Below are 60,948 nucleotides of genomic sequence, written 5' to 3'. Positions count from 1 at the left end.
TTCAAATTTGACACTGGTATCAAATGATCCTACCTCTATATATATATATATATGGGGAGGAATCTTTTTACTCTTTACAAGTCTTACTCTCCATCTCAACCATTGATTTCCGTTCATCTAACGGTTATTTATACCAATTAATTAATTATTATTTTTAAATAAATAATAACCGTTAGATGGACGAAAATCAATGGTTAAGATGGGGAGTAAGACTTGTAAATCTTACTCTAGAGTCAAAAGATCTCTCCCCTATATATATATATATATATATATATATATATATATAAAAGGATATACTAATATTATTTTACTACTTTTTTGATTACCTTGGATAAGGCTAATCTTTGCCTGGGTGGTGAAAGTAAAAATTCTTCCTAATAATACTTCAAAATTGTGAACTTTCCACTTTATAGTTCAAACAGTCACTTTTAACCGGTCGAGCAGGAGGCATCCATTGAATAAATCAAATACTTTTGCTGAAGGCAAAAGATTGGTGGAAGAAGTGGAAATATAATAAAGGTCACAAGTTGGCGGGTGATAATAATGGTCACAAAGATTTTAAAATATTAAATAATGCTGCCTAACTTGAGCTCAGTGTTGCTGATCACTTTACAAATACCATTTTTCCTTCCTCTGAATCTGATATCAAAATTACCGGAATTTGTCTTTGATGGACAAGGTAGCCGCTGAACTTCAAAGTGATGCAGATTCAGTGTTGTCAGATCCTTCTCTCCATCATCAGGTGATTTTGCAAAACCCCTTTTGATTCTTTGTTGAAAATCTTAATGCTGAAAATTGAATACCCTTTTGCCTGTAGCATGATTTTTCTTCAGATCAAATGGGTTTCATTTGGTTTGAGCTATAGGGACGAAGATAATATAAGTTTCAATTTTTTACCATTTGGGTAAACAGAAATTTTGCTTTTTGTTTTCTCTCTCTTTGAAAAAACACTTTTTCTCTCCCCCTTTTTTTTTTTTAATCTGGCTTCGCTATTACTGTGAGCATATTGGATTGGTAATGTATTAGGAACTGAAATTCTTAAGTGGATTGAGCTTTCAAGTTTTGTCTTGGCTAATGACCTTGAACTTGATGTGATCCCTACATGCCAAAGTAAACATAATAAGATGAAGGATGCATACTAATAACTTTTGGTTTCACCTTTGTATCTGCTTCAATTTTATTGTGTTACTTTTTAATGAACTAGTTTTGATGGATTTTTAGACATGTGAAGGAAATGGAAAAGGTGAAAAGACCTCCTTGATTCCACAGTCTAAACGACCTAGCCTCTCCTCTCTGCAAATACCAGCAAGGTCACTAGAAAGTGCATTATCTTCTTTTACTAAGACAGATGGTCCTACATTGTCAAGTCCAGGTTCCACCAGAGGACTGCCCCCAAGGCCAAATTCAGCCAAAGTGAAGTCCTCCATAAGAAATTTGCTTCCTGCGAGGAGCTTTAGGGCTAAAACTTGTTCCCAAGATTGTGAAAGGACAGTTCTGATTGTTACTGATACTTTACCATCAGATGGTCCTGTAGATAAGCCTTCAACTTCAAGGACCCTTTCTCTTAATAAGATATTGTTCCCTTCATCAACAAAAGCAGCATATTCATTACCAGTTACTCCAATTGCAACTTCATGTGCAGCGAATGTACATGGAAGACATCTAGGGAGTGATTCTGATTTAAGTGTATGTTTCTGCTGTTCATTCTTGTTTCATGATCAAAACAAATACTTTTTTATCCTGTACTCATCATAGTAATAACTTTTCTACATTTTCTTACATATGAAAATGGTGTTTGCCTATTTGGTTCTTAAAATATGCTACATTTGTGAATATTTTCTTTTCGTACAGAAAACGGAAGTAAATCAGCATATGACTCGATCATTTTCAGTTCCAGTTAATGTCAAAACCACTAATTTAAGGCCTACAGATTCTAGGGGACTGATTCGTGTAATTTCAGCAAAATCACATCTACCAACTATTGATGGCATTTCAACTCACAATGCTTCAGTGTCAGATATTGGTAAATCTTCATAATATATGGAACTCATCTTACTTTCTTCAAGGTATCCCTTTAAAATTTCTTGATAAAATATATGGGTAATCTGAAACAGTCTGTTGTTTTGGCAAGCAAAACAATTTTTTTAATATCAGGTACTGAACTGTAAATAAAGTTAGCAATGTGAATGCATTGTCTAAAAGACTTTATTGAGGAAAGAAAATATAGGAGTTATGATTTATAAAGTGTTGTCTGTAATTTTTCTTGAGCAATTTAGAACATGTAGAACCCTTCATTCAATTGCATTTGGACTTACAAAATTAAAGAAACGATGGTAGTTGATAGATATATAAAACATTCTTGAGCTTTCACCTAAAGGCTTAAGAGAGTTTGCGTTCGTCCTTGACTCAATATTAGAACCTCTATTTTCAAGTGGTTTGGAACTTGATTCTTGCTGCCACCATTCTTTTCTTCATCATAATTAAATTAAAATTTAATTCAAGATAAATTAAAACATTCAGACTCACTGTGTATTCTACATGTGCAAAATATTCTTGCACAAGGGAGTGTGTTAGAGATATAAAACCATTTTTGGGATTTCGCCTCAGATATTAAGCTTCAGGAATTCTAGAGTTAGTCTTGGCAATACTGAATGCGGTACGTTTAATATTGATGTTAATGTGTAGTTTAGTCTTTTAGGAGTTTCAATTCTGATTTTAGGATTTCTAATTTTGGATTGTCTTTTCCCATTTTAGTTAGGATTACTTGCTATTTTAAGTAGAATAAAGTTTGTAAGGGAATTGAATTTCTCAGTTCTGGTTGCATGCTTACTAAAAAATTCCTGAATCCTCTCTACTGGTTTTAAATTCTAACTAGTCCTGCTATTTTCTCCTCAACTTCTTCTATCTGTAGAAGAATGTTAATTTCTCAATTTTTTCTCTCATTTTTTTTTCTTGCAACAAACAAGTCTTAAACCACTTGGTGGGGTTGGATCAATCAATGGATTCAATGCCAAGCTTTCAGTAAAACAATTTATAGCATCTATCCATTTTTATTCGAAAATCAATAATTTACCTTCCTATCATCATGCCTTCCTAAATGCATAATTTGTTACTGTTATGCGTATGCCTTCCTGAATACAATATAGTCCAAGGCTATTTGGATGGTTACCAAGATCCACCATGAAACTTTGTATTAAATTCAGAGTTTGGGCATAACTTCCAATACTATGCATTTGAAGCAAAAGTATGAGCATGATTCTCAAGACAGTGCCATGCTTGTATCTGTCAAATGTGGCGAGAGGTGATAGTTGTTCCTTCAAGTTTTGTTTAACATATGTTCACGAGTACAGTAATGTTTTTTCCTTTGATAGAAAAGGAGGATAAGAACTTTGAGAAATAGCAGATTAGAATGATATCTAGTTTCATAAGCGTCTGTTTTAGAATGAAGAATGAATCACAAGTTGAAAGATTGTTTTAGAATTCATTGTCATAGTCCTACTGTGACTGGATGCTTATCTAAAATCTAAGCGTCTGTTTGATTTGTGTTCTAGTTTTTGTGTTCTTAAAATTGTTTTATAGAATAGTTAATGAAATAGGTGTTTTCTATTTTTTTTTTTTTGAAAGTTAAAAGTGAAAACACAAAACAAAAACAACTCAGATATGTTCTCTAAATTCGATTTTAAAAACAAAAAAAGGGTTACAAATTTTTAAAAGTATAGCATCATCAATGGATTTTGGTTGAATATGAGATACAAATGCTGAGTGATTACACACGTTTCTTAAAGAATGTCTTGTACTTGCTCCCTTTGAAATGTTACATATGATTGCATCCATTAGATGATCCTTGGATGACCTCCAATCTTTGGGTAAGCCACTGCTTTGCATTTGATATCTCGGCCTTATCTTGATCAGCTTGTTGTATATTGTATTGGCATGCTTTGAATGGTCCTTTGTCACCTTGTTTCTCATTTAAGCTCAAGTCATTAAAATAACCTACAATTTTCAAGTTTTAACTTTTGGTAGCCAAACTTGTCTGGGTCCTTTGGGGTTAGTAGATGATGAATAAGTAGTTCCTTTTGGAGCCCATTGCAAGTTTGTTCCATCCAAACCATATATTCTAATATGACATTGGTATGCATTATGGCCTTTTATATAACAATATGTGCATTATATTAATGGAGATATAGTCATATACAAGGGGGTCTTCCGCCATCATGATTTAATTTCAGATATGATATCATTTCAAAGCCAATACCACTTCTATTAGATGCATTCCTTTGTCTACCTAGCAAGGCATCCAAATTATCTCTACCACATGTCATTCTTTAAGCATGTTCTTTAATCTATCCACTTCCTTAGACAATGGTCACATTTAGCACATGAACTAGATATAGATCGGGTAGGTGGATCATCATTGTTGTATATAGTAGAAGTAGTATAAGGGACTTAGTCCTATATCATGTATTTTAGGTTGTATATACACAATAGTTTTATATAAAATATAGTCTCCGCCATGCTATTTTGACACACGGATTTATTCAATGTTCCTTTCGTCTGTTGTTGCTCAATATGGTATCAGAGCCAGGTTCTGATCCTTGGACCTGTGGTTATGTGCCCACCATCCTTCCGCTGCGCCACTTTGATTATGGTGACACTTTTTCCCCTGTGGTGAAGATGTATTTTGTTCACCACTTCATTGCCATGGCTGCAATCCGGCACTGGCCTCTTTATCAACTTGATATTAAGAATGCTTTTCTTCATGGTGATCTTGTGGAGGAAGTTTATATGGAGCAACCTCCTGGGTTTGTTGCTCAAGGGGGAGTCGTGTCTTGTTTGTCGTCTCCGCAAGTCTCTATACGGTCTCAAGCAATCTCCACGAGTTTGGTTTGGCAGATTTAGCATTGTTGTTCAACAATTTGGTATGACTTGGAGTGAGGCTGATCATTCCTTCTTTTATCGTCATTCAACTTCGTGGTCTATCTACTTGGTGGTGTATGTTAATGATATTGTCATCACAGGTAGTGATACTCATGGGATTACTCAATTGAAGCAACATTTATGTCATCATTTTTAGACCAAGGATGTTGGGAAACTTCGATATTTCTTGGGAATCGAGGTGGCCCAACCTAAATTGTGATATTCAGAGGAAATATGCTTTGGATATTCTTGAAGAGACTGTTTTGTTGAAGTCTAAGTCTGTTGATACCCCTATGGATCCAAATGTCAAGCTTCTTCTGAATCAGGGGGAGCCTTTTTCAGATCCTAAAATGTATAGAAGATTGGTTGGAAAATTGAACTACCTCACAATCACTCGGCTTGACATTTCATTTGCAGTTAGTGTAATAAGTTAGTTTCTTAATTATCCATGTCAAGAACACTGAAATGCTGTCATTCATATTCTTAAGTATATCAAGGCATCTCCAGAAAAAGGCCTTGCATATAAAGATAAAGGTCATCTTAAAATTGTCGGGTACTCTGATGCTGATTTGGCAGGTTGTCCTACTAATAAGAGATCTACTACTGGATATTGTGTCTTTATTGGAGGCAACTTGGTTTATTGGAAAAGTAAAAAGCAGAATGTAGTTGCCAGATCAAGTGCTAAAAGAGTATCGCTTGATGGCCACTACTACTTGCTAGCTCAGTTGGCTAAAGCAACTTCTTGGAGAGCTCAAGTTTGGAGACACTGGACCAGCAACTCTCATTTGTGATAAGCAAACAGCTTTACATATTTCTTCCAATTTAGTGTTTCATGAAAGAACCAAGCATATCGAGATAAATTGTCATTTTTTTTCGAAAAAAGGTTCCTTTCTGGTGAAATTATGACCTGTTTTGTACCCTCTAATGATCAATTAACAGATGTATTTACTAAGTCTTGGAGGGGTCCTCGAATAGAGTATATATGTAAGAAGTTTGGTACTCATGATTTATACGCTGCAGCTTGAGGGGAAGTGTTGTATATAGTAGAAGTAGTATAAGGGACTTAATCCCACATCATGTATTTCAGGTTGTATATATACAGTAGTTTTATATATAATATAGTCTCCGCTGTGCTATTTTGACACACGAATTTATTCAACATTCCTTTCATCTCGTGTTGCTCTACAATCATCCCTAGACAAGCTTACAACACTAGAAGTACTAACATGAAGTAGTTTTCAAGTTTCCCTATTTTTTGCAGTGGCATTTTTATGAACTTTGAATTTACTTTATTCCATTTTCCTATTTTGTTTCTTTTGTTTTATGTTCTCTGTTACTGTAACTGTTTGCCTCACCGTGCTCTTCTTGCATAATGTTGATTCCTCTTTTCCTAAATTTGTTCTTATTAAAAATGACAACAAATTGCATTCTTAGTTTTTAAGAAGTTGAAAGCCATTTTACGCACATTCCCCATGAGGATTTATCTCTTTAAACTATTTAAACATGAGTTATGATTGAAAAAATTTCCTTTTGCTAATTGCATGTGGAAGTGAGAGCTATCCATAGAGGTCACTCTGTTTACCTCTGATTGCACAAGTTTTGATCTTGACCTGTTAGATAGTTATTCGCAATTATCTTACCGATTAAATCCTTTTTTTTTTTTTTTTCTTTTTATCTTTTAACATTATTTTGTTGTCTTTATATTGGCTTTATTAATGATAACCACTTTTATCTGCAGAAATAATTCACATAGTATTTTTTTTTTAATATTGATTTTAATTTACTAATCTTATTGTCCTTGGTTATGTTGTTAACCATATGCTTAAATTCGTCCCACTCCTTCTCCTTTGTAAGTGTTTTCTCACACTGTTTCCTTTCCAGTCATTGAAGATGCTTCTGAGGATATTCCAGAGGAAGAAGCAGTTTGTAGGATTTGTTTGGTGGAGCTTGGTGAAGGAGGGAATACTCTTAGGATGGAGTGCAGTTGTAAAGGTGAGCTTGCACTTGCTCACCAAGACTGTGCAGTAAAGTGGTTTACTATCAAAGGAAACAAGACCTGTGATGTCTGCAAGGAGGATGTCCGAAACCTCCCTGTGACACTATTGAAAATATCTAATCCTGTAACTGTTGCTCGGCAGCCAATGAATGCACCACAGCAGAGACAAATAGCTTATTATAGGTAAGTTTGATTACCTCAATGTGCTAGTCATTTTTATGTTCAATTCCCTCTCAAATTAATATAGTAGAGACCTGAAAAGTTCTTCTTGTCGTATTTGCTAGGCCTTGTGATCTAGGGTAGACTTTGAGATCATATAGTAATAGAACATATAAGTACAAAGACCAGCCCATTTCATTATTCTGGTTTTTCTTTTGATAGGAAGGCTGGTTGTAGTATTGCATAAGTCATATCTGGGGTTGTTAGGTTTCATTAGCCGCAAGTTAACTTTATATATTCAGTACTTGAAGAACTATTGTGTACTTAATCAAAAGAAACTGCTCCAAACTGTTGAGGAAAACCCGAGATTTACCGAACAAGCCAAACAGACATTGGTATATAATTGGCTGCTGGGCTGTGCAACAAACTTGAAATTATAGAGAATGCTGAATTGCATGTCTAAGCCCGACCACAAAAGTATATATTTATACTAGTGAGTAAGTCATAATTAAAATAGTAATTGCGTTCCAAAATTGCTCCTCAATTAGAGCAGTAATTGGCTTTACCTAGACACTAATTACAAGACATTTCGAATAGGTTTCAATGGCTGCAATTTGAAGATTTAATTACTGGTGAATTACTGTAGATAATCAATGAAATTGCTCCAAAATATGGAGGAAAAGCCAATATGGAGAGTGGATTGTGTAATAATAAATGTGCTTATTTCTGAATTTTAACAAAGTCGCACAATTATTAGGAGACAATATTAGGTCTACAAACTAGTGACAACGTACTAGGCAATTGCTGGCTTTCTAATTATAATGCACTTCTGTACAGGATATGGGAGGATGTACCAGTACTTGTCTTGGTCAGCGTGCTTGCATACTTTTGTTTTCTAGAGGAACTACTGGTATGCTACTGATCTTGGAAACATTCTGACCAAAAATGTTATATCATTATACTTATAGACTACAAATGAAACAAACTGTAGTGGTCAGGTACTATATTGGAGCTGGTTTGAAATTATAAGATTAAATTGACAATTGAAAATTTTAAAATATCTTGACTAAATATGTAATGTGTTACAATATGCTTACTGTGAGATATCATGTATATAGTACCAGTTGAGATTATGCATATCACGGACTAAATCATTGTACATAATACCCACGCTAATATAATATAGACTGTGTGGACGGACACACAAATTCACCTAATCAGATTTCCTCTCTAAAATTCAAGTTGGTACTAGGAGTCATGAACTAACTATCTCAAAAGTTTAAATTGTTAGGTGAAGATACATAAATAGTTTTATAGTATATATCTAGCATGCCCCCACATGCAAGAGTCTTTTGGGCTTAAAGCCGTGCACAATGCATAGGCACACTTAAGTTATGCTGAAATTCAACCTTTTAATATAAGGATAGAGACATGAACCGACTATCCTCAGAGCTTAAGTTGTTAGATCTACATACATAATGGTTTTATACCCTAGATCCACTGTGCCCACTACATAGTGGCAAATCTCGCACACATGCTGTTCCCCCTACCCAACAACCTTTTTCCTCCTCACCGTGCCTCAATGACGGCAAGCCCGCCCTGCCTGCCTCATTCTGGCAAGCATTTGCTTACTGTCAATTTTCCGGCTGGGTCCCATAACCCCTAGATTTGAAACGTATTGGTTCTTTACATAGTATCAGAGCCTTGGTGTCTCGGAAATGAGCTCTCTTGTAGGCTGGGCCTGATGCATTATCCATCTTTCAAGTCCAATGAGCTCTCTTGTGTGAGGGGGTGTGTTAGAGATATATAAAAACCATTAATGTAGCCTCACTAAGCTTTTGCGTTGAATTGGTTCCTTACAGAGACAACATTCTGGCCATCCACATACCTAAGCCGTGCCGCTGTCTTCCATCCCACTCCCTGCCTCAAGCCATGTCACCTACACACAAATTACAAGGATGAAGCTGAAATTTGTAGTCAATTACATGGACCTTCTGAACCACTGGCTTAGCTATAATTTGTCTTGAACATGTAATATTTCGAGGAGTGGTTACAATTATTTTAGACATGGTACTTACCCAAAACTAGACAATTCTCAATTTGTTGCCACCCTTAATTTTAGGATCTATTCCATTATTAATTGGTTTGGAATTGGACCCATGTATATCTGTCGCACTCTACAAGTTTAACATTTTCTGCTGGGGAGCCAAATTCTCAAGTAACTTGGAAACTTAGCGCCCAAAGTATATTTTAATAATTATTTGGCCTGAAGCATTTGTAAGATGAGTGTGGCTATTATATTTTGAATGATATCCCACATCTGTGAAGACCAAAACCTGTCACAACTCCACCAAAGCAACTAAACTATGCATTAGGAAACTGTTTTTCCAGTTGTATAAATATTCTCTCAAACTACAAACCGATCCTGATTAACACCAAACATCACAGATTGCTTGTTGTAAATATTAGGTCTTTTATTATTATTAGTATTTGTTGTATTGGGCCAAGCCCATTAGTTCAAGAATTAGGTTTTTTAGTCTCTATAAATAGAGACCTCTTTGTATCAGATTAATACACAATTCAATAATATTAGAAACCTTTTTTCAAGTTGGTATCAGAGCTCTCGATCCTGAGGGCTTTGCTTCCGCACCTATTGTCTTTAGAAAAAAACCTTTTATTCTTTTCGTCTCTCGCTGCCATCAGCCGCCACCGGAATTTTTTTTCCGGGGACCTCTTGGACTGAGAAGACCTCTGTTTTTCCTCATCAAACACCTTCAGTCACGTTAAAAATCAGATCGCTGTTACTGTTCATCACCTCTGTTACTGTTCATCGCGTTTTTTCAAAAAAGACAGAATCTGTTTCATCGCGTTTGGACCTTTTCCCGACGGCTTTTTCAACTCCGACCAGCCCCAGATAGAACCGCGCTCGCTGGACGACGCCGCCCCATAAATCTCAGCTCGGAAGACCACTGCACGCTCCCACACGCGCCTCTCCTTCATCGGCGCGTGAAGCCCACTCGCAGACCACTCCACCGACGCGTAGCGACGGTTCTCGGCGGCGGACCAGTGCAGTTCTTCTCGTCTTCTTGTCTTCTTTCTGGTTCTGTGTTGTTTTCTCAGATCGGACATCGTTTGGTATTTTTTCCGTATTTTTTGGCTTCTTGGAGCTTTTCTTTGACCATTTTTTGTGCAGTATGGCCTCTTCTCAAAGGAGTTCCTTTACAAAGTTTTATGATGGTGCATCTTCTAGACCTAAGAGATATGATCGATGGTGTTCTTATTGTAAAAGAACAGGTCATATCAAGGATTTATGCTTTCGCCTCCATGGAAAGCAAACTGTCTTAGAAAAGATGGCAAGGATGCGTGGTCAAGCGCATCTTCCTTCCTCTGAAATAACTCCTGCACCTAATGAGACCAACCTGCATTTCGTCCAGATGAATTGGAATGGCTCCGAACCATCCTTGATTATCTGAGTAAGCCATCTGATACTAGTGCTTTGGCTATGATTGGTATGAGCTCCAAATCTCATTCTTTCATTTCTTCATGTAATGATTTTAAGCATTCTTGGGTTGTTGATTCTGGTGCTACTGATCATATGGCTTGTTGTGCTGACTCCTTTACTTCTTATCATCCTACCATTGGAACTCATACAATAGCCATAGCCGATGGCTCACATACATTAGTTGCGGGTTCTGGTGACATAAACTTACAGCAGTCCTTACATCTTAAAGATGCTCTTCATGTTCCTAAACTCTCCACGAATCTTCTTTCTATTCATAAAATTATAAAAGATTTGAATTGTACTGTAACCTTCTTCCCTACCCATTGTGTTTTTCAGGATCTCGCCACGGGGAAGCCGATTGGTAGTGCTAAAGAGCAAGGTGGGCTGTACTATCTTGTGTCACAATCTCCCGCAAATAAAGTAACAGATCACATCTTCGTGACTCATGGTCAATCAACTGCTGATTCTTTGATTTGGCTTCATCATAAGCGTTTGGGACATCCTCCTTTTAGTTTACTCAAGTCTTTATTTCTATCATTGTTTTTGTCTAAGTCTGTTGAGTCTTTTCATTGTGATGTTTGTGAGTTTGCTAAGCATCATCGTGTGTCTTTTCCTTCTAGTAGTACTAAGAGTGTTTAACCTTTTGATCTTATTCATTCTGATGTTTGAGGTCCTTCTAAAGTCCCTCATGCTTCTGGAAATAGATGGTTTGTTTCTTTTATTGATGATTGCACTCGTGTAAGTTGGGTTTACTTAATGCATGAAAAGTCTGAGGTACCACATTTGTTCTTTCAATTTTATAAAATGGTTGAGACCCAATTTGGTAAAAAAATCAAGAGACTAAGAACAGATAATGGTACTGAATATGTTAATCACAGTTTTTCCCAATTTATACGAAATAACAGTATGATTCATGAACTTACTTGTGTTGACACCCCTCAATAGAATGGGGTTGCTGAAAGAAAAAATCGTCACCTTCTTGAAGTGGCTCGTGCATTAATGTTTCAGACACATGTACCCAAATACTATTGGGGAGATGCTATTCTTACTGCAGCATTCTTGATCAACCGTTTACCCACTCGGGTACTTGACCATGTAAGTCCTATTCACTCTATAACTTCTTTTTTTCCTTCTATTCCAACTATGAGTCTTCCTCCACGAGTGTTTGGGTGTGTTGCTTTTGTTCATGTTCATAAACATCATCGCAGTAAGTTGGACCCTAGGGCTATTAAATTTGTTTTTCTTGGTTATGTTTCCAATAAGAAGGGCTACAAGTGCTATCACCCTGGTAGTAGGAAATTTTTTGTTTATATGGATGTTACATTTCAAGAATCTAAGTCCTTTTTCCAAGGTCCTCATCTTCAGGGGGAGAATCCTTCACCAGAAAGCTCATCACCTCCCTTCTTTGAGTCTTCAGTGTCTACTCCTTTACCTGTGTCAGTGTATCCTCCTCTTGTCCCTATTGTTCCTGTTCCTTCTGTGTCTGATCCTCCTGTGAGTGATCCTCCTGTGACTGATACATCAAGTTCACCAGAGATACGGAAGATTATGACACCTGAGTTTGTATATCAAAGAAGGAAACAACCCACATTGCCTCAGCAGCAACCTCAATCGTCTGAACCACTGGTAAGTCCTGAATCTCATATTTCTGATCTTGATGTTAATACTTCTGATGACTTACCCATTACTACTGATTCTGATGATTTACCTATTGCTCTTAGAAAAGGAAAAAGATCTTGTCCTAAGAAATCTTGTTCCTCCTGTCCCTCTTGTACTCAATACCCTACCTCCCATTTTGTTTCCTCTGCTAATCTTTCTGTGCAGCACAAAAGCTTTGTTTCAGCACTAGACTCTATTGCAATCCCAAAATCAGTACATGAAGCCTTGAAAGATGAGAATTGGGCTCAAGCCATGCAAGAGGAGATGAATGCGTTGGAGAAAATTAAAACATGGGAGGTTATTGATAGACCTAATGGAAAGAAACCAGTAGGGTGCATATGGGTTTATGCCCTGAAATATAATTCTGATGGAACTCTTTAGAGATACAAAGCTCGATTAGTTGCCAAAGGTTACACTCAAACCTATGGCATTGATTATGAAGAAACATTTGCTCCAGTTGCAAAGATGAATACGGTGAGAGTCTTGTTGTCCCTTGCTGCCCATTACGATTGGGATATAAATCAATTTGATGTGAAAAATGCTTTCCTCAATGGTGAGTTAGAAGAAGAAGTCTACATGGAAATCCCGCCTGGTTTTGATTCTGTGAAAGGAGAAAATAAAGTTTGTAGATTAAAAAAGGCCTTGTATGGATTGAAGCAGTCACCTCGTGCCTGGTTTGGAAGGTTTACTAAGGTTATGATGACCTTAGGATACAGACAGAGTCAAGGAGATCACACTCTTTTCTTCAAGCATTCCCATAATGGGAAGCTTACTGTGCTCCTTGTATATGTTGATGATATTATTATCACAGGCGATGATTTTGTGGAGAAACAGATTCTGCAAACACGGCTTGCCTCTGAGTTTGAAGTCAAAAACCTTGGGAAACTGAGATATTTCCTAGGGATAGAAGTAGCTCATTCAAGGAAAGGAATTTTTATCAGCCAGAGAAAATATGTTCTTGATCTTCTCAAAGAAGCAGGAAAGCTCGGGTGTAAACCCTCTAATACTCCTATTGAGCAGAATCATAAGATAGGCTATGAAGAGGAGAGTCCTCCAATTGATAAAGGACAATATCAACGGCTAGTTGGGAAATTGATATATCTGGCTCATACTAGACTAGACCTAGCTTATGCTGTTAGTGTTGTCAGTTAGTTTATGCACGACCCAAAGGAGAAACACATGCAAGTAGTAGAGTGAATTCTTCAGTATCTTAAAGGTACTCCTGGTAAAGGATTGTTATTCCGACGTGATGTCAATCTCTCTTTAGAAGTCTACACTGATGCTGATTATGCTGGATCCGTGACTGACCGTCGATCTACCACTGGTTATTGCATGTTTCTTTGCGGTAACTTAGTGACATGGAGAAGTAAGAAACAAGATGTGGTTGCCAGGTCAAGTGCAGAAGCTGAATTTCGAACTATGGCTCAAGGCATTTGTGAGTTAGTGTGGCTGAAAATTATACTTGATGATCTCAAAATAAATTGTGAGGGACCTATGAAGCTGCTCTGTGACAATAAGTCCGCTATTTCTATAGCTCATAATCCGGTTCAACATGATCGAACTAAACATATTGAGGTCGACCGCCATTTCATCAAAGAGAAACTTGATAGCGGGTTCATTACCACTCCATACATTCCCACTGGGCGTCAATTAGCTGATCTATTGACAAAGGGACTTCCTTCAGACAGATTTCAAGAACTTACTAGCAAGCTGAGAATGATAAATATCTATTCCTCAGCTTAAGGGGGAGTGTTGTAAATATTAGGTCTTTTATTATTATTAGTATTTGTTGTATTGGGCCAAGCCCATTAGGTCAAGAATTAGGTTTTTTAGTCTCTATAAATAGAGACCTCTTTGTATCAGATTAATACACAATTCAATAATATTAGAATACTTTTTTTCAAGTTTGCTCCATGTAATTTCCTCGACAATCACCATGCAAGAAACCAGGAGAAATGAGTAAGTGAAGAGAACAATATTGGCAAGAGCAATGAATATCTATAGAGAAGACCGTAACTAAGAATATCTATAGTGATGAGTGTGATGACCTATGAATAAGAATAGACACTGTTTAGAGCAGTATGAAGATTCAGATCGCTACAAACTGGATTGGGCATAAAGAAAGAGTTGGTGGAGTAAATTTCGTAGGTAAGTTCTCAACTGCTGTTTGTTGCTGCTGAGTACAAAATATGGAAATCAGGATGAAATAAACAAATAGATGCATTGCGTATAAAAGAAAAAAAGAAGAAAAAGAAACACAGGACAGAACACTAGTAGTGAGAGGGACAGAGGGCATGAATGTGACTTGAAAGATTTCTGAAAGTAACTATCAGATTTTGTAAAACATATTGCATTGGTGTGGACCTCTCAGATTTAGTAAAACATTGCAAATACTGTTTTAAAAATTAGGTGCTTTCTAAATTTTAGGAGCCAATTTTTGGGAGGTGACTTTTTTTTCAATTTGCAATTTATCTATGATGTCACTATATTAGTCAAATCACTCCTTAATGAATTATGCCATGCCACACATTTTTGCTCATGAGTGAATGTATTCTAAAAATAAAAGAGGTACTGTTTCTTTGACTATTTAATACTTACTAGAAGGCCATCTTTATTAATGTTGTATATATGGAAAGTGCGGGATAATGTTTTATACGTCTCCCATTTTGTATTATTATTATTATTTTTTTCCCCTTTGATTTCTTCTAAAATGTTTTGTACAAAATGGAAGTATGTTTGACTAAACGATTTCTAGTGTTCCAGGTTTCAGATTTGGGCCTTCGCGCTCTTGCCATTTCATTACCTTTCTCATGTGTTTTAGGTCTCCTTTCATCTATGATTGCGTCAACAATGGGTAAACATGCTTCCTTCTGTTTTTCTTAGCATATCAAAGTAATTTTAGTTCGCTTAATTTTCTCTTTTTTATTTCTTTTTTAGGCTGGTTAGTTTTTTGTCGATGAAGTATGAAAATTGTTGAAATAGAGTGCTTGAGAGAAATTGTGTCTAGCTTACACATTCCATCTTGTTTATACTATGAGTATATTAAGAAAGAGAGCTAATCAAGGACTACTTGTAATGCTAACACTTGAAAAAGGGTATTCTGATATATTTTAGAATTGTAAATAATGTGTACAAGGGATTCTCTATTTATAGAGAATATGTGACCTACTTTTAACCTAAAGGCCTTGGCCCAATACAACAAAGGGCTTGGCCCAATACAACAATAAACTAAATAATAACTAAATCAATATTATTTACAACACTCCCCCTCAAGCTGAGGAATAGATATTTATCATTCTTAGCTTGCTAGTAAGTTCTTGAAATCTGTCTGAAGGAAGCCCCTTTGTTAATAGATCAGCTAATTGACGCCCAGTGGGAATGTATGGAGTGGTAATCAACCCGCTATCAAGTTTCTCTTTGATGAAATGGCGGTCGACCTCAATATGTTTAGTCCGATCATGTTGAACTGGATTATGAGCTATACAAATAGCGGACTTATTATCACATAGCAGCTTCATAGGTCCCTCACATTTTATTTTGAGATCATCAAGTACAATTTTCAGCCACAGTAACTCACAAATGCCTTGAGCCATAGCTCGAAATTCAGCTTCTGCACTTGATCTGGCAACCACATCTTGTTTCTTACTTCTCCATGTCACCAAGTTACCGCAAAGAAACATGCAATAACCAGTGGTAGAACGACGGTCAGTCATGGATCCAGCGTAATCAGCATCTGTGTAGACTTCTAAAGATAGATTGCCATCACGTCGGAATAACAATCCTTTACCAGGAGTACCTTTAAGATACTGAAGAATTCTCTCTACAGCCTGCATGTGTTTTTCCTTTGGATTGTGCATAAACTGACTGACAACACTAACAACATAAGCTAGGTCTGGTCTAGTATGGGCCAGATATATCAATTTCCCAACTAGCCGTTGATATTGTCCTTTATCAACTGGAGGACTCTCTTCTTCATAGCCCATCTTGTGATTCTGCTCAATAGGAGTATTAGAGGGTTTACACCCGAGCTTTCCTGCTTCTTTGAGAAGATCAAGAACATATTTCCTTTGGCTGATAAAAATTCCTTTGCTTGAATGAGCTACTTCTATCCCTAGGAAATATCTCAGTTTCCCAAGGTCTTTGACTTCGAACTCAGAGGCAAGTCGTGTCTGCAGAATCTGTCTCTCCACAAAATCATTACCTGTGATAATAATATCATCAACATATACAAGGAGCACAGTAAGCTTCCCGTTTTGGGAGTGCTTAAAGAAAAGAGTGTGATCTCCTTGACTCTGTCTATATCCTAAGGTCATCATAACCTTAGTAAACCTCCCAAACCAAGCACGAGGTGACTGCTTCAATCCATACAAGGCTTTTTTTAATCGACAAACTTTATTTTCCCCCTTCACAGAATCAAAACCACGCGGGATTTCCATGTAGACTTCTTCTTCTAACTCACCATTGAGGAAAGCATTTTTCACATCAAATTGATTTATATCCCAATTGTAATGGGCAGCAAGGGACAACAAGATTCTCACTGTATTCATTTTTGCAACTGGAGCAAAGGTTTCTTCATAATCAATGCCATAGGTTTGAGTGTAACCTTTGGCGACTAATCGAGCCTTGTATCTCTCAAGAGTGCCATCAGAATTATATTTTAGGGTATAAACCCATCTGCACCCTACTGCTTTCTTTCCGTTGGGTCTATCAATAACCTCCCATGTTTTATTTTTCTCCAACGCATTCATCTCCTCTTGCATGGCTTGAGCCCAATTCCCATCTCTCAAAGCTTCATGTACTGATTTTGGGATTGAAGTAGAATCTAGTGCTGAAACAAAGCTTTTGTGCTGCACAGAAAGATTAGCAGAGGAAACAAAATGGGAGATAGGGTATTGAGTACAAGAGGGACAGGAAGAACAAGATTTCTTGGAACAAGATCTTTTTCCTTTTCTTAAAGCAATGGGTAAATCATCAGAAGCAGTAGTAATGGGTAAGTCATCAGAAGTATCATGATCAGAAATATGAGATTCAGGACTTACCAGTGGTTCAGACGATTGAGGTTGCTGTTGAGGCAATGTGGGCTGTTTCCTTCTTTGATATACCAATTCAGGTGTTACAATCTTCCGTATCTCTTGTGTACTTGATGTATCAGTCATAGGAGGATCAGTCACAGACACATTAGGAACAGGAACAAGAGGAAGAGACACTGACACAGGTGAAGGAGTAGACACTGAAGTTTCAAAGAAGGAAGGTGATGAGTCTTCTGGTGAATCATTCTCCCCCTGAAGATGAGGACCTTGGAAAAAGGACTCAGATTCCTGAAATGTAACATCCATAGAAACAAAAAATTTCCGACTTCCAGGGTGATAACACTTGTAGCCCTTCTTATCAGGAGCATATCCAAGGAAGACACATTTAAGAGCCCTAGGATCCAACTTACTGCGATGCTGTTTATGAATATGAACAAAGACAACACACCCAAACACTCGAGGAGGAAGACTTTGCAAAGTTGGAATAGAAGAAAAAAAAGAAGTCATGGAGTGAATAGGACTTACATGATCGAGAACCCGAGTGGGTAGACGATTGATCAAGAATGCTGCAGTAAGAATGGCATCTCCCCAATAGCATTTGGGTACATGTGTTTGAAACAATAAGGCACGAGCAACTTCAAGAAGGTGACGATTTTTCCTTTCAGCAACCCCATTTTGTTGAGGGGTGTCTACACATGTAAGTTCATGAATCATACCTTGATTTTGTATAAATTGGGAAAAAGAGTGATTGACATATTCAGTACCATTATCTGTCCTTAGTCTTTTGATTTTTTTACAAAATTGAGTCTCAATCATTTTATAAAATTGAAAGAACAGTTTTGGTACCTCAGACTTTTCATGCATTAAGTAAACCCAAGTTACACGAGTGCAATCATCAATAAAAGAAACAAACCATTTATTTCCAGAAGAATGAGGGACCTTAGAAGGACCCCAAACATCAGAATGAATAAGATCAAAAGGTTCAACACTTTTAGTAATACTAGAAGGGAAAGACACACGATGATGCTTAGCAAACTCACAAACATCACAATGATAAGACTCAACAGACTTAGACAAAAACAAAGACGGAAATAAAGACTTGAGTAAACTAAATGGAGGATGTCCCAAGCGCTTATGATGAAGCCAAATCAGAGAATCAGCAGTTGACTGGCCATGTGACAGTAAGATGTGATCCTTAACATGAGTTGCAGGAGATTGTGACACCAGATAATACAGCCCACCTTGCTCTTTAGCACCCCCAATCGTCTTCCCTGTGGCGAGATCCTGAAAAACACAGTGAGTAGGAAAGAAGGTTACAGTGCAATTTAAATCTTTTGTAATTTTATGAATAGAAAGAAGATTAGTAGAAAGTTTAGGGACATGAAGAGCATCTTTGAGATGTAAGGAAGGCTGTAATTTTATGTTACCAGAACCCGCAACTGATGTATGGGAGCCATCAGCTACGGCTATCGTATGAGTGCCAATGGTAGGGTTATAAGAAACAAAGGGGTCAGCACAACAAGCCATATGATCAGTAGCACCAGAATCAACAACCCAAGAATGTTTAAAATCAATACATGAAGTAAGAAAAGAAGAAATTTTGGAGCTCATACCAGTCATAGCCAAATCACTAGTACCAGATGGCTTACTCAGAGAATCAAGTATGGTTCGAAGTCGTTCCAACTCATCTGGACGAAATGCAGGTTGGGTCTCATTAGGTGTAGGAGCTATATCAGAAGAAGTAAAATGCGCTTGACCACGCATCCTTGCCATCTTTTCTAAGACAGTTTGTTTTCCATGGAGGCGATAGCATAGATCCTTGATATGACCTGTTCTTTTACAATAAGAACACCAGCGATCATCTTTCTTAGGTCTAGAAGATGCTCCATCAGAATATTTTGGAAAGGAACTCCTGTAAGTAGAACCATCTTTTTTTGTTGAAATCATAGCAGACCCATCAGTGGGTTTAGAAGCAGCACCATCTTTTGATGATAACATGACAGATTTATCAGGGTTCATCATAACACCCCGACGATTCTCCTCTCCCCGAACAGTATTGAAAACAGCAGAAAGGGATGGAAAAGTTTCTTTGCCAAGTATTTGAACCCGAATAGGATCATACTCGGAATTCAAACCAGCAAGAAAATAAAAAATACGCTCATTTTCTACCTCCTTGGCTAAAGCAGTAGCATCTGCAGTACATTTCATCTTCAAACTCTGAAATTGATCAAGTTCAGTCCATAACTCCTTCAAGGTGCCATAGTACTCAGTCACGGATAAAGAATCTTGTTTTGTAGTGAATATTTTATTGCGCAATTCATAGCGCGCAGCCATATCCTGTTTCAAGGAATAAGTGGAGCGGACAGTTTCCCAAATCTCCATAGCAGAAGACAAGAACATACAATGACGACCCACTTCAGGAGTCATCGAATTCCACAACCAAGTCATGATAAGAGAATCCTCATTATCCCAAACAGCAAAATCGGGATCCGTGGCAGCAGGAGCAGGGCCATCAAGATGAGCAATCTTATTGCGACTCTTGATGGTAGTACGAATGAACTGAGACCATGACAAAAAATTTGATCCGTCAAATCGATAACTCTAATGTAGATTTGGAAGATCATTGTGACCAAGAGGGGTCACCACAGATGAGGTAGAATTTTTTTCAGATAAGTTTAGAGTTGAATCACCGTCGGAAGCGGCCATACTGCAAAACAACTCAAGGAATAGTACCAAGAAGCCAAAAAATCACGAAAAATTACCAAACGAGGTCCGATCAAAGAGGTGAGCACAGATCCAGAACGAGCTTGGAGAGTCGGTCAAGACTGCACCGGTCCGCAGCCAATAGCAACTGTCACGCGCTGTCACGCGCCGGTGAAGCTGGCGGCGCGTGAGATTCACGCGCAGGGAAAGAAGCGGCGCGTGGAGGCACGTCTGACGTCCGATCGGGCTGGGCTTTTCAGGCGAAGGTCGTCCAAGGGTTGCGAACCTATCTGGGGCTGATCGGAGTTGAATGGCTGCCAAAAAGAAGGTCAATCGCGATGAACAGTGTTCTTGGTTAGTGAAAAACGCTTCTGTTTGGAGGTGACGTGGAACGGTTCAGTTTGGGGTCTTGTTATTGAGGAAGATGAGAGAAAAACAAAGAGAAGCAGTGATCTCTCGGTCCAAGAGGTCCCTGGAAAATTTTTCCGGTGGCGGCTGATGGCAGCGAGAGATGGAAAACAAAAAAGGGTTTCGTAGGCGCGGAAGCAGAGCCCTCAAGATCGAGAGCTCTGATACCAACTTGAAAAAGGGTATTCTGATATATTTTAGAATTGTAAATAATGTGTACAAGGGATTCTCTATTTATAGAGAATATGTGACCTACTTTTAACCTAAAGGCCTTGGCCCAATACAACAAAGGGCTTGGCCCAATACAACAATAAACTAAATAATAACTAAATCAATATTATTTACAACACTAACTAACAACTAAGTAATTATTACAGTCATAAATACGAGTAACTAATATTTCTACATGTGCTAAATATGTTGATGAATCTCTACTACTATGCCAATTACTAACCTCTACTGTTGAAGAGATGCAGGAGAGGCAATATGGAAAATGAGTATTGTTGTAATGATAACATAATGGCAGTGATGATGCACACAACCAAAAGAGCTGGTTGGAAAGTTGCATGGTCAAGTAGGAGAAACCGTTGGAAAGATGCAGGGTGTAAATTACTCTGCAAGAAATTGTACACACAACACTGCAAGGTCCAAAGTTATTTAAATTCCAAAAAAAAAAAAAAAAACAAGAAGCAACCTTCAAACTGCAAGAATAACCTTCCCTCGAATTCCTTTAGCAAAACAAGCCCCTAAAAGCATTGAATCATAGTATTTGGGTCTTATTACAAATGAAACCATAACTGTATCTTCAAAGGATTGGATACTGTTGAAATTTAGATATGTCAACGAAATAAGATGAGTAGGAAGCAAGGAGAAACCTTTGTTTCACTTTACAATGAAGGACCAATTAATCACAGGTAGGGTTAGATGCTGTTCAAACTTGTTGGAAATAATCAAGTGTGAGTGAGTGTAGTGGTGAAATAAGTCTCACATAGGCTAGACTTGGACCAATTGAGGACCATATAAGTGTAAAAGACCCATAAACCTAAAGCCTTAAGGTTTTGGGTTGAGATATGGTGTCAGCTCACTTACTGTGATTTCTCATTTGGCCCATTGGTGAATAAATCCTTTGCAAAGGTTTTGGGCTCCTTCGTACCATTCCCAACAAAACTTGTCATTAGTTTATGATACATGGTTGTTTATACTGTACTGGTGACTGACATGTCTAAGTAAATATTGGGCTAAGAATCCACAGATTGGATTTTTGGATATTGGCAAAAGTGGGTGCAGTTAAATTTGGTTAATTCAAAGAAACATAATTGCTAACAGCTATAGTTTTCATCTTTATTTTTAAACTTTTTATTGGAACACTCAATTTTCTGTATTTGTTCGTTTCATTTAGGAATGTATAGGTTAATTACCAAGAGACAAGAGGTATTCATTGTAATCCTTGTTATATTAAACTACACAACATTGGTGCTATTATATAGCCAACCAATTGAAGAATACAAAGAGACACACTCAATGTGGGACTTCTATACTATGTACAACAACACTCCCCCTCAAGCTGGAGCATATAGATCGTATGCACCAAGCTTGTTACATATCTGGTCTATCCTAGGTCCTCTCAAAGACTTAGTAAATACATCAGCTAATTGATCATTTGAGTTGACAAAACGAGTGACTATATCTCCTAAGAGAACCTTTTCCCTAAGGAAATGACAATCTATCTCAATGTGCTTAGTCCTTTCATGAAACACTGGATTTGAAGCAATATGCAAAGCATCTTGATTATCACAAATGAGAGATGTCGGGCCAGTGTCTCCAAACTTGAGTTCCTTCAGTAGCTGTTTTAACCAGATGAGTTCATAGGTAGCTGTGGCCATGGAGCGATATTCTGCTTCAGCATTTGATCTAGCAACTACACTTTGCTTCTTACTTCTCCAGGAAATCAAGTTATCTCCAATGAATACACAATACCCAGAAGTGGATCTTCTATCAATAGGAGAACCTGTCCAATCAACATCTGAGTATCCTACAACTCTGGTATGACCTTTGTTTTCATAGAGAATACCTTTGCCAGGAGCAGTCTTGATGTACTTGAGGATACGGATTACTGCATTCCAGTGATCTTCACAGGGAGAATTCAAGAACTGACTTACTACACTGACTGCAAAGGAAATGTCTGGTCGAGTAACTGTGAGATAGTTCAGTTTCCCAACCAATCTTCTATACCTTTCTGGATCAGAAAATAGCTCCCCCTGATTTGGTAAAAGCTTGACATTTGGATCCATAGGAGTATCAACGGGCTTAGCATTTAACAATGCTGTTTCCTCAAGAATATCCATAGCATATTTTCTCTGTGATAGTACAATGCCATCTTTAGATTGGGCCACTTCTATCCCTAAGAAATATCGGAGTCTTCCAAGGTCCTTTGTTTGAAAATGATGGCACAAATGTTGTTTTATCTGAGTTATGCCATGAGTATCATTACCTGTAATGACGATATCATCAACATATACTACCAAATAAATAGAACCTGAATCAGAGTGTCTGTAAAAGACTGAGTGATCAGCCTCACTTCGAGTCATGCCAAACTGCTGTACAACAGTGCTAAACCTTCCAAACCAAGCCCGGGGAGACTGCTTTAGACCATACAAGGATCTTCGGAGACGACAAACTAGGTTAGACTCCCCCTGAGCAACAAACCCAGGAGGTTGCTCCATATAAACCTCTTCCCGCAGATCACCATGGAGGAAAACATTCTTTATGTCCAGCTGATACATAGGCCAGTGATGAATGACTGCCATAGTACTAAAGAGGCAAATAGAAGTCATTTTCGCCACGGGAGAAAATGTGTCACCTTAGTCAAGGCCAAATATCTGAGTATAATCTTTAGCCACCAAGCAGGCCTTAAGACGGTCCACCTGACCATCCGGACCAACTTTAACCGTGTATATCCATCGACAGCCAACAACAGACTTCCCAGAGGGAAGGGGAACCAGATCCCAGGTACCACTACTCTGAAGTGCACTCATCTCATCAATCATGGCCTGTCGCCAACCAGAATGTGATAACGCCTCACCTGTAGTCTTAGGAACAGATACAGAAGAAAGAGAAGAGAGGCAAGAAAAATGGGATGGTGAAAGACGATGATAACTCAAATTTATTAAATACCGGGGAGGGGGACGAGAATCACGAGTACCTTTCCGGAGTGCAATGAGCACATCAATGTCAGACGGAAGGATCGGAACTGCCGGAGGAGATGATGATGAAAGTGAGTCCACAGGAGCCTCAGTAACAATAGGGGCAGGGTCCTGGGGAACAGGGGGACGTTGCCGACGATGATAAACCTGGAGGGGGGGAACAGGGGCGGGAACAAGGACGGGGACATCTAAAGAAGGAGATGGTGAAGGTATACAGTGAACTGAAACAGGTGGTAAAGGTAGCTGAGTAGCAACAGAATCACTGGGATGGGAGGAGGAGTCAAAGAATGGAATAGACTCAAAGAATGTAACATCCGCCGAGACAAAGTAACGACGAAGACTAGGAGAATAACAACGATAACCCTTTTGTGAGCGAGGGTAACCCAGGAAAATACATTTATGTGACTTAGCAGATAACTTGTCAAGACCAGGATTGAGATTGTGGACAAAACAAGTAGAACCAAAGATGTGAGGAGTGAGTGGGTACAAAGGTTGATGGGGAAACAACACAGAATGTGGTACCTGATTATGAAGTACGGAGGAAGGCATCCGATTAATGAGATAACAAGCTGTGAGGACAGCATCGCCCCAATACTGGAATGGGATATGACCATGTAACAAAAGTGTCCGAGTAGTCTCAATTAGGTGACGGTTCTTGCGTTCAGCAACCCCATTCTGTTGAGGGGTGTGTGAACATGATGTCTGGTGAAGAATGCCGTGAGATGCAAAGAAGGTTTGAAACTGATGAGACAAATATTCACGAACATTATCACTTCGAAAAATGCGAATCGAAACACCAAATTGAGTAAGGATTTCATTAAAGAACTTGTTAAAAATAGAAAACAATTCAGACCGATTTTTCATTAAAAATAACCAAGTACATCGAGAATAATCATCAATGAAGGTTACAAAATATCTGTACCCCATAGTGGAAACGGTACGACTAGGACCCCAAATATCGGAATGAACTAAAGCAAAAGGAGACGAAGACCGACGACTGACACGATCGGGAAACGAACTACGAGTGTGCTTCCCTAACTGACACGACTCACAAGACAAACTAGATAAATTTGAGAAACGTGGGACCATCTGCTGGAGCTTAGCAAGATTTGGATGACCCAACTGAGCGTGGATAGTAAGCGGAGAATCCACAACAGAGCACACTGGAATAGAAGTTGAAAGCTGATAAAGGCCATTGGACTCAGTTCCGACGCCAAGTGTCCTCTTCGAGCTCCGATCCTGCAAAATGACAGACTCTTTAGTGAAAGAAATAATACAGTCAAGGGATTGAGTCAAGCAACTAATGGAAATAAGGTTGAAAGGAGAATGAGGAACATAAAGCACATTCTCAATGGGAATAGAAGGAAATATGGTGATACTAGGCAAGGGACCAGACGTACAGAGAGAGGTAAATAAAGACTTATTACCAGAAATATGGTCAGATGCACCAGAATCGAGAATCCATGGACCAAGAGAGGGCGAGTGAGAAACACCAGCAAAGGAATAACCCGTGTGTGCACTAGAGGCAGTGGTACCAGGAGGTGGCTGTGATCCAGCAATCAAGGCAGAGTCCGAGGCAGGAACAATAGTCTGAGCAAAATGAGCGGAGCGAGGAGGGCGACCGTGAAGATCCCAGCAACGATCAATAGTATGGCCCGGCTTTTTGCAATGAGTGCAGAGAAAGCGTCTCGTAGAGGGTTTGCGTCCACGTGCAAAACCCTTGGAGACATCGTGGGGTGACAAATCAGCCATAGATCACCTGAAACAAAAGCGAACAGCAACCAAAAGCAAAGAAACACGCGTGAATAGGGACCAGCAAGAGAAAGAGACACTGTCGGAAGCCGAAACGAAGTCAGAACAACAAAGTGAGGACAGATCCAGGTGCGCAAGGAGAAGACGAGTTGAACCGTGGTGGTCGGAGGTCCAGCCGGAGCTGCACGCGCCGCTGCAATGAAGCGGACGGCAGAAGCTTCCTCCCGCGCGTGTGGGCGTGTGGCTGAGGTGTTGGAGATGGGTGTTGGACAGATAGGACCGCCTTGTTGTGGCGGTCAGATCGATGGGAGTTTCGCCGGAAAAATCGCCGGAAAAGTCGCCGGAGACGGTGGTCAACGGCGGAGGCGGCGGTCAACGGTGGTTCTGGACAGCGGCAGTACTCAGACAAGGTCGGAAACAAAATAGGGAAGCCGAAAACTGACAGATGTGACGGTTTCCGGAAAAAAAAAAATATTACTCAGCGGACAGTGGTCCACCGAAAAACCGCGGATTAGGATTCCTCTTGTTAGGCTCTATATACCATGTTAATTACCAAGAGACAAGAGGTATTCATTGTAATCCTTGTTATATTAAACTACACAACATTGGTGCTATTATATAGCAAACCAATTGAAGAATACAAAGAGACACACTCAATGTGGGACTTCTATACTATGTACAGCAACAATATAAAAAGGATAAAGTTGTTAGATAAATCTATTCTTGACCTCGTTCTTTTGCTTCTACCATGGGAGGTGAATAGAACAAGACCTGTACCCTGTAATTTTCCTGTTCATTAGACTCTCTGGAGTTGTACTAATCTTATGCTGCAACAAACATGATATGACCTATTAATTTCTCGTTAACATAAGCACTTGTTAGCTAATAATGATTAATATGTTTAATAAATTTTATAACCTCATGTTGTGTGTTTTGATGGCAGTGAGCAGGAGTTACATATGGGCTTATGCTTGCTTCCAGTTCGCAATTATCTTCCTGTTTGCTCATGTATTTTATACTATAGTAAGATTATCTTGTTTCTGTCTTGGCTTGATGTTGTGCTTCTTATGTTTCTTCACCTCAATTCAACGTAAATGTCATTTGAGTGAGGGTGAGAGCAAAAGTATAAATATATCTTAACACACACCTATTTCTCTACTTGTAGCTTAATGTTAGTGCGATTCTCTCAGTTCTTCTTTCATCTTTCACTGGATTTGGGATTTCAATCAGCATGAGTTCTCTCCTAATGGAATATATTAGATGGAGAACACGTAGGCAGATTCAATCTTCTAATCAGAATGTTATCACGACGCAGAGGCAGCGCCGTGATCATGCTCAGCCGCAACAAGAACATTCAGGACAGCATCATCAACTGCAAAGGCTGCAGCAAGTGCAGCACCAATGACATTAGCTCCTCCAACAATAGTTGAGACCAGTTTTTCACAAATATGAAGAATTTTGTTGTTTCTTTCGCTTCTTTTTTGGTTACTTAGATTTGGCATTTCCATTTAGGTGTTAACTCAAAGATTTGAGTCCATCATGAGCAGTAGTATGTAATTTGAAGACAGTCGAGGAACGTTATGTTGAATATATTAATGAGTGGAGGTTTTAACTGTGCATACAATATATGGTTCTCTTATATTTTTAATCAACTAAATTTTTTCATCAAGATTTGTACAGTAATGATTTAAAAACAATTCTGGTGGCTGATAAAGTCAGATTTGATTTCTACGAAAAGCACTTTGGGCCGGTGGTGAAAATTAATTTTTTTCATCAAGATTTGCTCAATAATGATTTAAAAACAATTTTGGTGGCTGATGAAGTCATGAATTTGATTTCTACTAGAAGCATTCTGGGACCGGTGGTGAAAATCTTCTTACTCTAAACCACGAAAGGATTAGTCTCATCTTATGAGATGGGGACACCACGAGTTTACTCAAAAAAATAAAAGAAAAAAAGAAAACAATTGACTAATCCTTGGATTCGATTGGTATAAGGCCTTTTCACGCCAAATAAATCCAATTGATATAATATTTTGAATAATTTGAAACCTGACATTAATATATTTGGTCTGTTCATTATAATGCATTTGGTTTTTAGCCAAATGTATAACACTCTGGCTATCACAATAAGAAATAAGTGATTTATAATTTTTCTAATAATTTTAATTTAGTTATAATGTGAAATAGACAATTTTAGAGAGAGAAAAATAATTTTTTAGAGAGAGAAAATAACTTTTTAGAGGGAGAGTTATTTTTTAAATGTGAAAATTACACATACTTTTTTAGAAATTTTAAATTTAATTTATTTGTAAAATTTAATAATTATATTAGTTTTTTAAGAAAAGATAAAATTGTAAAAATATCTCATTAACTCTTTATTTTCTCCCTTATCATATTTTTAACTCTCAAATAAGGGGAATGTAATACCCTTCATTTGTTCCTTCCTTTCCTTTCCCTCCCTCCCTATTGGATCCCCTTTGTTTCCTACCCCTCCAAACTTTCAAACACACCCTAAATTTCTAATTAGCTTGTTAGAAAGAATATCTTTAGGATATCTTTATTACTGTTTAAAAGAATATCTTTAGAATATCTTTATTATTTATAAAGATCTATTTCCTTATTTCATTAGGATTTAGGTTAGATACAGGTTAAGCCCATTAGTATTTCTTTATATTTTGTACTCTCTTTAATTAATTCAATATACAGATTTATTTCAATGTTCCTCTCGTCTCTTGTTATTTTACATAGCTCTTGTAACAGGGGCCTTGAGTTCTTGACAGTTGGGAGTGTTATGTGTAAGAATATAGGCGTAGGAGTTAGAATTTTGAACTATAGTTCATTTTTTCTCATTTTTGAAAAACAATGAGTCATGCTCCTAAAAGTGATCCGATCGTCGGAACGACTCAACTACCATACAAAAACTGGATTCTCAAATTGCATACAAAAATTAAAAAAAAATGTCAAATTTAAAGTTTGACACCTCATCTGAAAGCCGTTAGATCAAAAATGATGAATGGTTTCATATGCTTACAAATCAGAGTCGTTAATTGTTTTTGATCTAACGGCTCTCAGGTGTCAAACTTCAAATTTGATACCGGTGTTAAAGGATTCTGTCCCTAAAAAAAATTAAAATTAACTGGTCAATATCTATGAAAGAGTCATATTTCGTAGAGTTGAATGAATCATTCTTTACAAGAAAAAAAATGAAGAAATGTTTCAAAAGTTCTTTTGCTAAATTTACGGTATTGTTCCAAATTTTTAACAAGACTTTTACTCCTTTTGATTTATCGAATAAGGGAAAAATATGAGTTTGTAATTCATATGAAGTTTGGATTCTTTTTACAAAAATAAGTGTCACCTCCTTCTCACTTACTTATTCAAAAACTTACTTATTCACAATCAGATAGGTACTGTTGGAAATCGACAATTACACAGAATCGAGAAAACAGAAAAAGAGATAAGAGTAGAGAAATTAGACACATCGATTTACCCTGGTTCACCCAATATAGGCTACGTCCAGCTTGTCTGTATTATATTCATCTCACTGCCACTCGTTACAAGTCACTCGGTTTACAAGACAAATTTAAATAGGATTAGAAAACCCTAACAATAGCTATTCATGGGCCTAGTTGCCTTTCTGCTGACCCCGACAACTAGGGCCTTCATCAACATGCGAAGTATGTGCCATACCCAACATTCTCCCACTTGGTGAATGCTTCACATGTTTCTTCAATCCCAATGCAGCTGTACACCATTCAAACTTCTCTGAAGTCACTGCCTTGGTCAGAAAATCAGCATTGTTGACCTTTGTGTCAACCTTCTCCAGCAATACAACCTTGTCTTCAATCTTCTCTCTGATGAAGTGGTACTGTATGCCGATATGCTTAGTCCTCGCATGGAAACCTGGGTTCTTAGCCAAGAAAATGGCGCTCTGACTGTCACACCCAACAATCATCTCTCCTTGTGCAAAGCCAAGCTCATTGCACAACCTCCGTAATCAAATAGCTTCCTTATCAGCATGTGTCAAGGCCATGTACTCAGCCTTTGTAGTAGATAAAGCAACAGTGCTCTGCCTCTTACTCATCCAACTGATAGCTCCACCGAATGATGAAACAACATATCCACTTGTAGACCTTCTACTATCAATGTCACCTCCCCAATCAGCATCCACAAAGCATCTCAGTTCTAACAATGTCTGTCCCCTTGAGCCCTTCACGCCTTCATAGCATAACCCAAGGTCAGACGTACTGCGAAGATAGCGGAACACACGCTTCACAGCTGTCCAATGCTCATTTCCTGGCTTGGACATATACCTGCTCAATACTCCCACTGCTTGAGCAATATCAAGGCGAGTACAAATCATGGCATACATCAGACTCCCAACTGCACTAGCATAAGGAACTGACGCCATCTCCTCTTTTTCTTCTTCAGTCTTGGGACACTGGTCAACCGATAACTTAGAACCAGTAGACATGGGAGTCAACACAGGCTTGCAGTCAGTCATCTTGAATTTCTTCAGAACATCTTCTATATACTTCCGCTGACTTAACCATAATCTTCCTTTGTCACGCTCCCTCTTAATCTGCATACCCAAGATCAAATTTGCAACACCTAGATCTTTCATTTCAAACTGTTTTGCTAGCAGTCCTTTAACAGTGATGATCATCTTCAAACTGTTTCCAACGAGTAACATGTCGTCAACATACAAAGTTAGAATAACAAAGTCACCTTCTAACATTTTCACATAAACACAGTGATCAGCATCACAGCGGTCAAAGCCAAGCTTCAACACATAAGTGTCGAACTTCATGTACCACATCCTCGGGGACTGCTTCAGGCCATACAGAGATTTATTCAGCTTGCAAACTAGCTCCTCTTTGCCTCTTGCAATGAACCCCTCTGGTTGCTTCATGAAAATAACCTCCTCCAAATCACCATGAAGGGAAGCCGTCTTCACATCCAGCTGCTCCACCTCTAGGTCATATGCAACTGCTACAGACAAAACCAGTCTTATGGAATTTAATTTTGCAACAGGTGAAAACACCTCACCATAATCAACCCCTTTTGTCTGTGAATATCCCTTTGCAACCAATCGAGCCTTGTAGCGCTCAATCTCCCCATTGGCACTAACCTTCTTCTTGAACACCCACTTGCAACCAATTGCTTTTCGGTCTGCAGTAGATTCACCAAACTCCAAGTTTGATTTTTCATCAGAGACTTCATCTCTTCTTTCATAGCTTCCTCCCACTGTTTGGCATCCTCCGAGCTCCTCGCATGTTTTACAATGCTCGGATCATCACTTGTAATACTAAATGCACAAACATCATCACTAGCACACAGGATATAATTTTCAGGTGTATACCTCTCAGATGGTCTTCTTTCCCTCGTGGATCTCCTCAGCACTGGTGCTTCAACCTCAGCCTCGGTTTCAGAAAATTCATCCTCTACCTCGTTATATTTAGCAGCTTCAGAATTCAAATTTCCCAATTCAACTTGTGAGTTTACTGTATCCGCTTTGAAACCCACATCCAACTCCACCGTATGTGACTTTTCAGAAGCTTCAGGAAAAATTTGATTCAACTTAGATTCTCTGAATACAACGTCTCTGCTGTAAGTTACACTTCTAGTATCCGGATTCCACAACTTATAACCTTTGACGCCATCCTTGTACCCAATAAAGATACACTTTTCAGATTTACTGTCAAGCTTGCTTCTTTTCTCGTTGGGTACGTGCATATATACTTCACAGCCAAACACTCTGACAAGAGATACGTCTTTTTCCAAACAGTGCTTCATACAGAGTCTTCTCCTTCAAGGCCGATGTAGGAGATCTGTTCTTCAGATAACAAGCAGTAGCCACTGCCTCCGCCCAAAACTCAGCTGCCAAGCTTGCACCGCTCAGCATACTCTGTGCTTTCTCCATGAGAGATCGATTCAACCTCTCTGCCACCCCATTCTGTTGAGGTGAGTAGGGCGAAGTCTTCTGTCTTACAATCCCATTGCTCGCACAAAACTGGTCAAATTTTGTTGAACAGAATTCCCCTCCATTGTCAGTTCTCAGCACCTTGATTTTTCGATCAAACTGATTTTCCACCAAAGCCTTGAACTCGCGAAATTTATCGAACACTTCATTTTTACTGCGCAAGAAATATAACCACACATATCTTGAAAAATCATCAGTAAAAGAAACATAATACCTTGATTTTTCATCTGATTCTACAGGTGTAGGGCCAAACACGTCGCTGTGTATCAGGTCCAGAATCCCCTCAGCTCTTCCTCCTATGGAATCAAAAGATACCCGATTTTGCTTCCCTTGCAGGCAATGTTCGCAAAATCCAAACCCCATAGAGCAGCTTGGAATTCCATCCACCAGCTTATTTGATGTTAGAGTCTCCAGACCTTTTCCTCCAATATGCCCCAGCCTCATATGCCATAACATAGTAGTGTCCTTCTTCGCCTGTTCTGAAACATAGCTTTCACCACTGAATACTGTGCTACCCAGCAGTTTCCACAATTTACCATGACGCTCTCCTCTTGCAATAACCAAAGCTCCTCGAGTCAGCTTGCAAGAATACTTGTCACTGCTAAAATTAATACCAGCATCTGCTATACTACCAACGGAGATCAGATTTCTGGTAAGCCCCGGAATATGCATCACACCCGGCAGATTCTTGACTGTCCCGTCACTCATCTTCAGCTTTACCTTCCCACGCCCCACAATTGCATGAGTTGTATCACCTCCCATTCTAACTGTACCGCTAGAATATGATTCATAGGTGCAGAACCACTCCCTATGAGGTGTCATATGAAACGATGCTCCAGTGTCAATAATCCAGTAATTATAGTCACTATGACTGTCAATCACCATGTACAGGTCCCCTATACTATCATCATCATCCTTCTTTGTACCTGAAGCAGAAGATTGTGAATCGTCCCGCTTCTCAGGACCTACGCTTTTACTTCTGCAATTCCTTCTCAGATGTCCAACCTGTTTGCACCTCCAGCACCTCATTTCAGATTGATCGGATTTATCACGGGACTTTGAACGTCCCCTCAATCTTCCTCTGTGACCAAACTTTGATTTGTCACCACTCCTCCCTCTAGCAACCAGAGCCTCATTGCTGGTACCTTCAGAACCTACCCTTCTCATCTCCTCAGACAATAAGGCAACAACAACCGTCTCGAACAACAGTTTATTAATACCAGTACCAATTGACACGATGATGTGCTCCCAAGAGTTGGGCAGTGAACACAACAAGGTGCAAGCTTTGTCTTCCTCATCCAGGTTGATGTTTATAGACGAAAGTTGTGCACAAATAGTATTAAATTCATTTAAATGTGCAGAAAAGGAATCACCTTCGCTCATCCGCAGATTGTATAGCCTCATTGGCAGGAACAGCTTGTTCACGAGTGACTTGCTCTGATAGAGACCTCCCAGCTTCGTGCAGAGATCCTTCGCGGTCTTCTCAGAAGTTACGTTCACCAGAACGTTATTAGCCAGGCATAACCAGATCAGGCTTCGCGCCTTTCGATCGTCTCTGGTCCACGCCTTCAACTCCTTCGACTCGCTTTCACCTGAGGTTTCATCACTGACGGGTTTCGTTGGTACTGATGGCTTATCATCTTCAATCACGTGCCACACGTCCCTGTCAACGAGAAGAGCCTCCATCTTCAGCTTCCATAACTCGAACCCTTTTCCTCCGAACTTTTCAACCTCGACCCGTGATTGGCCAGTCGACATCCTCTCCAGATCAATTTCGCGGTTTTATCTATGCCAAGAAAAAACCCTAAATCGCGAAACCCCAATCTGTCACAGGAACCCTGGTCGCAGAACCAAAGCTCTTGATACCAAATGTTGGAAATCGACAATCACACAGAATCGAGAAAACAGAAAAAGAGATAAGAGTAGAGAAATTAGACACAGTGATTTACCCTGGTTCACCCAATATAGGCTACGTCCAGCTTGTCTGTACTATATTCACCTCACCGCCACTCGTTACAAGTCACTCGGTTTACAAGGCAAATATAAATAGGATTAGAAAACCCTAACAACAGCTATTCATGGGCCCAAGCCCAAACTGCTAACCCCGACAACTAGGGCCTTCATTAACATGCGAAATATGAGCCATACCCAACTGTTACATGGTTATATTTTTCACATCTCGATTAGTTGTAACTTGTAAGTCATGAAATGTTTTACTTCAATTTTTGAGATGTTATACATTGAAATAAACCCATTTTACCATTCAAAGATTACAATTAGAAATAGCACATTAGACTTTTACCCCCTGAGATGATCAATTGAATCATCTTTGAAAAACTTGAATGCATTAACAACTATTAAGTCCAAAAGATTATTTCTTACATGAAACTACAGACTTGAAAACTAAGAAATTTTGAACATTGACACATAAAAAATGGAACAGTTTTTTACTGACATCTATGAACACATGTAACCTATTATTTTGTTGAATCAAAAATTAAACATCATATACTAATAACTTTTTAACAAATTTATTGCAGGCATCACTTCCCAAATAAGGTAAGGCTTGGATTAGGAAAATACTCAATTCATAGCTACATCTAGCTAGTTTTATCAAATCACTCTTTGTTAAATTAGCTTCAAGTATTTACGGTCTTAGTTTTAAAAATGTAATTCAAGGATAATTACCAATTATGCTTAATGATAACTAGGAAGTTTAGGTGTATTGTAAGCAACAATTTTTTTGGTAATTTATTGCAAGTAAATTTTATTCACGGGAATTAGATTATTTTGAGGCTTGCCACATATATATGCAATTTACATATAAATAGTATCAACATACAACAATATATATATATATATATATATATATATATATATATATATATATATATATATATATATATATATGGAAAAATATTTCTCCGGCAACTTGAGATAAGTTTAACTCCGGCTAACCAAAAACTACGTCGTTTTGTTTGTATATTTCCTAATATTAATTGATTCACCTTTCAATGATTATGATTCTCTTTTTCTCTCACTTCCTTTATTACCGTTGATCCATCTTTGTACGGTTATGATTTAGTAGCCGGAGATAAAGTTATCTCCGGCAGCTTGAGAAATGATGAGCATATATATCTATCTATCTATATATATATATATATATATATATATATATATATATGGGAGATGTTATACTTACTACTTCTTTTTCTTACTACCCCTTACTACCAAATCTTAACCGTTGATTTTTGTAAATCTAACGATTAGAATTTATTAAAAATTAAAAATTAATTAATAAGTATGACCTAATTTCTTATAACCGTTAGATTGATGAAAATCAACGATTAAGATTTAGTAGTGAGAGGTAGTAAGAAAAAGAGATGGTAACTATAACCTCCCATATATATATATATATATATATATATATATATATATATATATTGATGCAAGTTTATACTATTTATATGTACATTTCTAAAACGGGTTAGACCTGAAAACTTTAAACCCATCTATTCCTGTTGAATGACCGATCTGAATAGAAAAGACAGCTGCGTGAATGAATATAACGTGGAAAGCAAAGAAACAATTTGTCTAATTAATTTTATAAAAGTAAGATGTTGTAGTATAAATGAAATGTTGTGAATTCTTCTATGAGATGGTACAATTTCAACTTATTACAAGCTTTTGTTGCACCTTATTCATTAAATCGAAGTAAATATCAAGTTAAGAAGAAGGAAAGTGGACTAAAGTACAATCATTCCAAATCTTCTCACTCCTTTGCAAAATCTGAGTTTGGTTTTGCTTGAACGATGGCGTATTTACCATAAATTTTGTAACGTCTCTGTGGCAGGATTTTCCCTCATCCTTCACAAGGCTGAGACAACAATTATTGTCTACTGTTTGATTACCAACAAATATTGAAAAGAAAATTTGTTGACCACAATTTGGCTTTAACTTGTTTACACAATCACTCAAATATGTTTGGTACGACGACAGTGGCCCTGACGCCTTATTATGGTCATTGGAGGAACCCAGAGATGATTGCACAATTTGAGAAGAAAGTGATGTACTGATCAATAAGATATAACACACCATAAAGGTCATGGATACATAGAAGCTGCTGAAAGATGCCATGGCCCTTTAGACAATAATATTTTACTTCCTTTGAGGCTTTGCTTGTGGTTGTAAGTGTTCAAAATAGCCATATTTATACTTTAAATTTCAACTTAAACATTTGCAAAAATCAATAGGTACCACTAACTCCATCGAAATAAATAAAGTTAAGTTACTGGTTATTTATTACAATTAGTTAATAAACGTCATTCTTGTTTCTAAAAATAAAATAAAATAAATAAACGTCATTCTTTAATTGCCTTACAAATAACATTTAATTTGTTCTTCTATTTCGTAGTTTTCTTGCAAAGTTCATAATTATATTTTCAGTCGTTGTAATAACATTTTAACAAAATTACATACAGTTGTTATGGAAAACTCATCAAACATTTTACAAATTCAAACGGATTATATATACTACATACTGGGTAGGTGTGACGTTATGTGTATTATTACTTATTAGGGATGTGTGGCGTAGCTTTTTTTTTTTTTTTTTGCCTAGTTTGGGTTTCGATTTTCTCCAATCTCCTCTTTTCGCTATGCTAGGCTAGATCTTTTATGTAGTAAGAGACAGATGGACCCCAATTGAGTTTTTATGTTTATGAGTTAAATTATCTCTGAAATTCTTCCTTTTTATATTTGAATGAATTTATCTTTCCTTAATACTTTCTGTGAGTTTGCTCCTTGTAAAATGATTTAGGAAAATTGTATGACAATAGGGATGTTGGTGCATGAACCCTGATTTGATAAATTCATCATAATCCTTGTGATCTAGGAATAGACATATGATAGTTATGCAATCTTTAGATTCTTGATCTTAATGCATATTTTCTTGAAGAATAATCGGGGAATTAAGATTCTTTCAAGATCACATAGAATTAGGGTAACAAGAGATTGAACCTTAATTAACTTAGAAAGAATTAATTGGCATTATATTAAGGACATTTTCTAAACTGTTTGACTCATAACAAAAAGAGAAGATTGGGAGAAATCGAAACCTCTATGCTTGTCTTGATTATCAAAACCAACTTCTTTTCAATTGCTTGTTTAAATTCTGAATTTGCATGCTTCTGCTTGTTTTTAATTTTAAATTCTATACTCCATTAATCTATTGTCCAACTAAATCACGAGTAGTGAATTTGTGCTTGAACACTAATTCTCGTGAAAACGATCTCATACTAAAAATACATATTATTATTTTTACGACCAGTGTACTTGCCGTAGTCGCAACAAGTTTTTGGCACTGGATTGGACATTGCAACATTAGTAGTAGCTATAAGAACTTTAGATTGAATTTTTTTCTTCTGTTATTTAATTTCATTTTTTATTATTTTTTATATTTTATATTTAATTATTCTACTTTCTGGTTCATGCGAGGTATCGTTGACAAAGGATCTTTGCAGTTTGATTCGGAGATAGAGAAGACAACTAGAAGGATAAAAAAAATGCACAAAAGAGAGAAAAGAAAAAGAAGCTTCAAGCTCGATGGAACCAAAGGAGGAAGCCATGGCGAACAATAATCAAATTCAGAATCTTCCAAGAACCTTAGGAGACTACATGACTCGAGCTCGAGTTTCTTAGATTGCTAGTATTGTTAGGCCAAACGTGGATGCTAACAATTTCGAGCCGAAGCCAGCATTGTTACAGCTGATTCAAAAAGATCAGTTTTCCAGAGGAGGAATAGGAGACCTTATATTCATCTTGAGAACTTCCTTTTATACTGTGATACCGCTTGAAGATGAATGAAGTCTCTCGTGATGCCATCTTGCTCAGGCTCTTTCCCTGTTCACTTAAGGAAGATGCAAGGGGTTGCCTGCAGTCATTACCTCAAGGAAGTATCACCAATTGTGATGATCTGAAAACCAAGTTCTTAGCTCGGTTCTTTTCATCTTCAAAGCTGGCAAAGCTGAAGGCTGATATAACTTCTTTTGAGCATAAGGAAAGTGAATCTCTTTATAAGGCATGGAAAAGGTTCAAGGGACTACTCAGAAAGTGTCCACAGTATGGGTACGAAGCTTGGGAGAAAGGTCGAATTTTCTTTCAAGGGATGGCAAAAAAAGGTTGCCTTACCACTCTCACAAAATAAGGATTGGTCCTACAAAAAAAGAGTTCATTTCAAAATTTACACTATGTACTATTGATAGTACATAGTATGTGGCAGATAAACATTTCAGCCATAATTGCAGAAATATTTTTATAATATATATATATATATATATATATATATATATATATATATATATATATATATATAGGTAGGATCCTTTGACACCAGTGTCAAATTTGAAATTTGACACCTCATCTGAGAGCTATTAGATCAAAAAAGATCAATGGTGTCACATGCTTACAAATCAGAGCCATTGATTTTTTTTTTTTATCTAATGATTCTCAGATGAGATGTCAAATTTCAAATTTGACACTGGTGTCAAAGGATCCTACCTCATATATATATATATATATATATTGAGCTTTCGATTACGTAAGGAACGAAATGAATAAACTTTACTAATTAGCATGGCGACAATTGTTTTGTGAAATATATATTCAAAATGTTGAGTCACTTTTCCCTTTGTCGGTTATATATAATTCTCTCAATCATGGTTGATGATGTTTTTCAAGAATATATATATGGGTTTTATTTTTGTCATGTCACATAAGATAAATCTTCTCTCCTACTTTCACAACAAATGGTGGGACCCACTTTATTTTTAAAAAAAGAAAAGAGAAAAAAGCAGAACACAAAAATTGAAGTGAGAATAGGAGATAAAATTACTCGTATGTAACATAAGAGAAATAAAATCCTATATATATATATATATATATATATATATAATTTATTAAAATTTATTAATTAATTATTAAGTGTAACCCAATAAATTATAATTGTCATATTGGTGAAAATCAATGGTTAGGATTTGTTATCAAACTTTTTAGTTTGACACCGGTGTTAAAGTATCATGCCCCAGTATATAACACCGGTGTCAAACTAAATCTATATATATGGCTTATCGTTTCTCAAGCTGCTTGAGATAATTTTATCTCCGGCTACTAAATCATAACCGTACAAAGATGGATCAAATAATGATAAAAGAAGAGAGAGAAAAAGATAATTGTTATGGGCTCCTCCAGCCCATTAGTCCACAAGCGTCCTAGGAGAAAGCCAGCCCAGTATTGTGATTATGTCATGGGCTAGTTACATACAGCTAGTTTCCAGTTAATGATGCCTTGCTTTAATATTAAGCCCATTAGTATTTGATGTTGCTTTTATTATCAGTATGTTCTGGATGAAATGTAAGAACCATTATAAATAGCCTACTGGCTTAGTTAATACATTTGAATATTCAGGAAATCCTTCTCTCTCCCTAATTTTCTTTCTCTCTCTCTCTATTCCCTCAATTCTTAATCTGTTAAGAACTCTGTTACATTGGTGCCTTCATTTAGTTGCTGAACTATGGCTGAAAATACCAGATTTTGTGACCTTACAGCTCAAATCCATACACATGACCAGCAATTCGTCACGCTGGAACATACCATGGATCATCGTTTAGAAACGTTTGAAGTAGCTCAGAATCAGCGTTTTGAGGAGCAGAATCAAAGGGGGGATAACATTACTCATCAGATCCAAGATATGCTTGCGTTATTACAAACAATGCAAGTCTAGATTGCGAATCTGGGTCCTAGTGCTCAACACGACATTCTTGGCGCTGGTCCAGCGCGCCCTTCTCCTCCAATTCGCTCAATGAAGATGGATTTTCCACGCTTTGCATCGGGAGACCCTAGCCCCTGGTTATTCGCTGTGGAACGCTATTTTCGTTGCTATCAGGTTCCAGATTTGGATCGCCTGGATTTGGTTTCCTTCAATCTGGATTTACTTGCATCTTGTTGGTTTGAAGCTTGTTTTGGAAACGGTCATTTTCCATATTGGCCATCTTTTGTGACAGCTTTACACCAGCGATTTGGCCCATCCGAGTTTGAGGATCCCTTGGGTTCACTAGCGAAGCTGCAGCAATCAGGATCGATTTCTGAATTCCAATCAGCATTTGAATCAATTGCACGTCGGATCTCAGATTTGACCCCCATTATCCGTAAGAGCCTCTTTATTTCTGGATTAAAACCCCAAATCAGATGTCCAGTCTTAGTCCATCGTCCTATGGATGTGACTACAACATTTGCTTTTGCCAAATTTATGAAGAACAGTTTGCAGAGGTTCGTAACTCTAAACCTTGGCAAAATCGTTCTACTACCCCCTCAACACCCATTGCTGCCAACCCCATTACAACAGTTAACCCTAACACCACCTCTAAACCACCATTATCCCTACCATCCATCCCTATTAAACATTTGTCTCCTGCATAAAGGCAAGCAAGGACAGAGAAAAACCTTTGTTACAATTGTGATGAATGGTTCGTAGCAGGACATCGATGTAAGGGGAGACTTACACTCCTATATTTGGAAGGAACAGAAGATGAGCCACCGGACTTAGAGATCAGCCCACCGACCGAACAATTGGTTGAGGCCACTGACACGGTCACCAATGAGGTACCACATGAGATTAGTTTTCATGCCCTTTTTGTCCACCATTCAGCAAACTCCTTCAGGTTACAAGGTAACATCGTTAGACAACCTGTCCAAATTCTAATCGATGGAGGTAGTACTCATAACTTTATAACCCTTCGTATGGCTTCTCACCTACGTTTAACTTTGCATGCTTGATAACACATATTTTGTTACACTTATTTATTACTCTTGGTTGGTATTTTTGTGATTTATTTGAATTATATAAAGGTCTTTTGGGTCAAATCGTAATTCTAGATTTTGATTGGGTTTAATTGATTTTCGTCAGATTTTTCCAGATTTACACTATCGTATTTTGGCCATATCTCACTCTACTGATGTCCAATTAACTCCGTTCTTGTTGTGTTCTGCAGATAACAGAAAGGGATACAATCTCTATTTCAGCTACTGAAGCCCAATTCAGATGGGAAGATGGTCTAAACCTGAGCTCAAGATGACGTGTTTTTGTTGGAATTTTATTTTGACATTTTGACTTGTAAATTAATTAGAACCCAATGCGTTTAGGGCCCAAGGACATGTTTTAATGTTTTATTTTACTTTATTCAGATTTTATTTTATGAATCGGTCGAAGTGGTGAAACCCTAACCCGTTCTAAATGTGGATTATTTAAGGAAAATGTTAGGAAACCCTTCGGCAGTCAGAGATTTTGAGTTGAACAATTGTTCTAGTTTTCATTATTGAAATTCTGCACTTTTCTTTTCATCTTTTTCTTTTTCTTCTTTTATGCTATTTAATTTTGAATGATGTTTAACATTGTGATGCTAGGCTAAACACCTTTAATCAATCTAAGGTTAAAGGTTCGTTAGTTTATTTCAGAGGATCAGTTTTTAACTTTTTTTATCAATTTCGTTTTTTCCCAATTCAGGTTGAATATCATGCGATTGTAGATATTCAAACTGAATAATGCGATTGCATTCTACAAGGGAAAATTGATCATTAGATTTAATGGTCAGACTAACCAACCCAATAAACATAAGTTAAACAGGTTTAAATTACTGCGATCATAGTTTAAAAACTGTATTCAACCAAACGCTAAGCAATAGTCTAGAGAGGGTTTCTAATTGAATTTGAGGATTCATAATTCGATTGGGGTTAATCACAAATTGATAATCATATCTTTTTATCCAATGACGAAATAAATTAATGAATCCTGATTCCTTAGGTTGATTGCTTTTTGAATTCTGATTTTTAAATCCAAAATCAAATCTTTTTATTTAATTTTCAAATCAACAAAATCCCCCTTCCCTTTTTATATTTTATTTTACAAGGGCGTTTCTGATTTCTAGCAGGTTCTTTGGGAGACGATTCGAGTTGCCCTATCACTACAAAGCTGAAGCTCAGTAATTTGCGTGGGTTCGACAGCGCACGTCAATGCTATAACACCATTTAAGGTACAAATGGGTAATGGTGATGCAATGTTATGTTCAGCCTCATGTACAACAATCACAGTGGGTATTTAATCATATCTATTTATTGTAGATTTGTATGCAATTGATTTGAAAGGTGCTGATGTAGTTTTAGGGGTTCAGTGGTTATCCACACTAGGCCCTATTGTGACTAACTATGCAGATTTGACAATGTCTTTCACCCATAAGCAGTCCCAAGTGCTCTTACGGGGAGAAGTTCACATTATTCCTAATCACATTAGTCTTCACAATTGCACAAGTTGGTGCTACAAGATTCCATTGCTTCGTGTCTTATGTGCTATTCAGCAGCTTCAGAGCCACCGCCACACCTCCTACAAAATAGTACACTGCCTCCTGACTTCACAACTATGTTGGAAGCTTTAAATGATGTGTTTATGGAACCGTCTCAATTGCCTCCAGACAGAGACTACAACCACCAAATTCATCTTATTCTTGATGCCAAGCCAGTTCAGGTTCGACCATATCGCTACCCCCACTATCAGAAAAATGAGATTGAAAAATTAGTGGAGGAAATGTTACTCACAGGTGTCATACAACCCAACCATTCTTCCTTCAGTTCACCTGTTTTACTAGTTAAAAAAAGGGACGGTACTTGGCATTTTTGTGTGGATTACAGAGCACTCAATGCCCTCACAGTACAAGACAAGTCCCCAATTCCCACAATAGATGAATTACTCGATGAATTAAATAGGGCTACCATCTTTTCTAAGCTGGATTTACGCTCGAGTTATCATCAGATACCATGCATAGGGAAGACATTCATAAGACTGCCTTTCGAACACATCATGGTCACTACGAATTTGTGGTGATGCCATTCGGCCTGTCAAATGCCCCTTCCACGTTCCAGTCCATAATGAATGCAATCTTTGCTTCATTTCTAAGAAAATTTGTGGTGATTTTCTTTGATGACATACTAGTCTACAGTTCTTCTCAAGCACTGCATATGGTCCATCTTAAGGCTGCCCTCAGTGCGTTACGGGCTCATGCTTTATTTGCAAAGAAGGAGAAATGTTCCTTTGCTCAATCCGAGATTCCTTATTTAGGGCATGTCATTAATGGCCAAGGGGTCGTCCCAGATTCGGAAAAATTACGTGCTATAGTGGAATGGCCAGTTCCCAATTCGGCTACTCAGCTACATGCATTTTTGGGGATTTCTGGCTATTATAGAAAGTTTATACCCAAATACGCTTCACTAGCGGCACCTTTAACAGATCTATTATCTAAAAGGGGTTTATGTGGACAGATAAGGCAACCGAAGCATTCAAACTCCTCAAACATTTGTTGGTGACAGCCCCGATATTGGTTTAACCAAATTTCTCAGAGCACTTTGTAGTAGAAACGGACGCCTCAGGGGTGGGCATTGGGGCTGTACTCTTACAGAGGGAGCTACCAATAGCTTTTTATAGCCGTAAATTGTCTCCAGCTATGCAAAGGCAGTCAGTCTATGTGCGCGAAATGTTTGCCATTACCTCAGCTATTAGCAAGTGGCGTTAGTACCTATTGGGTTCTCATTTTACCATTAGGACTGATCACAAGAGTCTACATAACCTGATGAATCAGGTTATCTAAACTCCGGAACAACAACAATTTTTATCTAAGCTATTGGGCTTCAATTACACAATAGCCTACAAGACGGGCAAGGCTAACATAGTGGCCGACAGTCTATCGCGACTGCCTGAAGGGGGCTGCGTCCCAGACACCCCACTTATTGGCCATTTCAGGCCCACTACTTAACTATTCCAATGTTTTACAGTCCGAGTACAAAAATCTCACACTAGGGCAATTATATAGGCATTACAACAAAATCCTAAGGTAGTGTTTGGTTCAGGAGAAATTTTTTTTTACTAGGAAAATGTAATTACTAGGGATCTGCAGGGAAAGTTAGTTATATAGGAAAGTTTAAAAAATGTTGTTTGGTTGGGCAAAATTTTACCAGGAAAATTGAGTTAAATTACTGAATGTGTGTTTGGTTGAAGATAAAATATGGATGAGAAAATTTAATCAAATTACAAAATAACCCCCAATAGAAATAACCCTGTATTTTTTAAATTCAAATGGGTTCGGTGTGGGACAAGAACCCACATAGCAGTTGCCTGGCACCAACAAGTTGTTGGCCACAGTTTCAAAATATCCAGAATCAATACCAATTACCACCAGCTCCACCTTGAGCAGCAGCAACTTTTCGTGCTATGTATTTAGGTTTCGGCTGAAGCCCATTAGAACCTTCAATCCCATCTTCTGCCCTCTCATTTTTACAGCTTGGGTTTCTTCTGGGATATGAACAGCTTTAAGTAGCATACTGGTATTGATCGGACGAAGACTGGCAATAATAAGAGGATCCCTTCACTGTACCTAATAAAATCGGGCGCTGGTATTGATCGAAGCAGCTTGAAGTCACACAGCTACTCGTTTCTGGTATGTGGCTGAGATTTTCTTCCTCACTTTAGGATAAGAGAAGGGGTAAATTTGTCCCATTTTCATCCCCTTTTCAATTTGTACGGTATTCACAATAATACCATCATCTGAGAGGGCTTATGAAACAGTGAAAAACTCGATTTTTTACACGCATATGTTGATAGCTGCGAAAGCAGGTTTGATGGAGAAATTTAAGGATATCCCTCAACCAAACGTGGAGAAATGAGATACCCACATGCACTTTGCTGAGATAGTGAGGAGAAGTCTCAAACCAAACACGACCTAATACTATGGCTGATTGGCATTTTAGGAACGACATCCTTTTCCATCGCTCCCGTATATTCCTTCCAGCAGAATCTTCGCTAACTCCTCACATCTTGCATGATTTTCTCACGTCCGTGCAGGGACGACATTCTGGGCTTCAAGCCACGTTCCACAGAATCAACAACAATTTCACCTGGAAAGGATTACGCAAGGAAGTTAAGGCTTACATTCAAAGGTGCGAACTATGCCAAAAATTAAAATCTCCAAATCATTTACCGCTTGGATTACTCCAACCCATAAAAACCCCAGATTCACTATGGACTCATCTAAGCATGGATTTTATCACACATTTACCTCTTTCTGCTCAACACACCGCTATCCTTGTTATGGTGGATCATTTCTCCAAAGCCGCTCACTTCATTCCTCTGCCAACTCATTACTCTGCACCCAAGGTGGCTCAATATTTTTGGGATTTTATCGGCAAAATTCATGGGATGCCTGAGTCCATTATTTCTGACAGAGACCCCATATTTTTGAGCTATTTCTGGCGCTCCCTGTTCAAAATACATGGAACTAAACTCAGTTTCACTTCAAGTTACCATCCCCAAACAGATGACCAAATAGAAAGAGTAAATCGGTTTCTTGAAAATTACCTGCGAGCTCTTTGTCATGCCCAATCGTCCAAGTGGTCAAAATTTATGAGTTTGGCCGAGTTCCACTACAACACGTCTTTCCATTCTTCCACTGGCTTCACCCCATACCAGACTATGTTTGGAAGACCACCACCGAATCTCTTGGCTTACTGCTTAGGCTCGTCCAAGAATGAAGCGGTAGATGCCACTCTTTCACAGCGAATGGTCCTCATGAGCATATTAAAAGAGAACTTGTTTAAAGCTCAACAATCGATGAAAGCACAATCAGACAAAAAAAGAAAGGATTGGAATTTTACCTCTGGCGATTTGGTTTTGGTTCGCCTACAACCATACCGACAACTATCCCTGGAGCACCGGTCATCACAAAAATTAGCCTTGAGGTATTATGGTCCCTTTGAGGTTGAGGATCGCATCGGTCCAGTAGCGTATCGCCTGAAGCTTCCCTCCACAGCCAAGGTTCATCCGGTGTTCCATGTTTCGTTGCTACGTCCTATTCGTGGTGGACAACCGTTCAAGGTTCATCCTTTACCCATCACAGACTCAGATCCGCCATTGCAACACACACCGTGTGCTCTGGTGGGTGTTAGAACTATTTGGCATCGGGGAGAACTTGTCCCTCAGGTGCTGGTTCAGTGGACAAACCTTCCTCTTGAAGATTCCACGTGGGAGGACAAAGAGATGATTTTAGGAAACGAGAACGCTAACCTTATAGGGTGTGAGCACCTTATCGTGGATACTACAGAAGAACAGGAGAATGGGGTCACTTGCACAGCACAACGACAGAAAGCGGCCATTTTTAACAAAAGGAATGACAGGAAACAGAAAAAAGAGGACCTTTGCATTCCTCCATAGCTACGTGAGGTATTACAGAAAGACGAGGTAAGGGTAGTGATAGAGCTTCAAGGTAAGACAACGGCCAGAGAGAGAGAGAGTTGAAGAGAAGGAAACTGAGGGCTTCGAAGAGACTGACTTGGTCTCAAACAAAGTCACCCCATCAATCACTGTGACTTCCCACCTACCAGAACAAACGCTTCAAATCTCTTCCCCAGTGTCGGCATCATCTGCACCATCCAGATCGTTGGGTGAGCTCTAACTGTCTTCCACGAAAAATAATCATCTAACGGCTTGTAAGCCATTTCCTATGTCGGCAACATCTCTACCCTTCCTTTCCACTGTTCCAGCTGCCAATCAGATTACTCCACTAACACCTTCGCAAGCCGCCAGCTCATCCATTACGAAGACCCAACCTACAACTGGTCTTGAGGACAAGCCCACACTTGCAGGGGTGGGTGATGTTATGGGCTCCTCCAGCCCATTAGTCCACAAGCGTCCTAGGAGAAAGCCAGCCCAATATTGTGATTTATGTTATGGGCTAGTTACATATAGCTAGTTTCCAGTTAATGATGCCTTGCTTTAATATTAAGCCCATTAGTATTTGATGTTGCTTTTATTATTAGTATGTTCTGGATGAAATGTAAGAACCATTATAAATAGCCTACTGGCTTAGTTAATACATATGAATATTCAGGAACTCTGTTTCAAGAATCATAACCATTCAAAGATGAATCAAAAAATAAATAAATAAAACGACGTAGTTTTGGGATGACCGGAGATAAACTTATCTCAAGCTGCTTGAGAAATGTTTTTCCCTATATATATATATATATATATATATATATATATATATATATATATATATATATATATATATAAATTGTAAAACGGGAACCCATCTACTCCGGTTGAATGACCAATCTGAATAGAAAAGACAGCTGCGTGAATGAATATAATGTGGAAAGCAAAGAAACAATTTGTCTTACAAAAGTAGACGATGTAGTATAAATGAAATGTTGTGAATTCTTCTATGAGATGGTACAATTTCAACTTATTACGATCTTTTGTTGCACCTTATTCATAAAATCGAAGTTAAGAGGAAGGAAAATGGACTAAAGTACAACCATTCCAAATCTTCTCACTCCTTTGCAAAATTTGAGTTTGGTTTTGCTTGAACGATGGCGTATTTACCATAAATTTTGTAACGTCTCTGTGGCAGGATTTTCCCTCATCCTTCACAAGGCTGAGGCAACAATTATTGTCTACTGTTTGATTACCAACAAATATTGAAAAGAAAATTTGTTGACCACAGTTTGGCTTTAACTTGTTTACACAATTACTCAAATATTTTTGGTACGGCGACAATGGCCCTGACACTTTATTATGGTCATTGGAGGAACTCAGAGATGATTGCACAATTTGAGAAGAAAGTGATGTACTGATCAATAAGGTATAACACACCATAAAGGTCATGGATACATAAAAGCTGCTGAAAGATGTCATGGCCCTTTAGACAATAGTATTTTACTCTTGCTTATTTTTTTTTTTTGGTATCCTGCTTCCTTTAAGGCTTTGCTTGTGGTAGTAAGTGATCAATATAGCCATATTTATACTTTAAATTTCAACGTAAACATTTGCAAAAATCAATAGGTATTCACTAACATCACCGAAATAAATCAACTAAGTTACTTGTTATTTATTAGTTAATAAACGTCATTTTTTTTTTTTTTTTGATAACAAACGTCATTCTTTAATTGCCTTACAAATAACGTTTAATTAGTTCACCCAATTCGTAGTTTTTTTTTTTTTTTTATATTTTTTATTCTTGTTTATGAAAAATCATCACCGCTCGAAATCCTACAAATTCAAACGGATTATTATACTATAAAATGTGTATGTGTGACGAGAGGTTACGTGTATTATTAGCTGATGTGTCACGTAACTTTTTTTTTTTTTCCCGCCTATCTTAGCTTAAAAATGCGTACTTTGGTTTAAAAAATGTAAAAGCAAGTTTTCTTTGGGCTTTCGAAAAATATTATTTAATATAATAAAGTAATAATTAGCTCATTAAATGTTATGAAAGTAAGGATAAATGTGACTTTAGGGTAATTCAAGGGTAACACTTTAAAAATTACTTTTCATAAAACAAAAAATTTGTGCTTTGACTTGTGGTGTAATATAAACATTTTTTCTTTCTGTATTTTTCTACTAAAAATTGAGTTTATATACCCTTAGTAGATGCTATCCTTAGCATATATGAAGCAAATGCTGTTTCAAGAGCAAGAAGGGTATATGACAAATTCTAGGATATATATTCGCAGGTGGAGTTAACCAGAGTTGGTTTACTTGGACATAAATAGAGATTAATAGTTATTCAGCAGTTTTTTTATTTTGACTGATGTAGAATTGATACTCTACAATCAAATACGATGAGTGACGTGAACCATATGAATACAAGAACTCCTATATATAGGTCACTTAAGACAAAGATTTAATCAAAATTCAAATCTCCAAATTTAAATTAATTGCAGATCACTTAACACTGGACTAGTTAATAAATCTGTCACAAAATTAGAATGAGTTTGTTATCGAAAACAGAAAATATCTAAAAATATCAATCTTATCCAAAATGAACTTTGTATACAATTCTAGTATCCTAAATGCAAACCAATCAGAAGATCAATTTTACCAAGTGTACAATGTGAAAACATCAATCTAAACCGTGCCTTATATAAAAACTAGTAAATTATATCTGCGATGCCCGGGGGAAAAAGAACGAAATCGTTGTTGCCGTCGTTGCTTAATCATCGCACCGGTAAATCAACACCTTCATCTTGTTATCAAGCTCTGAACAGTACTATGATGGAGGTATAAACATGAAGGAACAACAAATAAAAAAGCAAACCTGTTACTTGAGAATTATGTGAAATAAAAAAGAATTATCTTGCTATTTTGTACTATTTTTGAACTTTAAAAGGCTACAACATTCACACGGAACTTATAAATATCAGCTACAAACAAATCTGCAACTCATGGGCATTGATTATTATGTAAAACAAATATAGTTATGTACTCAATAATTCATTCTTTAAATATAACCACCAATTAACCTTCTCCTTTGTATTATTATTCAATATGATCCCGTCTTATTGTTTCAACCGTACACAAAATTTGCTACAAAATGAAATCAATTAATATACATGAAGAAAAAAAATTAAATGTTATGTTGATTGTTCATTTTGTTTGGATGCACTGTTATTTATCACAATATGATTGTTCATTTTAGTTAGATGTTTGTTTCTGAAATATTTACAGCAGTAAATCTAATTATCTTAACCATACAAAGATGAGTTTGTTGGGGGAAACGTTTCGCGCGCGGGGTGGGTCGGCCTTTCGGGCCGAGCTCATTTTGCCACCTCTAATTGGCAACATTTTCTATGAACTTATAATAGGTTTTCGTATTTATCCATATAAAAAAGGTTCTTATACTTACGTCTAGATTACTATGTATCTATTTTTTCTGTAGTTGTACCATATATATATTAGATGAAGAGTTCAAAAATATTTGAGTTAGTACGTTTAATATTATAACAAATATTTTATAGTTGAAGTTAAATGTGGTAATATTGTTATCAAAAAAAAAAAAAAATGTGGTAATATCAAAAGACCATTCATTTGCTTAATTACATAAGTATAAATAATTGTTCACAATATATATATATATATAAACATATATTTAATGCATCATATTTAATCTGAATAATGTTAGTTTAGATGCTTGTTTTTGGAATATTTATAGCAATAAATCCAATGATCAGCTACAAAAAGATAGATTTGTTAGACAGTAAATATAAAAAAAATGTGTTGGCGGGCGAACTCTACTATGTGGTGGGCAGGGTGGGCTGGCCCTCCAGGTCCCATTTTACCACCTCTAATTATCAACATTTTATATCAGTATGTAATAGATTTTTATATTTAAAAATAATAAGTTATGTCTAATTTATATTTCAAAGTCACATATAATTTAAAAAAATTTAAATATAACTATAAGTGTAATTTGACTTTGATTTTAAGTATATATATTCAATTCATTTGTTTTACTTTCCAAATAATTGACTGGTATTACTCCACAATTCGATATCATAACTAATTTTGTTGATAGTTAGTTTATTAATAACGTCGGTTAAAAAAAAAACTTCTTCCATTTGGTTTGGTCAAAAATTAAAATAATTATTAAATATTTTTAATTTTTATAAAATATCAATAGTACAAAAATTAAAATAAGAAATAGAAATTTAATTATAAAAGAAGAGGGGCAAAATTTTAATTTAATTATAAAAAAATGTTGGCAGGCTGGTCCTCCAGACTAAATCTAGTTTGCAACCTCTAATTGTCAGCATTATATACCAGCAAGTAATAGGTTTTATATTTATCTACATAAAAAAATTCTTATAGTTGTATCAAAGTTTTTATATTTTATCTCAGAGATGGATATTCATTTATAACAATCAGAATTACAAAATAATAATAAATAATTATTTTTTTGCAAGGATTTGCGTCCTTAGTATTTTGAATTTTACAAATTTGTATTTGCAAAAATTGAAATCAGATTTAGAAATATAATTATAAAAGAGGAAGTATGAAATTTTAATTTAGTTACAAAAAAAAGTTGGTGGGTCACCCTCTGGGACGAGCTCAGTTTACAACCTCTAACTATCAGCATGTAATATATTTTTATATTTATAAAAAAAAAAGTTCTTATAGCCGCATTTAGGTTTTTATATTTTATCTCAAATATGGACTTTCATTTATTACAATCACATTTACAAAATAATAATAAATAGTTATTTTTTACAAGGATTTGAATCGTTAGTATTTGGAGTTTTACAAATTTGTATTTACAAAAATTAAAATCAGATTTATAAATTTAATTATAAAAAAGAAGGATAAAATTTTAATTTAATTATAAAAATATGTTGGTGGGCCGGCCCTCCGGGTCGAGCCTAGTTTACCACCTCTAACTATTAGCATGTAATATATTTTTATATTTATCCACAAAAAAGGCTCTTATAGTTGCGTCTAGGTTTTTATATTTTATCGCAGAAATGAACTTTCATTTATCACAATCAGATTTACAAAATAATAATAAATAATTATTTTTTTGCAAGGATTTATGTCGTTAGTATTTGAAATTTTAAAAATTTGTATTTACAACAATTGAAAACAGATTTAGGAATTTAATTATAAAAGAAGAATAGTGGAATTTTAATTTAATTATAAAAATAAGTTGGTGGGTCAGTCCTTCAGGCCGAACCCAGTTTGTCATCTCTAACTATCAGCATGTAATAAGTTTTCAGATTTATCAACAAAAAAATATTCTTATAGTTCGTTTAGATTTTTATATTTTATCTCAGACATGGACTTTTATTTATTATAATAGATTTAAAATAATAATAAATAATTATTTTTTGCAACGATTTGTGTCGTTAGCACTTAACTTTTTCAATGCATTATAAAATACACCATTGTTTAAAGAACCAAGTAACATCATTAGGTCTTTCCAAAACAATGTGGTATAAGATGTTAAGAATTATATTTTTATATTTTCTGACAATAATTTATTTTTTTCCTTTGCCACAATGAGGAAGATAATTTATAGTGAGTCAAACTTAAAGTTTAAATCAGTTAGTTTTTGTTTGAGTCAAATTTAGAATTTAAAATTTTAAAATACAAACCAAGCGTTCAAAAAACAGTAAATATTTTGTGTTTAAATTAGATGCTCGAAATCCTTTTTATCCCTTTTAAACAGATATTAAAATTTAAAGTTTAAATTAGTTAGTTTTTGTTTGAGTCAAATTTAGAATTTAAATTTTAAAAATACAAATCAAGCGTTCAAAAAATAGTAAATTTTTTGTTTTTAAATTAGATGCTCGAAATACTTTTTAAACAGATATTAAAATTTAAAGTTTAAATTTGAAATGGTTTGAGTCAAATTTATATGAAATGTTTTTTTTTGAAAATGTAGAGAAGGAAAAGTGTGTGAAATAAGTTTGACTCACTATAATATTAGGTCTTTTCAAAACAATGTGGTATAAGTTGTTAATAATTATATGGCTATATTTTCTGACAATGATTTGTTTTTTTCCTTACCACAATGAGGAAAATAATTTATAGTGAGTCAAATTTAAATTTTAAATTAGTTAGTTTTTGTTTGAGTCAAATTTAGAATTTAAATTTTAAAAATACAAACCAAGCGTTCTAAAAATAGTTAATTTTTTGTTTTTAAATTAGACGCTCGAAATTCTTTTTATCCTTTTTAAACGGATATTAAAATTTAAAGCTTAAATTTGAAATGGTTTGAGTCAAATTTATATGAAATGTTTTTGTTGAGAAATAGGTTTGTTGAAAATGTAGAGAAGGAAAAGGGTGTGAAATAAGTTTAACTCACTATAAATTGTTAATATTAGGTCTTTCCAAAACAATGTGGTATAAGTTGTTAAGAATTATATGGCTATATTTTCTGACTATGATTTATTTATTTTTTCATTGCCACAGTGAGGAAGATAATTTATAGTGAGTCAAATTTAAAGTTTAAATTGGTTAGTTTTTGTTTTAGTCAAATTTAGAATTTAAATTTTAAAAATACAAACAAAGCATTCAAAAAACAGTAATTTTTTTTAAATTAGACGCTCGAAATACTTTTTATCCTTTTTAAACAAATATTAAAATTTAAAGTTTAAATTAGTTAGTTTTTTTTGAGTCAAATTTAGAATTTAAATTTTAAAAATATAAACCAAGCATTTAAAAAATAGTAAATATTGTTTTCAAATTAGAGGTTCGAAATTCTTTGTATCCTTTTTAAACATATATTAAAATTTAAAGTTTAAATTTGTCGTGTAATTTATAGTCAAGGATAGGCACAAACTAAATTAAAAATTGAATTAGGCTAGAAACTTATACAATAGGCACAAACAAAATTAAAAAAAGTAGAAGGATAAATTAATAGTGATAATTAAAGCAAAAAAATTCTAAAAGAAAAATTGCTTTGAAACTATGTTTCTGGGTTGCACTGGTCTAGTATCTGACATACTTCAACATTCTTTGAAGAAATAGAAGATGGTTTTATCAGTGTCAAAGTAGTATCATTCCTATCCAACTCATCACTCCCATCGTCACGGTAAGTATATCTGTCAAGAACAGACATAAATTAAAGAACATCAACAACAATGAGAAACAAATTATATACGGAGAGGAAGAATAGAAGGGAAAGCTCATCTTGCTCTTGCAGACATTAAAGATAAAAAATAGAAGAACTATAAGATAAAGGAGAAATTTTTACCGTGTTGAATTTTGAGATGGTGCTCAAAAAGCACAGATAACACACGTGAGAGAAAAAGATAGAACTTGCCAAAAGGCTGGGATGAACCACACATTATGCCATTGCTCGTTGTATAATTTAAAGTTAAGACATTTTATTATATCATTTCATTCATTCATGATATTAGATTATGAAGAAAATACTTGTAGATGAAAAGCAGATAGAGAAGAATGTCATACCTTTCTCTGAGGAAGTACAAAAGCAATATCCCAGTGATTTCAAATCATCCCGTCAGTTTTGTTATACAACAAAGTTGTAAAAAAAAAGCAAAAATATTAGATGTTCATGTGATAGAACAACAATATGAGAAGATGAAGAAGATAAACACATAGATAAGAGAAGAAATATAGTTTACATGCGTGTCTGAGATGTCATTATAATCTTGAGGATAGTTTACATGCCATTAGAGATTGTCCTGGTGCCAAGGAATTATGGGAGCATTGGGTTCCTTCTGATAACCGTAGTGACTTTTTCTCCATGGATCTTCACCTATGGATTCAGACAAATCTAGGATTAAAAGGTCCGTTTCAAACTGATCGAACTTGGCCTTTGTATTTTGGGGTGATAGCTTGGTGTTTGTGGGGGGAAAGAAATAAGGCGATCTTTGATCAAACTAGCACCTCAAAGTATGGTCTTATTAGGCGCATTACCTATACTTGTGGTAATATTCAATTGGCTAATGAAACCCTTATTAAGATTGGTCATCAGGAGCTTAGAAGAGAGGAACGTCTTATTCACTGGAATTTTCCCTCTGAGGGTTATGTTAAACTTAATGTGGATGGTTCCAGCATAGACAGTGGGCAAAGGACTGCATGTGGTGGAGTCATAAGGGATGTTGCTGGGAACTGGTTAACTGGTTTTACAAAATTCCTTGGGAGTGGTACTTCTACTTCAGCGGAAATTTGGGGGTTCTTAACAGGTATGGATCTGGCTTGGCATAAGGGATTTAGGAGAGTCTTTGTGGAGGGTGACTCCAAGGTGGCTTTGGAATTTATAAGAAAAGGGTGTGACGTAAGTCATCCTCTTTCTGCTTTAATCATCCGAGCTCGTAGCATGCTTCAAAGAGACTAGATTATTCAGCTTAGTCATACTTATAAAGAAGGAAATTTTGTTGCTGATTGGCTTGCTGCTCATGCACCTCATCAGGATGGACAACTGATTGTGCTGGATGTCCCTCCAGCGGCTTGTTTGGAATTGTTTCGTAATGACTTGATGGGAGTTAGTCTCCCAAGATTGTGCCCAATATAGGGCTTTTTTTATGTTGCTTTAGTTTTCATTGTATTTCCAAAAAAAAGTTGTGATTATTTTTTACAATAACACATATCCTATTTATACACAATATTTGCATTTTTTACACAATATTTTCATTTTTTTAGTGATTATTTTTTAACAAAAAAGTAATGGGATAATAAATGAGCTGTCTGCCACCAACAATTGTTCAAATATTTTCCCACCCTTTAAAATTTAAATTTAAATTCAAAATTCAAAATTCAAAATTCAAATTAAAAATTAAAAATTCAAATTAAAAATTGAAAATGAAGATTTCAGAAAGTAGTGGAACATTAAATGAGTTGTCTGCCACCAACAATTGTTAACATATTTTTTCAATTGAATTTAATTACAAATTCAATTTTATTTAATATATTTTTATTTTTATTCTTTTTTACCAAAGAAGGAAATGTTTTAAATATTTTATAATGTGAACACAAAGCTGAAAGTGAAGGAGAAAACGACATGTTAGCAAACTTGCCAAAGAATGGGTTTCCTTTAGAATATTAGATATTCAAAGGGTAATGCATACTTCACTTATTCCTAACCTGATATACTAATCAACACAATAATCAAGTCTGTCAAAAAGTCAAAAAAGAGTCCTCACAAATTAAGCAACACAATTGTATTCGATAGACCTAAATTTCAAGCCAATACATACATACATACATACATACATACATATATATATATATTTATTTATTTATAAACCCTACACCATAAATGATATCTGTTCATTGACAAAAATCAATGATTAGGATTTGGTGTAGATAGGATCCTTTGACACCAGTGTCAATCTTTGAAATTTGACATCAAATCATAATCATTGATTTTTGCCAACGAACAATTATCATTTATGGTGGAGGGTTTATATATATATATATATATATATATATATATATATATATATATATATATATATATATAAAGCAGATGTACAATGACTGCATGAAAGGGTTGAAGCGGTCAAAAAATCATAACTATGTATTACGGGTAGTACATAATTATAATATTAAAATTGGTTCTTTTAGAAATATAACTATGTACTACAGGTAGTACATAGTTATGATATTAAAGCTTCTTTTTTTTTCTCTCCTCAGTAACTTTTTAGAGGCTTGTCGGGTAAAGTAGGAAAGAGAATTTTTTTTAATATTATAACTATGTACTACTGGCAGTACATAGTTACATTTCTGAATTTTATTTTTTAATATTATAACCATGTACTACTTATAATACATAGTTATAATTTTTATAGTGACATTATACATCATTATATACATACACACACACATATGGTAAACAACTTTTCCTTTCTAAACCTAGGGTTTCCTTTATTTTCATGAAGTTCTATGGATGTTTTGTGATCATGTTTGAAGTGGTTTGGTGTTGGAAATTGAATGGTTAATCATTTAAAGTAAAGAGAATATCAAAGGAAATCGGAAAATGAAAAGATAAATCACTTTCTCGTTCATATTTCGGTCATGTATGTTTCATATGTGAAGATGATGTGTTCATGTTATGATGAAGATGAAATTAAGGTTCTTTGGTGGTTTAATAATGATTCAGGTGATGAAATAGTAATAAAATTCATAAGCCTTTGTGATGAGCATGATTCGGCCATCATGAAATAATTAGGGTTTATGTGTAATTAATATTGTATTGATGTGGTGTGTTGTTTTGTTATGGATTTCAAGTTAAATCATTGGATAATAAGTCAAGAAAATGTATGTAAAGATGTTATTTTATTCAAAAGGCCAATTCGGCCATGTATAGAGAAATTAAGGTTTGAACTTTGTCTGATTAAATAAGTATATGAAGCATGAATTCAATGAATAAATACGTGATTGATGTCATTGGATTAAAGTTTGAATATGTGAAAATTGATAAAATCTAACCTAGGCAATTCGGCCACTATAGGTTTATTAGGGTATCAATGATGTTTAATTTATGTTGAATGATGTTAAGTGTATTGTGTGTACAATGAAATGTATTGGAATGGTTTGAGTAAGTGTTTGAAGTTATGAAAGTAAATTGACTCTTAAAAGGACATTTAACCAATGATTTTGGAGTCTAAGTTAAAGTGTATGTTGTGATGCATAATGAAATGCTAAATGAAACATTGAATGGTGTTGTAAAAGCATGAAAATGTGTGGGAATTGATATGCTAGGGTTTCAACCATGTTAGTTTTAATGTGGTTGGAGTTGAAGTTAATTGATAACTAAACCCTATAAACTTAAATGAAGTGTGTTCAAGTGAGTTTGAATGGTTAAGTCCCTAATTGGTGGTTTTTGAATATAGACTTAACCTAATATAAATTATAAGGATTTTAGGTCTGACTTGTGGTATGAGCATGAATTGTCAAGAGTGAATGTGGAATTGACAAGATAAAAGTCTTGTGATACAATTGGATGTGTGAAAATCAAATCTGAAAAATATTTGGATAAATGGTGTGAATCATGATACAGTGATTTCTAATCAGAGTTACGAGGATTTTCCATAGTTGCTTGTGTTTCAAGTAAGGGTACTATAGGAGCTTCAAAAGGTGAGCTCTTGGTTTAAGAGGATTTTCCTTTGTGTTGTTCCACTAGAGTCTAAAAAGATCGTGGTTGCAATATATGTGTGTTTGTTTACTGAATTCTGTGAGATACTTAATGTAGTTGCATTCATATAGGTGATGACATGTGATTGGATATCTGAGATAACATGATAATTTAATAGGCTTATATGATGGATGTTATGCTATATGTATATGACTTTACGTGCATGAAGCGAACTCACGGGAGGAGACTACTCTATAAACCCTGAGTTTAAGAGATTTATTTCTCAACCCGCGTTATGGGGATAAATTTCAGGTATTCCAGCAGTAGTCAGAGAGCCCTCTCAGGGTAAGAGGCTTGTGCAGGGTGGCTAGACAGTCAGCTGGAGTAGAGACATTATATTTTTGAATTATTGTATATGTGTGTTTTGAGGCATGAGTAGTAATCATGCATTTGTATAGTTGTTATTGTTTTGAGAGGAATGTATAGCCTTAGGTTATGATGTGACACAGTATCTGTATCTAGATGGCGAGTGTATTGGCACGAAGCCATTTGTAGTCCATTGTGTTGGAAGGTTTGAGATATTTATAGATGGTCTGGACTTTTCTGTATTTCAGGTACAAGATAATTGTGGGAAACAAATCTCTGGTTAAGTCTAGTTTACAACCATTATACTGTCCATAAGACAATGTTCGGAATAGTACAAGATATCATATTCGGATAGTATTTTGACTGTCAAAGACGGTTATTTTTACGGTTATCGAAAAATAATTAGGAGTTCTACGCAGGTATGAGACTGTATATATAATAACAATGATTATAATATAAATAATTTGGAAAATGAATTACGTAAGGCAATACGTAAACATAATTAAAAGAAAAAGTTAAATCACTTAGTTACGTGGATAACGGTGATACTTTTATAGGTTAAATCTTCCACTTAATCATTTAATTATGCAGCGTTTCTGTACCATATGCATGTTAATTAACCGGTTGCGAATGAGGTGTTACAATAACTATGTACTACTCGTAGTACATAATTATATTTCTAAAAAAAACAACTTTAATATTATAATTATTTATATGTAAATTTGTAAAACGGGTTAAACCTGAGAACTTTAAACCCATCTATTCCGGTTGAATGACCAATCTGAATAGAAAAGACAGCTGTGTGAAATGAATATAATGTGGAAAGCAAAGAAACAATTTGTCTGATTAATTTTGTAAAAGTAAGACGTTGTAGTATAAATGAAATGTTGTGAATTCTTCTATGAGATGGTACAATTTCAACTTATTACGATCTTTTGTTGCACCTTATTCATAAAATCGAAGTAAACATCAAATTAAGAGGAAGGAAAGTGGACTAAAGTACAGTCATTCCAAATCTTCTCACTCCTTTGCAAAATTTGAGTTTGGTTTTGCTTGAACGATGGCGTATTTACCATAAATTTTGTAACGTCTCTGTGGCAGGATTTTCCCTCATCCTTAACAAGGCTGAGGCAACAATTATTGTCTACTGTTTGATTACCAATAAATATTGAAAAGAAAATTTGTTGACCGCAGTTTGGCTTTAACTTGTTTACACAATTACTCAAATATTTTTGATACGGGGACAGTGGCCCTGACACTTTATTATGGTCATTGGAGGAACCCAGAGATGATTGCACAATTTGAGAAGAAAGTGATGTACTGATCAATAAGGTATAACATACCATAAAAGTCATCAATACATAAAAGCTGCTGAAAGATCCCATGGCCCTTTAGACAATAGTATTTTACTCTTGCTTTCTTTCAGGCTTTTTTTTTTTTTTTTTTGTATCCTGCTTCCTTTGAGGCTTTGCTTGTGGTAGTAAGTGATCAACATAGCCATATTTATACTTTAAATTTCAACGTAAATATTTGCAAAAATCAATAGGTACCACTAACTCCACCGAAATATATAAAGTAAGTTACTTGTTATTTATTAGTTAATAAACGTCATTCTTTAATTGCCTTACGAATAACGTTTAATTAGTTCATCCAATTCGTAGTTTTTTTTTACAAAGTTAATAATTATATTTTTTATTCTTGTTTTTGAAAAACATCACCGCTCGAAATCCTGCAAATTCAAACGGATTATACTATAAAATGGGTATGAGTAACGAGAGGTTACGTGTATTATTAGCTGATGTGTGACGTAACTTATTTTTTTGCCTATCTTAGCTTAAAAATGCCCTCTATAGCTTAAAAGATGTAAAAACAAGTTTTCTTTTGGCTTTCGAAAAACATTATTTAATATAACGAAGTAAGAATTAGCCCATTAAATGTTATGAAAGTAAGGATAAATGTGACTTTATGGAAATTCAAGTGTAACACTTTAAAAATTCCTTTTCATAAAAAAAAAATTTATGCTTTGACTTGTGGTGTAATATAAACATTTTTTCTTTCTATATTTTTCTACTAAAAATTATGGTTATGTACCCTTAGTAGATGCTATCCTTAGTTTATATGAAGCAAATGCAACATCCAGAGCAAGAAGGGTATATATATATATAGAGGTAGGATCATTTGACACCAGTATCAAATTTGAAATTTGACACATCATCTGAGAGCCATTAGATAAAAAAAATCAATGGCTCTGATTTGTAAGCATGTGATACCATTGATCTTTTTTTTATCTAATGGCTCTCAGATGAGTTGTCAAAGGATCCTACCTCATATATATATATATATATATATATATATATATATATATATATATATATAGGGAATGGTTATATTGACAAACTTTTTCCTTACAAACTTACAAACTACACTAAGCGGATCAGTGTATTGGATTAGAATTTCAAAGGATTTTAATGAATTATTTTTGGACAAAAAAATCCATTGGTATTCAATTAGGATTTTAATGGATTGAAAAAAAGTCATGTGGTATTCGATTAGGATTTTAAAAGATTAGTTTAGAGTTCGTCCAAATCCATTGATATTCAATCAAGATTTTAAACAATGGAAAAACAATCTTGTGGTATTCAAAAACCTAACGATTTTAATGAACTTTTTATTGGTGTGGATTTTGTGAGACTTTTTAGTAAGAAATATAAATAGGATACTTTTCTCACAATCTCACCCTAACCCTAGGATTTCTTGAGATTTCTCTATTGCAGTATTTTCTTCTTCCTTCAACAGGTTGACCCAATTGAAATCGAGTTTCGCCATGAGAGTTTCGTCAAAGCTCAAAAATAGCATATTTTTTAACGATTTTCATTACAAAATAACCCAGAAACAACAAACCAACGTTTTTTAATATAATCTACCGCAAAAACAGCATATTTTTAGCCATTTTTGAGAAATTTTGGAAGTTTAAAAAATGATTTTTCACACTATGGGTCATGATTTTTCTTGACACAAAAAGATGTGATTTTGTATTAAAAACAACATAAAATAGTGCAAAAATAACAGGGGAACTAAAATCCTCGAACCAATTTTTGTTTTACATCAATAAAACAATATCAATTTAAAGAAAGATTGAAACTTTCATAATATTAACCCTATATTTCGTAACAATACATCCATGAATGAAATTCCTTCACTATAGGAAACGATTCCAAATAATATGTATATCAATAGATAACAATAAACTCATTTTTCAAAAGCCCCAAAGCAATTTAAGGTTTCAATGTATTGATTAAAAAATAGTTGAGAAATTTGCATATAATAAAACCCAGAAATTCAGATTCGAAAATTTCTTAGAATATTCAATGAAAATATGCATATTATATATGGCTAGAAAATTTTCATCACGTAGAACAAAAACTCCAAGGTTTTCAAAATCATTTGCAAAAAATTCCAAATGAAATTTTATCATGAACTTCAGGTTCTATATGTAAATTTAGAATTATTTTAATAACTAAAAAAAGATTGGGTCTTATAATCATGTATGCATAGTGTTGATACCAAATGAAGAAGATAATTTTCAACCCATTGGTCAAATCCAAGAGCAGAAATGAGAAAATGTTAATGCGTGGAGTAGGGGTGTTTGCGGTCTGGATTGGATCAGTTTTGGAAGCAAAAATCATCTGATCCAATCCCTTCGGTTTGATCATGTAATCATCCATTCGGTTGGAATTTTTTTCAAATCCGATCCGATCCAATCCAATTTTTTTTGGTTTCGATTGGATCGATTTTC

General features: G+C 35.9%; 2 protein-coding genes and 1 non-coding gene across 3 annotated transcripts; 1 reads left to right on the top strand and 2 right to left on the bottom strand.

The window, feature by feature from the left end:
• Window positions 1-541: 541 nt before the first annotated feature.
• LOC133313915 (uncharacterized) lies at window positions 542-26,858 on the top strand. Its single transcript, XM_061515331.1, has 8 exons — window positions 542-742; window positions 1,222-1,686; window positions 1,852-2,023; window positions 6,799-7,096; window positions 7,910-7,982; window positions 14,997-15,087; window positions 26,273-26,352; window positions 26,495-26,858. The coding sequence occupies exons 1-8, from the start codon at window positions 671-673 to the stop codon at window positions 26,732-26,734; spliced, it is 1,491 nt and encodes a 496-aa protein (XP_061371315.1). The 5' UTR covers window positions 542-670; the 3' UTR covers window positions 26,735-26,858.
• LOC133313900 (uncharacterized) lies at window positions 15,293-21,549 on the bottom strand. Its single transcript, XM_061515313.1, has 6 exons — window positions 21,464-21,549; window positions 21,089-21,194; window positions 19,148-19,822; window positions 16,161-16,903; window positions 15,562-15,902; window positions 15,293-15,333 (listed from the first exon to the last, which is right to left on the bottom strand). The coding sequence occupies exons 1-6, from the start codon at window positions 21,547-21,549 to the stop codon at window positions 15,293-15,295; spliced, it is 1,992 nt and encodes a 663-aa protein (XP_061371297.1).
• Window positions 26,859-37,333: 10,475 nt separating the features above from the next.
• LOC133313920 (small nucleolar RNA R71) lies at window positions 37,334-37,440 on the bottom strand. Its single transcript, XR_009751871.1, has one exon. It is a non-coding gene; the product is annotated as a small nucleolar RNA R71 (small nucleolar RNA).
• Window positions 37,441-60,948: the final 23,508 nt, after the last annotated feature.

This window comes from Gastrolobium bilobum, unplaced genomic scaffold, assembly GCF_033153095.1.
Source record: "Gastrolobium bilobum isolate Gb01-03AN ecotype WA unplaced genomic scaffold, APGP_CSIRO_Gbil_v1 utg3533, whole genome shotgun sequence".
Lineage (NCBI taxonomy): Eukaryota > Viridiplantae > Streptophyta > Magnoliopsida > Fabales > Fabaceae > Gastrolobium > Gastrolobium bilobum.
The sequence above is the reverse complement of the archived record's forward strand: the minus strand, read 5'-3'. Positions and strand labels throughout refer to the sequence as shown.

What these genes read in the sequence shown, in the direction of transcription:
- LOC133313915 (XM_061515331.1), top strand. Translation starts at nt 671, where the DNA reads ATGGACAAGGTAGCCGCTGAACTTCAAAGTGATGCAGATTCAGTGTTG. An exon ending in TGCTTCAGTGTCAGATATTG is followed by an intron (nt 2,024 to 6,798) that starts GTAAATCTTCAT and finishes TTTCCTTTCCAG; the next exon opens with TCATTGAAGATGCTTCTGAG. An exon ending in CTCATGTATTTTATACTATA is followed by an intron (nt 26,353 to 26,494) that starts GTAAGATTATCT and finishes CTCTACTTGTAG; the next exon opens with CTTAATGTTAGTGCGATTCT.
- LOC133313900 (XM_061515313.1), bottom strand. Translation starts at nt 21,549, where the DNA reads ATGACAAGTTTTGTTGGGAATGGTACGAAGGAGCCCAAAACCTTTGCA. An exon ending in TTCCAAAATATTCTGATGGA is followed by an intron (nt 16,904 to 19,147) that starts GCATCTTCTAGA and finishes GGGTGCAGATGG; the next exon opens with GTTTATACCCTAAAATATAA. An exon ending in GGACAATATCAACGGCTAGT is followed by an intron (nt 15,903 to 16,160) that starts TGGGAAATTGAT and finishes CATGTTTCTTTG; the next exon opens with CGGTAACTTGGTGACATGGA.